Below are 72,089 nucleotides of genomic sequence, written 5' to 3'. Positions count from 1 at the left end.
ACACTCACTCCTAAACTAAATTATATTACAACTAAGTGCCATATACATAAGCTTGGCAATATCTATGTGCACACAAATATATACATGTATCCTTTATTTTTAATTTAATTTAATTTTTTTCAATGTTCCAAAATTCATTGTTCATGCACCACACCCAGTGTTCCATGCAATACGTGCTCTCCATAATACCCACCACCAGGCTTACCCAACCCCCCTCCCCCCCCAAACCCTCAATTTGTTTCTCAGAGTCCACAGTCTCTCATGGTTTGTCTCCCACTCCGATTTCCCATATCTCACTTCTCCTCTCCATCTCCCAATGTCCTCCGTGTTATTCCTTATTCTCCACAAGTAAGTGAAATCATATGATAATTGACACTCTCTGCTTGACTTATTTCACTCAGCATAATCTCTTCCAGTCCTGTCCATGTTGATACTAAAGTTGGGTATTCATCCTTTCTGATGGAGGCATAATACTTCATTGTATATATGGACCATAGCTTCTTTATCCATCCATCTGTTGAAGGGCATCTTGTTTCTTTCCACAGTTTGGTGACCATGGCCAATGGTGCTATGAACATTGGGGTATATATGGCCCTTCTTTTCACTACATCTGTATCTTTGCGATAAATACCCAGTAGTGCAATTGCAGGGTCCTAGGGAAGCTCTATATTAATTTCATAAGGAATCTCCACACTGTTTTCCAAAGTGGCTGCACCAGCTTGCACTCCCACCAACAGTGTAAGAGGTGTCCCCTTTCTCCACATCCTCTCCAACACTTCTTGTTCCTGTCTTGTTGATTTTGGCCATTCTAACTGGTGTAGGGTGGTATCTCAAGGTGGTTTTGATTTGAATCTCCCTGATGGCTAATGATGAACATTTTTACATGTGTCTGTTAGCCATTTGTATGTCTTCTTTGGAGAAGTGTCTGTTCATGTCTTCTGCCCATTTCTTGATGTGATTGTTTTGTGTATGTTGAGTTTGAGGAGTTCTTTATAGATCTTGGATATATCAGCCCTTTGTCCGTAGAGTCATTTGCGGATATCTTCTCCCATTCCATGGGTTGCCTCTTTGTTTTGTTGATTGTTTCCTTTGCTGTGAAGAAGCTTTTAATCTTGATGAAGTTCCAAAAGTTCATTTCTGCTTTTGTTTCCTTTGCCTTTGGAGACATATCTTGAAAGAAGTTGCTGTGGCAATGTTGAAGAGGTCACTGCCCATGCTCTCCTCTAGGATTCTGATGGATTCCCTCACATTGAGGTCTTTTATCCATTTTGAGTTTATCTTTGTGTATGGTGTAAGAGAATGGTCGAGTTTCATTCTTCCACACATAGCTGTCCAATTTTCCTAGCACCATTTATTGAAGAGACTTTTCCCCACTGTATATTTTTTCCTGCTTTGTCAAAGATTATTTGACCATAGTGTTGAGGGTCCATACCTGGGCTCTCTACTCTGTTCCATTGGTCTATGTGTCTGTTTTTGTGCTAGTACTATGCTGTCTTGGTGATCACAGCTTTGTAGTAAAGCTTGAAATCTGGCAACGTGATGTCCCCCACTTTGTTTCTTTTTCAACATTTCTTTAGCAATTCGGGGTCTTTTCTGGTTCCATATAAATTTTAGGATTGTTTGTTCCAGCTTTTTGAAAAATGCTGGTGGAATTTTGATCAGGATGCCACTGAAAGTATAGATGGCTCCAGGAAGTAAAGACATTTTAACAATGTTTATTCTTCCGATCCATATATACATACATCCTTAATAAATTATTGAAAAACAAAAAAGTTCTAGACACTTTAAGATTGCTAGTTATACCATTTAGATGGTGTAGAAGGAGTGGCAGAGAGAGAAATATTTGCTGTGTTGTTCAACTATTGGCCCCTCCACAGTTAGGCAGGGCTGTGTCGCTAATTCTGGACAATGGCAAGTGAGCAGAAATATGGAACACTATTTCTAGATTATGGGAAGAGTATGAGTAATTTCTTACTTCCCTCTTTTCCTTCTATGGAAACTGGGGAGGCATTGTGACACTATGCATGTATAGGGTAGTGAGATCTCTGTCCATTTGCATCCTGAATGACTATGTGGAGCAGGGAAACTTACTGACATGCCTAGGATATGGAACAAGAGGAGAAACAACTTCTTTTTGTATTAAACCACTGAAGTTTTGTGGTCTTGTGGGAAGTTTCTACAATATAGCTCATTTCTTCATACGCCAATTAGAAGTTTGTGGTCCACAAACTTGGTGTATGAAGAAATGAGCTATGTTATAGAAGAAAACACTTAAAAGATTAGTAAAATAATAACATCTTTAAGGTGATTTTTGAATTCTAAAGGAACAGAGATAAGGTAATAGATCTTGAAATAGCTTTGAAATATTTATTATTTTATTTTTTAATAGATTTTATTTATTTATTTCACACAGAGAGAGAGAACATGCACAAGCAGGGGGAGCAGCAGGCAGAAGGAGAGGAAGCAGGCTTCCCAGTGAGCAGGGACCCCATCGCAGGGCTTGGTCCCAGGATCCTGCGATCGTGACCTGAGCTGAAGGTAGACAGTTAAACGACTGAGCTACCCAGGTGCCCCCAGATTTGATTTTAAATATAATACCTAGAGTTCTCCATTTTATTTTAAGTGAAATTAGGATATGACATGATCTAAAATATTTTAAGAGACTACTGTTTTTCCTACATGGGGAATGGCTAGGAGGACACCATCAGTGGACACCAGAAGAATAGTCAGGAGGCTCCAGGTGGTAACCTGGACAGGTGTGGATGGATTTGGAATATCCCTGAGGAATGGAACCCTCAGAACTTGCTGATAGATTGGATGAAGGGAATGAGGAGGATGATCCCTAGCCTTATGGCAAAAATTGCTTCATGGAAAGTGATGACATTTATTGAGATGAGGAAGAGGAGGAAGAGCAGGTTTGAAAGGAAACCATGCACTTCACTTTGGATGAGTGAGGAGTGAGATGCCTCTGGGACACCTAATGTTAACTGGACGGTTGACCACACGAGTCTGAACTCAAGAAGAGATGTGAGCCAGAAATATAAATTTGAAGCTATCCCCATGTAGGTAGCAGATAAAGCTGTAAGAATAGATGAAGCAGCTAGGGAGAGTGTGACGGTAGGGAGCAGAATAGCAGACAAGGAATAGTATTTGTGTTACAAATGTTTCCTATTACACAAAATGAAATATTTCAGGAGGATTTACCACATATTAAGTAATAGTTTGTAAGGAAATTTTATTGCATTTACAATATATTAGCATCAGCAAAGGAATAAGCAGAAAATGTTAGAAGAAAGTGTCTCTCTTCAATGGCAATCCGTGATGGGAAGATAGAAAGCTCTAACCAGCTCAAAAGCTTTTTTGTTTTGTTTTAACAAGACTAACTGAAATATGTTTCTATTTTAAAGACAGTAGTGTGAAGAAGGCTGGCATCATTACTTTTTAGATGTTTAAGTTTGAAATCTGTAATATGGCAGAACTCATTTCATCCCACAAATAAAAGTGACTACGATGGAGGAACAATCTTGGTGTGTCTAGATACAACTTAAATATTAAGATACTCTTAAGACAGTAGCAAGGTGATAAAAAATTTATAGTACTAGGAATATACATTCTATTACCTGATAGTTTATGGCTACCTGGATAGACAGATTAAAGGTAATGTGAGAACAATAGATGGGATTTCCAATTGCAGGCCCAAGGTTGCAATTTAATAGACATACAGACTCTCAAATCTCTAGGGAGAAATGTAGAAAAATAAAAACTTACCGAAGTAAAGCTATGTGCATCTTACATTATTATGGCAACAAATCGATAATGGTATTACAATAAAATCTGGTGTAATCACATTTTCCTTCTTTGGTATTGCAGCATTAATCTCTGTCTCATGGGGGGTGGGACAGAGCAGAGGGTATGTAAAGGGATGCAGAATATTTTATCTGTTACAACCAAAGCAGTGAGACTAGTAACTACTGAAAGGTTTTTGTTTGTTTGTTTGTTTTTTGTTTTATTACTTCTCAATTGCTGTTGATTTTTTTCAGCCCCTTCAACAGTTTAAGTACTGACATCTGGGAGCCCGCAACTCCACGCCAGTGCTATTGGTATTAGGCATTCTAAAAATTTCCCTTCATCCTCTCCCTGAACATTTTTACTAGCTGAAAAGATTAGAGCATCCAGGCCTAGCTTTGACACTGACGTAACTGAACAAGCACAAACCAGTACTGCCTGAGCCTCAGGCTGAGGGGTCACAAATGGGCTGAGGGTTTCTCTCTTGTCACCTCAGTAGAAGTGTGGCAGAACAGAAGCATTTACAGCTGGTTTCCCTCGTGCTATTTTGTCTGTAGTCAAGAACATACCCATTAATTTACAGAGAAAGAAAAGGATTTATAAAGCTATTAAAAAAATCAAATCCAACTAAGATTTTATTTTCGTACCTTCCAACTGCCTTGGATAAATTCATTAGCTCTTGTTACGATGTTAAATTTATTATTCTCTACACAGTCTATGGCATGGGTTTCCAATTTCCTCTTAAAAATTGTTGATTGTCTTAAAAGTTCTCATCATGCACACAAAATTTTGCCGCTTATATGATAACTGATGTTAACAAGACTTAATGCGGTGATCATTTTGTAACATATGCAAATATCGAATCATTATGTGGTATACCTGATATTAACATGTTACATATCAATTCTATCTCAGTTAAAAAGTATTGAGTGTAATTTGCAGGAATAATGGCTCTAAATATGCAAAGATCTTTATAAACAAATACTCCATTGGAAGCAAGTATCTCTAAAAGACACGTCCAGTATATTATCAACTGCACACATATTTATTTTTATTATATTATGGCCCAGTGTTCAAAAACACATATTAGTAAAATGGGGTGGCATAACCATAGAAGTAAACTCTTACACCGTAGTCAGCACAAACATTCACCGAGGCCAAACACGCAAAACATTTTTCAAGTGAATATTCCTTCTGAAGTGGAGATGAGAATTAGAAGTACCCTGCTAACCATTCAAGTAATAGTCAATCCTATCAACTAACTGTTTTACGATTCTAGGAAAGAGTAGGATATCTGGAATACTTGTAATACCTGGAGAGGTTCCAAATTGCCACATGATACCAAATCATCACACGGACAACAGTATCTTATTTCTAGAAACAATCAAATGAAGCCTATGCCAGGAGTTAGTATCACATCTATTTTAAGCCTTCTGTAAACAATTTCCGTAATCTTTCCTGAACCTGCTTCTACGGCATTCATTAGTATTCCTTTTCTGTCGGGCATCTGGTGCCTCTGTGATAGATATTAAATATCTTAAGGCAGGCAAATCTCACTAGTATGCAGCAAGCAGATGCAGAGGCTCATGTAAGCCAAAGAAGCCTGTAGGCAAAACCTCAAAGACTGATAGGTCCCAGCTGCTAGTTCAAGGCTAGACTGTTGGTGAAGCGAGGCCCAGTGCCAGTGTGTTATCCCCACTCAAACACATGAGCCACACAATCCTTAAGATAAGGCTGGATGCTCAAAGTGCTTCTGCTCACTCCAGATGGGAGTCTGAAATTGCCAATGACTTGCACATTTTAGACCCTTAAGCCTAAGCAAGACACTGAGGTAAGCATATTGGATAACTGCAGTTGACACTCGTAGGAAGAAACACTACTCATCTACCCACTCAGCATATTTATTTGTTATGTCGTTCCTAAATATCGATGACGGGCCATGCTATCTCATTCTCAAACGACCGTAATCCTTCTCTGAACCTCCTGGTTTCCAAACTTTGGAGAGAAGTATAATGCCAATGGTCTTCACATCCTTGTCATCAGATATAAAGCTAGAAGGAATCAAAATTTATAATCCTAGAAAAGCTTTGGAAATTCTTAGCATATTTAATAAGGAATCTTTCTTCCTGGCTTATTGGGAGAAATGTTTGATAGTTTATCCGAAGATGCAAAGGCAAATTCCAATTGCATTTTTAGAAATTTATTTCTCAGGTTTGTGTGTGTGCGTTTGCTATCTAGATCCCTATTCCGAGCTATTTACCTGGAAAAGTTAATAATAAGGGTAGTGATAAAGCATCAAAACAATTGTCCAGCTTGAGATGTAAATTGGTACCCTTAGAACAATCAACTTTTTAAAGTATCTTAGTAAAGAAATATGCTTTGTATATTAATATGCACACATTGAATTTTAACACTTGTCTATTATATTGTATATAATGAACTGTATTACATAAGGCAACTGAGAAACTTTAGCTTACATAGCAGAATGTTTCCTTAGTGAACGAATTAGAATAATTTTTTTTCAGCACATATAGTGTCTTGATCAGCTGCAAGGTGTCATAAGTAATTATTCACTGATGTAGTAGACAAAGTACCAAAACATGTGGAAGACTTGCCTTTATAATAACTTAGAGGTGGTTCAAGATTATCTCCCTATTGACATCTCTTGAGTCAAGTGTTGTCATGTGTTTTCTGGAGTGTGAGAAAAGGAGTTAAAGGAACTAGACAGAGTGCGACACACATGTGACTCTTCTCATTTGTGTCACAAGGTAAAAAGGCTTGAGAATTGTTGGTTTAAACCAAAGGAGAAATAGACTAGTATAATTAGGGTGGCCAGCTAACTTCTCACATAAACTGGGACACTACTAAGAATAAAAGGGGGAGCTATTTTTAATTACACATGGTTGTAAACAGGAATTTGAACTGTGTAGTTAGAAAAAAGAAGGTTCAAATCCCAATCTTTCCACTTATTAGCCATATGACATTGGAACAGTTATGCTCTTTTCTATCAATACAATGGGCTTACTAATTGCTATCTCATAAAAGCAGTATCAGTCAGGTTCCAAGCAGAAGACAGAAACCTCACAGTTACTTGAACAGAGTGAGTTTAACATTAAAAAAAAAAAAAATATATATATATATATAATATATATTATCTATAAATACATTGTTTCATTGCTTTCCTGTCTTATGTGAAATGTCTATTAAATAGTCTTATCAGGAGATAGTGGATTTGAGAGGGAATTGGATACAGCTAATATATATATATAATCTATAAATATATATAATATATAAAGATATTATATATATAGATATAAATATAATATATATATTTATAGATTTTATATATATATATTAGCTGTATCAGGGGATTGGAGTTAAGACAAGATCAGTTATTGAGTAAAACAGAACTCTACAGAGCCCAGCGACAGCAGTGGGAAGGAGCAGCCACCGCCTGAGGGCTGAGATAGCGCACCCAAGGAAGAACAGTGGAATGGCTGCCAAGTGGATTGAGGGGGTACCAGAGAAAGCCGTCCATAAGGAAGTGTTTCTCCCTTGGGGCTTGGCTGTGAAGCTGTCTGACTGACTGGGTGCTGGGGAAAGGTTGTGGCCACCACGGTGGCAGGGGCAGCACCAGCAGGAGCCAAGAGCTAGGGGAGGCACGCTCACAGTGAGGAGCTCCCGGCAAGGAGAGCTCTCCGGACCCAGCAAGAGAAGCATTCCTTCCTCCCCTTCAGTGCCCCCCAGCCCTGCTGCTGATAAAGTTCAACTTGTGTTATTTTGTAAAGGAAAAATATTTGAGGGGTTCAGCTCTATTTTTTCACAATGGAGAATGAAGGGTAGATTTGGAAGTTGAGAGGCAATGAATTGGTAAACAGCACGAGCACACAAATGATCATATGAGGTATCGCAGTAACCATGTTTAATATGCTAACATTAAACATATGGAGCACAGTGCCTAGAATACGGTAAGTAGTTAATGTATGTCACACCATTATTACCTTTTCTATATATCTATATATAGATATAAACCTATATATCTATATATTACATTATTACATTTTCTATATATCTCATTCTAGTTTAATGTTTTGTTTTTTTAAAAGATGAATTTATTTGAGAGAGAGAGAGAGAGAGCACAAGTGAAGGGGAGGGGCGGAAGGAGAGGGGGAGAGAGAGAGTCTCAAGCAGACCCCTCACTAAGCATAGAACCTGATGGGAGGCTGAGTCTCACCATCCTGAAATCAGGATCTGGGCCGAAACCGAGAGTCAGACACAACCCACTGAGCCAACCAGGCACACTCAAGCTTAGGGTTTTTAACGTTTAAACAAAACATATTTCTTCATTAATAAAGACACTTTCCCGTTAAAGCTTTATCATCTTCCTTTTGTATCAGATAGAACTGTCTGCCATCTCATTAATTCTCAGTGCTCTTGGGAAGCAAGAGTATGGGATTATCTATGCCGTTTTATATCACCTTTAGTTCTCATAATTGAGTTAATATGTTATTAAAAATGAGTTTCCTATTTTTTATTTCTCTTACTGTTAGCAAAAGATTAGCAATTTTTTATTCTGAATCATACTATTTTGTTAATTTGGTGCATGGTTTTTTATGCTTTTTTTAATTTATGCTTTTATTCTTCACTATAGTATGTTCTAGCATCCCAGATCACTGATTTAAATGTTAAACATTAGGGTTTTGTATTTATTTCATTTGTCACATCTACATCTCTATTCTTGACTGTTTTCTAAATCCAGTCTTCTTTTGTTGTAATAGTTGACTCCCACACTGTGTTTATTTAGTATTTCTACTTGGAAATAGTCTTTTATACAAATTTGTATATCTTGACCTCTCATTAAATTAGATTTATAGCCTTTCATCATTTTTCTTCTTCATTATTTCTTTAAAATTCTCCCTGTTTATTAAACATTTGAGCATGTATGATTACTTTGGACTTTTTAAAATGTCAGTAGCCTATTTTTATTCTAGAAAATTTATTTTTTTGGCTCTAAGAGTTATAGAATACAAAGTTTAAGGGCTTCCCTTTGTCATGTTTTTTGAACCATGAGGATGATCTTCAAATCTTTTCTTTATCATTAGTTCAATTCTCATTTATATAAAATAGTTACTTTTTTGTTGCTGTTTTAGATACTTCTGTCATGTCAATGAAGAGATTAAAGAATATGATTAAAGGTATGGAGCTAATAACAGTAAGTCAGGGCAGATGAGATATCAACTAAGTTTACTTTTTCTTAAAATACATTGTTTCATTGCTTTCCTGTCTTATGTGAAATGTCTATTAAATAGTCTTATCAGGAGATAGTGGATTTGAGACGGAATTGGATATTTCATATTTTACTCTGTCTGACCCTTACTTATTGTTGTTCTAAAAATGTTCTGAGGGTAAATTAATAATAAATACTAGAAACAATTTTAAGTCGGGACACAAGAACTCTATAGTATGTAATTTTAAACATTTCTATACACAGTCAATTTTTATTATATAACACAGTCAATTTTTAACTATAACTATATATATACTTTATTTTATATATATAGTTTATTTTTTAGTTTATTATATATTATATATAGTTTATTATATATATATAACTATATATAGTTTATTATAGTTATATTTTAACTATAACTATATATGATTTTTAACTATAACACAGTCAATTTTTAAAAGACACCTGGTCTTACCACCCTCTGGATCTTAAACATTCTCAAGGAATCTCTTCTACTTCAGATAGCTTTAGATCCAGCCACATTTGTATATTTACTGTTCCTTCATCAATTATCCTATTTCCATTGATTTTTGTTCTTGGCTCTTCTCTGAAGAAAACTTCCACACTCTTGGCTACTTCCCTAATTCTCAGTTATACTTCAAGGTTAGCTCAGATCTTCCCATTTCCTTAAAACCTTCTCTGACCTTCCTTGCTGTCTCTTAAACTCTTACATTACTTATTGCTCTTCCTGGTTTTAGTCATTTTACAGATAACATTTATTTTCTTGTACTCTCAGGTACCATTTCAGTTATACGTATGCCATATGTTATATATATGATCAAGGGCCAGATAAAAATAGTCAGTCCATAACACTTTTGTAACTCCTGATAAGTGGTTGAGAGCTGTATGTTGATTAATTTAAACAAATGTTTGTTGAATTGGTATATAGCACCTGTTCTATATCACATGCTGTTTCAGTTTGGGGGAAAGAAAACACAAAGTTTAAGAAAGTATTCTTCATGGAACCCTCTGTCTAGTAGCGAGAAATACGCAAGTAAGAATGTGAAGTAGCAAGGCCCAGTCTAGACCCAGTGTTCTGGAGGAAAGTTGAATCCTGTAACATAAGGGGCTAGGAAACAAATTCTAGGTACAGATAAAAAGGTGTGAAGATATTGCTGCCTCTAAAGTAATACCTCAGTTGTAACAGAGATTAAATCTTACCTGAAATCATAACTTAAAGATTTATCCTTCATGAGATTGAAACATGAAAACATTTAGCATGTTTTCCCTGAATTGGGAAACCCCATGTATTCCCATCTGAAACCATCTTGATCCTAAATGTGTGTCAATACTGGCAAAATTCTAATAGGTGCATTACAGTAGAAATAAGTTAATGCAGACCAAGTTAAAATATCTTTCTTCAGGCAAAAGCAGTAAATATCTCCTTTCCAAGATTTTGTAAGGCTTAATACTAAATATTAAAGTATATCTCAATGTCAAAATATTTTCAGAGATCCGTTAAGGTTAAATTAGTTTTCAAAGCTTTTAATCCTGTGTAAAATTGGAGTAAGATTTTATTTTTTCTTAATAAACACTGTAGCTCTTGGTAACCCTGTGATGTAGGTTCCTAATAAATTCCATGAATACAAGTAGAAATTTGAGGCAAAGTATCCCTAAACAACTTTCCACATAGCCACTCCTGCTACAGTGTTTGTAAATGCAGCTCTTCATGTAAATGCTAGATTAGACTGAATGATGAATTTAAAACAAGTGGGTGCACTCACTGTGGCCCAAATTAAGTCTGTTCTAAAGTTGCTATAGCAACATTATCTGTACCAAATGTCCTGCTCTAAAAAATAATTGGAAACATTTCCTGTTATTTAGTGGAAAAAAATAAAATCGCTATTAATTTTTTATATTCTACTATATAAAATGCATTATTCTCATGCAAATATTTCTTTAAATCAGCAAAATTCATGAATGGGTGTATGTCATTTATATATCATTGTTAACAGCAAAATCAAGAAGAATAAAATTAGTTTTTAGGCATAATATGATATACCTAAGAGTAAAATAAAGTATTTGATAAAGATATTTTTCTTCTTTCTTTCTTTCTTTCTTTCTTTCTTTCTTTCTTTCTTTCTTTCTTTCTTGGTTAACACTTAAGATCAGAGATCCATGAATAGTTTCTTTGTGCTTTGTATATAGGAATTGTTTATCTATGGATCATGATTAATTATATTATATTGGGAAAAAACTAAAGAAAAGCTGAAGTTTTACTATTGATAGAACAGTAAACAAACACATTCAAACAACATAAAAACACATGACATTCAAGAAGCAGAAAGGTCTAAAACGTTTTGTGAAGATAACTCAAATAAACCAAAGGAATCTGTGTTTAGATTTGACCACAATAGTTACCGGATATAATAAAACTCCAGACCCAGATGCATTTCTTTCTGAAAATGTTTTTAAATCAAATCTATCAATAAAATGTTCCCATAAGAAATTATCAGGAAATATTGTAGCATTTAGGTAAAGCAAAAATTTGCATAAAATAAAGGGTAAATAACCCCAATAAACAACATACTATATTTACTGGCTGTGTATTCAACATTTTAATACCTTTTCTTTTTAACTTGAGTTTTTGGAAAGGCACTTTCTCTCAATGTAATTCTAAGTGCCATTTCATGCTTCATTATCTCTGAGTGGGAGTTGTAGTTTGTAGTTGGACCTCAGCTTCATTTGTGAATCATGGGTGGTACAGCTAAGTATATTTCTCTAAGCATTTGAGTGAAGTAAATAATACTTTTTCTTTTATATTTTTCAGGCTTTCCTATTTAACAACACTAGACTGCAAAATGAAAGTGGCATATTCTTGGAAACAAGATGAACATATATAAACTTAAACATTTTGGAGACTGCTTAAATTTATTTGCAAAGTAAAAACACTTTATTTGCTCAATCCTTGCCCCCACCCTTGTCACCAACTCCCATTGCTCTTTCTATCAGGTGTCAATCATGCTGGATATTATTGGAGTGGCTCAAAACAAGCATGAATAAAAAGAAGGATTCCCAGTGACTGGCTTTTGGTTTTAACAGCTTTTGAGTACTAATGGTGGCAACTAGCAGATCCTTTCTCACTTCCTGTTATTAATCCCAACCTGATTCTCAAAGCTGTAGCTTTGTCTCCTATACACATACAAATATATAAATGCATTCATCAGCTCCAAAGGAAACTTAAATTTGGCATGGAAACTGGGAGAAACTAGGGTTGAATTAATCCCTTCCACCAGAGGGTTATGTTATGTCTGTTCAATATTGGTTCCATTATAATACATACAATACAATTTAAGCTTAAAATTAAGATTTCCTTGTCATCCCCCTCATAATTTATCCAGTTTATTTCCTCTGTTTGTCCACCTGTTCTGAAATGTTCTTTAAGTTTTTGCCAAGTCACTCACATAATTCTCCAAGAAATCTTCCATGATGGATGCCAACCAGTCATCATTCACTATCTATTGTCATTTGCTTTAGATGAAGTATTAGTCAAGCAGAGTATTTAAGAGCTTGAATTCTGGAGTCAAGTTTAGCTCAAGTTCAAATTCTAGCACAGTGCTAGGTAAAACAAATAAATTGGATAAAGTAATTATGAATGGGCCAGACACTGTTATAAGTGCTAAAGTATAGCAGTGAGTAAGGCAGACAAAAAACAAAGAAAGAAAGAAACAAACAAACAAAAAAAAACTATTCTTACAGCACTGAGTAAGGCAGACCAAAAAAAACCCCATTCTCTAGAATAGAGTGGGACATGGGCAGACAATTAAAAATAGAGACTGTAGGGGTGCCTGGGTGGCTCAGTGAGTTAAAGCCTCTGCCTTCGACTCAGGTACTGATCTCAGGGTCCTGGGATCAAGCCCCGCATCTGGCTCTCTGCTCAGCAGGGAGCCTGCTTTCTCTCCCTGCCTCTCATCCTACTTGTGATTTCTGTCTGTCAAATGGGTAAGTAAAATCTTTAAAAAAAAAAAAAATAGAGACTGTATAGAGCGTTATAAAGGAAGAAAGTAAAGTCATGTGATACAGGGTCAGTGGAGTCTCCTGCTTAAGGTGGGGGCAAGGGTCAGGAAAAGACTTGAGTTGAGACCTGAAGATTGAGAAGAAGTTAGCTGTGCAAGATCAGCGAAAAAAGTATATTCCAGTCAGTGGAAAAGCAAGTACCATCCTGAGTAGGCTGTTAACATTAAAAAAATAGAGAGGGCAGTATGGACAGAATATAGATTGGGGGAGAGGCAGAGAAAGGGCTGAACTTGAAAACAACAAAAACTATTAAAAGGAGCTTGAATTTCATTCTAAGTTTTAGATCAAATATGGTGACTTTGTTTGTCACATAGATTTTTAGAAAGCTGAATTGGATCTAAATATTTAAAAATTATGAAATGCTGCAAAAAATCTTTTTTTTTTTTTAATTTTTAAAGATTTTATTTATTTGACAGACAGAGATCATAAGTAGGCAGAGAGGCAGGCAGAGAGAGGTGGAAGCAGACTCCACGCGGAGCAGAGAGCCTGATGCGGGGCTCAATCCCAAGACCCTGGGATCATGACCTGAGCTGAAGGCAGAGGCTTTAACTCACTGAGCCACCCAGGCGCCCCATGCAAAAAATCTTTGTACATTATGCATGTATATATATCGCTATACATGAACACTTGCCTAATTATTAAAAAAATTATTTTGACGCATTGTTTTCTTACCGACTCCAGTTGAACACAGTATTCTGGGTGATGTTTAGAATGAGGAAAGAAAATACCCCTTGGATGCTACACCAAGTCATAAACGCACCAGCACAGTGAGCTTCTGCCTCTTCCATGTCTGTAGACTCTTGTATACAATGGTGTCAACAAGAGGGATAAGTGAGGAAACGGATTTCTGGGCCTGGAGCAGATTAGGCTGGTATTACAAACTTGGGCATCATCAGAGTATAGATGTTTGCTAACCAGTGGAATGAGATCACCTAAGAAGACCATAAAGATAGAATGGGGCCTCAAAGGAAGTCCTGGGTGTCATGCTAGCATTTAAAAATAAGTTTAGGTAAAGGAGCAGGTGTCATCAGAAGAGACTAATTGGGATCAGCAAGTAACATTGAAACTATTTATAGGAGGAAGACATGGTAAACTGTGAGATAGAGTATTAAGAAAACAGAGGCACTTTTGATGGATTTGACAATGTGAAGATACTTGTAGACCTTGACAAGAACCATTCTGATAGAAAGGAAGAAATAAGTAAGTTACAGTAAGTGAAGGAATGTGTGAGATGTAAGGAAGCAGGAAAGAGGGAGGCAATCAACTTGCTGGAGAAATTTTTCAGTGAAATGCTGTGAGGCAGCATGGAGGAAGAGGATGGTGGCAAGAAAAAATAAGAGGTTGGAGGATTTTTAAAAGTATCAGTGGATTAAACATTTTGCATCTTGTGAAGGAGGAAAAGTTAGCAATAATACCTCCAATGGTTGCTAAGAGAATTAGAAGGTACTGCAAGCAAGGGACTAGCAGCATACGTGGTGCCCCATATATTCTCAGTGAATGGTTGTTGTTACCATCATGTAGCATTCCTTACACTCAGCACATTTACTTAATTTTTCCTTTTCAGTCTTCACTGTCCCATATTTAAGTAATTATCTTTATATCTTCTGCTCGGGAAGTAGATTTTTGGGAAAGAAATTAAACAGTAAAGTGTTAATGGAATTAAGCAATTATTCAACAATGGATACTGAACTCTGTACTAGGTGTTATGGTTATGTATAAGAATAAACATGACGTAGTCCATTCCCTTCCCTTTATTAGTGTATGCAGACTGTGTGAGTCCCAAATTACCCTACTTCTCATGCCAACCATAAGTTCAGGGTCCCCAAGACCATCTTTAAGTTAAATAATTTCCTAGAAGGACTCACAGAACTCAGACAGCAATTATACTAGTCTACACTGTTAATTACAGCCAAAGAATAGAGATTAAATCAGCAGAGGAAAAAAGCATGCAGGGAGGACTCAGGAGACACAAAGGCTGTGAAGCTTCCAATAGTCCTTTCTCAGTGGAGTCCTGTGCACAGTACCTACTTCTCCCAGCAACAATCTGTGAAAATATACATGGAATATTGACAAATCAGGAAACCTCTCCTGAGATTTAGTGCCATGAACTTTTATTCTGGCTTTCTCATCACCCATGTGGCTAACATAGTCTCCACTTCCTCCAGAGGCTAAGCCAGTACCATGGGGCCCAAGGCCCTTCACCACACATCACGTTGTTAGTAGAGATTACATTATGGCCCAAGGCTCCAGGTAAACAAAAACACTCCAATGAGGCAGGATATTCCAAGGATTTAGAAATTACATCCCCAGAACCAAGGCAAAGACCAAACTTCTCTTTGGCAAAGTTAATTCTTACGGCACAATTTATCACCTAGTTGATGAGGTAATATATATAAGGAAAGCATATAAAAGACAACACACAATTTAAGAAGAGTTCACGTCAACTGTGGAGTGTCACAATGCTGAGATATGTTTACATAACAAATAGTACTTACTGTAGATATTCAGAGAAAGATAGAATTTGAGCTGAGTGATAGGGAAGGTTTTATAGAAAAAGTCCCATTTGAAGTAGACCTTGAAAGATTACCTGGATTTGAACTGGCTGAAAAAGAAAGACTGAACAAAAGAAGGGGAGATATGGAGGTATTACAGGATTTTTTTCTCTATTGGTGCCCACAGTTCTTGGTCAGGCCACTTTGAAGAATGAAGAGGCAGACCAGATAGTATGGTGGGCAGCAAAGCAAGTTTTATTGAGTGATAGCAAAGAGATAGCACAAAGTTCTCAAGACAGGAGAGGATCCAAGAGGGTCACCACAAGGGGTTCTAAGTTTTTTTATGGACTTATAAAAGTGGTTGGGCTTTGGTGGACTGCTTTAATCTGATTAACCCTCCATGTGCCTGTCATCTAATCAGGTTTTTGTCAGCCACGTGGGAAAGGGTGGAGGGCTCCTTCCAGGGTGGTGTAAAATCCTTTTAGGGGTGGTTTCCTCTTGTGGGGGAGGGGGTTGTCCCTGCCTGCCTTTCTTCTAACTATCCTTCATCAGAGGCTGCTTCCCCAGGAGATAGTAAGGAAAAAGGAGTATAAAGTAAGACTGGAAATGTAGTATATAGTTTTCTAGGGCTATCACAACAAATTACCACAAACTGTGTGGCTTAAAATAGAAATTGATTCTTTCACAGTTCGAGAGGCCAGAAATCCGAAGTCGAAGAGTCTGCATGGTCAGTTCATCATGGAGACTGAGGGTGAGTCTATCCCATGTCTCTCTCCTAGCTTCAAAGAATTCTGGCAATTCTTGTCAGTCCTTGTCCTGTAGATGCATCACTAATAGCTGCCTCCATCATCACATGGCCTTCTCCCTTTGTGACCCTGTTTCTCTATTTTCTCTGCTTAGAAGTTCACTAGTCATTGTATTGGAGTCCACTCTAATATGGTAAGATCCAGGACCTCATTTTAACGAATTGTATCTTTAAGGACCTTACGTCCCAATGAAGTCTTATTCTGAGATTCCAGGTAGGTAGAAATTTAGGAGGGGGTTGGTGCTGGTAACTATTCAACCCAGTATAGGTAGGTTGTGAAAAATGTAGTCTAATGCATACTACAGTTTACAAACACTGTTACAAAAACATAGACAATGCTGAATATCTTTTAAACATAATTTATTAAACACAATCTTTAACATCATTTAAATTGTTTTTTTCAAACTCTAGAATACCTTATTTCACTGTCAAATACAATAGCCCTCAAGAGTAGATAAATCTTTTAAAAAAAAAAAGTAGAATTTGTGTGTAGTGGGGGTAGAATAAAGATGTAGAGGGTATACACTCCTCAAAATCTGAGAATGGGCTGTGAAGAAAAGAGTGTAACATTCATGTTGTCTGTACCATCCTCTAATGTCTTTGCTACAATTTTAGAATTATCTTCTTTTTGAGGATGTATAACTTACTGTTAGGCACTCAGTGTTTCATAGCAATGGCAATATATTTTGATAACAATGGCAATATATTTTGAGTCAGTATTTGAAACCCATTATTTGAAAAGGATGTTGGTATTCCTTCCAGGTGCATTGTGAGGTGACTTCTATGGGTCGAAAATAAAATTACTGTCATTTTCAAAATATTGATGGCCAATGGAGAAAAGGGGTAGACTATTTAAGGTCCAGGAAGTTTTAGAAAAACCCAGAAAACACCTTTCCTGAGCCTCAGAAAGAATAAAAACTGACTTGGAAAGATAAAATGGAATGCATAAGAAAATATATTCAGTTTCTTAATATTGTTAGATATTTGATCAAGTTTTGGAACTGTGGTAATTTTTTTTTTCTATTCAATTGAATTTTTTTAGCATTCTTCTAACAGAATTGAGTGCAAAGTAAATGAGAAAGGCAACTTTACGAAGCCCTATCTTTGTCATAAATTTATTACAGTTCTCTAATAAAAACCTGTTTTAACTCAACTGAGGATTTCTCTTCTTGGAAAAAAGAAAAACCTTGCATCTATTCAAAACTATGTGATGTCTTCCTTATTAGGAAACTTACTACATTAGCATTTGATTAGTTGGAATGTCTAATTTCTACTCTAGAGTAAAAAAGGGTCAACTAGGACTATATTTAAAAGAAGATGTATTTATTATTGTCATAATCAATATTGTAAATCTCATCATTAGAACTGCCCATGATTCTTCACATTTGACAGTTTCTTTCTGTTCTGGTTTTGAGTATTAATATGCCAAGCATACCAAGGTTTTCATTCAAGTAGAGTCATTACCAGGTGAATAGTTAACTAGAATAGTTAACTGTGACAAGGGCTTCACAAAGAATAATACACTCAGAAAAGCCCACAGGTTGTGAAGTCACTAGCATGAAACATGGGCCGAATTCTGGGGTCCCCACCTGCTTCACAGAGAGATCTTAGGCAAATAACTTCTCCACGCTTAGAGTTCCCATCTACAGGATATAGCATTGTTGATAAAACTGAATAAAGTATTTTTGGGACTATGCCTGCTACACAAAGTATTCACTTAATAAATATTTGTTCCTTCCCCTCTTTCCAATCCCTGACCACCTCTGCCAAACGGAAACACCAGCTGTCAGGGGCATCACAAACATTCTGAAAACTCAAGCTGATTAGAATTTACTGGAGCCTATACTGAAGGTGATGAGGGGCCCACAGTGGAACTTCTCAGTGGATCAGCAACAGCAACAAAGTGGTAGGAAAGTAAATCACTGTGATCATTTATGATTTAACACACAGGTGGAAAAAAAAAAATACCCAGTATTTACTGAGAGCCAGTATAGTCTTGGTACTTACACTTATTTACTGAATTCCTGTATCAGTCTTAGGAAGTGAAATAAATAATTCTTTACTGAAAAGGAAACTGAGGTTTAGAAGGCTGATGGAACTTGCCTAAGGTCACATATACTATATAGCAGTGTAGAAAACAATACACTGCTTGATATAACTTTGCTTAACACAGTGACTCACACTGAAGGGTGTGTAGTGGGGGTAGAATAAAGATGTAGAGGGTATACACTCCTCAAAATCTGAGAATGGGCTGTGAAGAAAAGAGTGTAACATTCATGTTGTCTGTACCATCCTCTAATGTCTTTGCTACAATTTTAGAATTATCTTCTTTTTGAGGATGTATAACTTACTGTTAGGCACTCAGTGTTTCATAGCAATGGCAATATATTTTGATAACAATGGCAATATATTTTGAGTCAGTATTTGAAACCCATTATTTGAAAAGGATGTTGGTATTCCTTCCAGGTGCATTGTGAGGTGACTTCTATGGGTCGAAAATAAAATTACTGTCATTTTCAAAATATTGATGGCCAATGGAGAAAAGGGGTAGACTATTTAAGGTCCAGGAAGTTTTAGAAAAACCCAGAGAACACCTTTCCTGAGCCTCAGAAAGAATAAAAACTGACTTGGAAAGATAAAATGGAATGCATAAGAAAATATATTCAGTTTCTTAATATTGTTAGATATTTGATCAAGTTTTGGAACTGTGGTAATTTTTTTTTTTCTATTCAATTGAATTTTTCTAGCATTCTTCTAACAGAATTGAGTGCAAAGTAAATGAGAAAGGCAACTTTACGAAGCCCTATCTTTGTCATAAATTTATTACAGTTCTCTAATAAAAACCTGTTTTAACTCAACTGAGGATTTCTCTTCTTGGAAAAAAGAAAAACCTTGCATCTATTCAAAACTATGTGATGTCTTCCTTATTAGGAAACTTACTACATTAGCATTTGATTAGTTGGAATGTCTAATTTCTACTCTAGAGTAAAAAAGGGTCAACTAGGACTATATTTAAAAGAAGATGTATTTATTATTGTCATAATCAATATTGTAAATCTCATCATTAGAACTGCCCATGATTCTTCACATTTGACAGTTTCTTTCTGTTCTGGTTTTGAGTATTAATATGCCAAGCATACCAAGGTTTTCATTCAAGTAGAGTCATTACCAGGTGAATAGTTAACTAGAATAGTTAACTGTGACAAGGGCTTCACAAAGAATAATACACTCAGAAAAGCCCACAGGTTGTGAAGTCACTAGCATGAAACATGGGCCGAATTCTGGGGTCCCCACCTGCTTCACAGAGAGATCTTAGGCAAATAACTTCTCCACGCTTAGAGTTCCCATCTACAGGATATAGCATTGTTGATAAAACTGAATAAAGTATTTTTGGGACTATGCCTGCTACACAAAGTATTCACTTAATAAATATTTGTTCCTTCCCCTCTTTCCAATCCCTGACCACCTCTGCCAAACGGAAACACCAGCTGTCAGGGGCATCACAAACATTCTGAAAACTCAAGCTGATTAGAATTTACTGGAGCCTATACTGAAGGTGATGAGGGGCCCACAGTGGAACTTCTCAGTGGATCAGCAACAGCAACAAAGTGGTAGGAAAGTAAATCACTGTGATCATTTATGATTTAACACACAGGTGGAAAAAAAAAATACCCAGTATTTACTGAGAGCCAGTATAGTCTTGGTACTTACACTTATTTACTGAATTCCTGTATCAGTCTTAGGAAGTGAAATAAATAATTCTTTACTGAAAAGGAAACTGAGGTTTAGAAGGCTGATGGAACTTGCCTAAGGTCACATATACTATATAGCAGTGTAGAAACAATACACTGCTTGATATAACTTTGCTTAACACAGTGACTCACACTGATAGATATCAGTAAGCTGTCTGTTCTTTACGTCAAAGAATAACAAGATCAAACTGATTCATAAATCATCCTTCAGTCTATGGCAAGCCCAGATATCTGAAGGAATACTGATACTATAACAGAGTAATGTAATAACATGAACTTTAGAGTCTGAAAGTACTGGGTTTCAATCCTGACTCTGCCACTAATTATCTGTGTGTCACTGGAAAATTATTAAACTTCTTAAGCTTCATTTCCTCATTCAAAAATAAGGATAATAATGTTACCTACTTCAGAGAGTTGTTTAAAGATTATTTGAGGAGTGCCTGACTGGCTCAGTTGTTAAGCATCTGCCTTCAGCTCAGGATCGAGCCCTGCATAAGGTTCCCTGCTCCATAGGAAGCCTGCTTCTCTCTCTCCCACTCCTCCTGCTTGTGTTCCCTCTCTCACTGTTTCTCTCTCTGTCAAATAAATAAATAAAATCTTAAAAAAAAAGAGATTATTTGAAATAATGCCTGTAAAATACTTAAGACAGTTCCTGGCATATAATAATGAATTTATTTTTAGTTGTGATAAGATACTGCTGTCTCAAAGTGTTTCATGAAGTTTGAATTAATAACTTCTTGCACCAGATTCCCCGAGGATCTTGTTAAATAAGAAGGTTTCTGGGCCTAGCTCATGAATCAGAATATTTGGGCAGTGAGAATTTGCTATTTTACAAGTTGCGTAGATATAGTCGATTTCTGACCCTGATGCTATCCATCCTTCATTCATTCTTCTCCTGATAACCATAGCCCAATTTCCATCCCGGGAACTACACCTTCCCATTCCTTGGCACACCCCCCTCCCTGCCATTTTTATTTCTGATGGAGTATCTGACCTGTCAGTAGTGCCTGACCATTATTCCCGTGGCTGCAGAGACTGGGACCCATCTATCCCAATTATGGATAATGTGATATATTTAGGATTTTGCTAGAATACTAGGACAAATATAAGCACTCTCCCTCCCCTCTTGTATATTGATCTGAAAGGATGTAGTACTGGGAATGTTGGCAGCCATCTTGTGACCATAAGGCAGGGTGGCTATCATAGAATGAAGTCAGAGGAAGCAGAGCCAAGATAGAGACTAAACACTCAAATTCATGGTGTCATTTAAACCTCTGTTATAGCTATGCCCAAAGTCAGATTAACTCCTATACTTTTCAATTACAGAGTCAACAGATTCCTTTTTTGGTTACATTATTTTGGTTTATGTTTATTTTTGTTAAGGCTACCAAAGGACATAACAAATCAAATAGTATACATGCAACTCTTTTGTCAAATGCTCACTAGCTAGGTCTTAATTCCACACCACTGTATACCTTCAGATATTGGGCTGGGCCATATGCGGGCCATCAGAATTCTTTTTGCTTAGGTTTGAAGCAAGGTAAATGGCCTTCTAGATTTCTCCTTTAAGCTGATACCTGGATCTTGGCCTTCCAAGACAAGTAAAATACATCTAGAATACACCAATGCTGATGCTTTGACTGAAACTTGATCCTACTAGCCAGAGGTATATATTCAAATGTCTAAAGGAGCCAGAGAAGAAAAATGACTAAGCAAAATAGGCTGAAGTCCATGGAAAAATTCAAGGCAAATCTGATATTAAATGGCCAGCCTCATTGTTAACACAACAACAGGGAATAGGGAGACTAAAGCTTTTGGGGGTCTTGCCTCTTTTAAAAGGAGCTACTTAGCTGCTTGAAGTTGCAATGGGGGAGATGCATTTCCAGTATTACCAGAGGAGTGAAGCATCCTGAATTTTATATGAAATCTTCTGAATTTTAAACATTAGCAACTAATTGAGATTTCTGGCACATAACTGTACAAGCTGACACAATGAGGGCCAAACTACATGTACCCATGAGGCACCCTATTATCTCCTCTTGTAGACCTTTCAAGAGGTGGCAGAGGACAGAGTTATTGGGTAGACTTTCACAAATAGGACATAACCCCAAGTCCACCTACAAACACATGGGAAAGAAGAAAAAGATTTATAACAAAATATAGCAAGCATGGCTTCTTAGGAGTGTATTATGTTCTTAACTCATGTAAGATCTTCTTCCTCTCAGGGGGGTAGGAAGATTTCATTCCCCCCCCCCCCCAGAATTAAGGTTGTGTTGCTAACAGAGTCTATGCACTTGTTTCTTATTTTTCCCTTTTTAAAGCTGGTAGGGTCTTCTGGTTTCCTTCTCTCCAGAAGGCATGATTAGCTGGAAGTCCAGCTCCAGGCAAGTACTGAATTGACTTTACAATTTTAAGGAGAAACAGTAATTTGAGTACATCTGATTAATAAATTGCATTTATATATGCTTTTAACATAGGCTTATCTAAACAGTGGTAGTCTCTTACTCAACAGATATTCATTCCACTTCTTAGATTTCCAGATATCTGGCAGGACAGAGAGAATTAATGATACAAACAAAAAAAAGTCTTTCTAATTCAATCCTTCAAGATTGAGAAGCTCATGAAAATTCCTAACACATGGTCTTCTCTGCCTAGACATTTGTAGGTAGGAACATGCTAAAATGAACATCCAAGACAGTCAAGAAAGAAAAGAAAGAGTCCAAGAAGGTTAACATAAAGCCTTTGGGGTATGAAGGAGTGATATAATTGCTCTCATATTAATGAGGAAGTGCAGAGCCATATCTCATGGTTGCCCAGGTCCCAATAGTCCAATTCTACCCTATCTACCATCTCAGTCCTTATCACAAACACTAAGTATTCAGGGTCCTGAGCTATTAATTTCTAATTATTTTCTAATTTCTGGACTATTGTTCTAATTCCATTTATCTCAGGGAAATTGGGAGAAGTAAGGGAACTAGTAGAGAACTATTTCTTATATGATCAGGGAAAGTATCTTTCCAGGAGTAAATATTTGCAATCTTCTTGACTAGCTAGTGGGATGTTTAGGAAAAAAATATCAACATAGACTGAAGGTGCAAAGAAGATGGGACCAGAACCCAACCAAGAATTTATTGGCTTGCTGGCCAAAAATGTATAAAATCATTAGTTGCTGAGTAGGACATCTCCCAAACTAAATAAACAGAAGTTCTAATTCTATACAACAACTTGGGTAGTTTTGTCTTATTCAGGATAACTAGTTCATGTGAAAGAATGTGGTAAATATTACTAACACTTACAAATAACTAGTTCTTTTCTATTCCTACTACCTTAAAGACTACAATTCTTAGTGTTAGGTAGGGTTGTGTGACTAGCTCTGAACAATGGAAAGAAGCATAGAAGAGGTGGGTAGGAGATCTTTATAAACTTTTTTCTCTTAGCAAACAAAACAAAACAAAACAACAAGACCACATATCCCAGATGATACAGGTTTGGTTGGTGGAGCTGTCATCAGCCTGGAGTCTCATTGACCATATAGAGGATAGCCCATGTTGACCAAAACTAAGCATGTAACATGGACAAAGAATAAGCTTTAGTTATGTTAAGGCCATGGAATTTCAGAATGAATGTTTACTGCAGCATAGCATAGCCTACCCTGACTAAAAATGCCAAGTAGGCAAGGAGATTGCCTTATCTCTGGAGCCTAGGAGAAAGAAATTAGAAGCAGGGAAGGCAGCTCTCCTGTCTTCCTTCTATCCTCGTGCCTTCCTTTAATCCTTGTTCGCTACACACAAAAAAATGCACACATGCTGTCAATTTTCAGTTCTATATTCACACATATGCCAACTTTATAAAATGAAAATAACTGGGAAAACACATAAAGTACACAGCTTAGTCTTGTGCATAATTTAAACATTTAAAAAATTTTATGTATTCAAATGCATTCATGAAAGGAGACATTAGCATGAAAAGCAGATTTGAAGTTGGTTTTTAGTTCTCCTAGTCTTGCTGTTCTTTGCCAAACATTTTCTTGATAGCTCATACCTATCGCCACTTCTCTTCCAAAGATATCCTAGAAATTTTTTCTACCTTGTTAAAATCAACACTCAGAAAATGCTGTATTAAACTCATTCACTCACTTAGTCTTCAGCCCATCTTGTGTATGACATGTGTTGTGTCTGTATCTACCCTCAAGGGACTCCCAGGTTATCAGGGAGGCTAACCTGCAAATAAATCCCCTGCAGAGGGAAGTGTGTGGTATAGACAGAAGAGCGGGAATTAGAAGCAAGCCCATATGATGTGAAGGTCTTGGGATGTCAAGAAAAGATTCACTGAGAAAGATGTGTTGACTTCACTATTTTTTTTTAAGATTTATTTATTTATCCTATAGAAAGAGAAAGAGAGAGAAAGCAAGTGAGCACAGTGGGGGATGAGCAGAAGAAGAGGGAGAAAGAGTCCCAAGCAGACCCCATGCAGAGCGTGTAGCCCAACCTGGGGCTCGATTCCACAACACTGAGATCAGAGCTGAGCTTAAATCAAGAGTTGGATGTTCAATCAACTGCACCACCCAGACTCATATGACTTTTGCTCTTTAAAAGACTTTTGCTGGAGACATTCTAGTGAATTCTTGGGGAAGGGGAAGATTAGAGGCAGAGAGGCACATTAGGCAAGAGGCAAGGGATTCATAAACTAGAACAGCTATCAAGAGGAATGGTGGAAAGAAGATTTGTGTCAGAGATATTAAGAAGTAGACACTAATTTGGATTTGAGGAGTAAAGAAGATGGAAGTGTTTAAGAATATTCTGGACAAAGAGTCAGTGAATTTTGTCTGCAATGGGCAAGCTGGTAAATATTTTAGACTCTGTGAGTCATATACAGCCTCTGTTATAGAGTCTTTGTTTTTACAGTCTTTATTAATCTTTTAAAAGTGTAATCTTTTAGAAATGTAAAGGCCATTCCTTGTTTGAGGTATGGATTGGACTCATAGGCCATAGTTTTTGTCAACACACATTCTAGGTTAGGATATCCCAAGGGGGATATCTTGAGTTAGATAATAGGAGAGAAGAGTCAGCCTGAAAGGAAACTGAAAATGTCAGTTTCTTTTTTTTTTTTTTAATTTGTTTCTAATACTAATACTACTAACTAATATTACTAACTAGGGCTAATACTACTAACTAGTTGACTGTTTTGTCATAAATAGAAAAGTTCTTTCAATAATTTTCAATAATTTTGAAGTTTTGACATACTTATTGAATTTCCCTTTATTATAAAATCTGCTTTTACAACATGTTCTTTGTTTTAAAAAATATACCTTTGATTAAGTACACCTGTAGTGCTTTAATTTTTTTTTTTTTTAAGTCACATTTGCCCAGTACATGTACTTGTCAGTTTTTGGTTGTAATGTCCTCAGTACTTAGAATTAAGAATATAGGTTTCTTCAATCATAACATTTGTGTAGAACCACAAAAGACCTTGAATAGCCAAGCAATCCTGAGAAAAGAGAACAAAGCTGGAGGAATCACCCTTCTGGATTTCAAACTATACTACAAAAGTCATAGTAATAAAAACAGTATGGTACCAGCACAAAAATAGATGCATATATTAATAAAATAGAATAGAGTCCAAAGTTAAATCCCAGCATATATGGTCAATTAATCCTAGATAAGAGCCAAAAAACATCCAATGGGGAAAGGATAAGCTTTTCAACTAATGGTGCTGGGAAAACTGGAAAAATCCATGTAAATCAGTGAAATTGGACTCCTGTCTTACACCAGTCACAAAAATTAACTTCAAATGGAGCAGAGACTTCAACATAAGACCTAATACCATAAAACCCCAGAAGAATATTTAGGGAAGGCACTCATTGATTTGGTCTTGGCAATGATTTTTTTGGAAATGACACCAAAAGTACGAACAACAAAAGCAAAAATCAACAAATAGGACTGCATGAAGCTCAAAGGCCTCTGCATAGCAAAAGAAACAACAGAACTAAAAGATAGCCTATGGTCCAAACATATATTGGATAAGGGGTTAAATCCAAAATATATAAAGAATTTATATAACCTAATGACAAAAATGATGATTAAAAAATGGACAGAAAAGGGCATCTGGGTGGCTCAGTTAGTTAGGCATCTGCTTTTGGCTCAAGTCACGATCCCAGGGTCCTGGGATTGAGCTGCACCTCAGCTCTCTGCTCAGTGAGGAGTCTGCTTCTCCCTCTCCCCTCTGCCTGCTGCTCCCCCTGCTTGTGTTCTCCCACACCCGTTAAATAAATAAATAAAACTTTTAAAAAAAATTAGAAGACTAAAAAACTTAAAATGGGCAGAAAAACAGAATAGACATTTTCCCAAAGAAAACATCAAAATGGCCAACAGGCACATGACAAGATGCTCAATATCCTTAATCTAAAGGGAAATGCAAATCAAAATCACAATTAACTATCATCTCACACCTGTTAGAATGGCTATTATCAAGAAGACAAGAGGCAACAGGTGCTGGTGAAGATGTAGTAAAAAGGAAATCCACATACGTTGTTGTGGGAATGTAAATTAGTCCAATTTCTATGGAAAACAATATGGAGCTTCCTCTAAAAATTCAAAATAGATCTACCATATGATCTAACAACTCTACTTATGGATATTATGTAGAGTATATACACAATGGGATGTTATTCAGCCATGAGAAAGGAGAATATCCTGCCATTTGTGACACCTAAATTGGCTTTGAACATTATATTAATGAGATAAGTTAAAGACAAATACTGTATGATGTCATGTACATGTGGAATCTAAAAAAGCCAAACCTGTAAATAAAACAGAACAAAATAAAACAGAATAAAATGGTGGTTTCCAAGGAATGGTTGGGTGAGGGAATAAGATTGATGGTATTTAAGGGTACAAATTTATAACAAGTACTAAACAAGCCACAGAAATCTAATGTATGGTATACTGAATATAGACAATCATATTGTAAGTATGTAATGTGCTGCATACCAAAACATAAATAACAGGAACCATATTATAATGTATAAAGGTAACACTCTACATCTTAAATTTATACAATACTACTAAATTTATACAATAAATTTACTATTTATACAATAAATAATACTACTAAAATTATACAATACTACATGTCAAATTTATCTTTTTAAAAAAAGATCCAGCTTTCCTTTGTCATTGTTCGTGTTGCTTGTTTTTTTTTTTTGGATACTTGTATTCCAGAGAAATAAAGGTGAAAGTAATAACAATGATTATAATAAAGAAGTAAATGCAATGTGAGATCCTGGATAGGTTCTTGCAACGTACACACAGAAAGGATATTTGTTTAAAAACTGGTGAAATTCACAAAGGTGTACGGTTAGTGCGATTGTACCAAAGCGAATTTTCTGGCTTGGGTAATTGTGCTATAGTTATGTAAAATGTTTACATTAGAAAAATCTAATGTTACCCATGTAACTTTTCTGTAAGTTTAAAACGAGTTCAAAATAAAAAGTAAGAAAATTAAAAGTAAGAAAAAAAAAGAATACAGGTCTCTTATTATAAAGCCATAACCCATCATATTCTTCACTAGTAGATGCTTTTTGGCTTGATGCACAGTAGGTTCTCAATACGTTATTTGAGTCAATTAGTGATAATGATAAAACATCCATTTAAGGTAAATATCTGTTCATATGGGATATAATCACTAGTTTCACGAGGCTTAAAACTTCAAATTTTGGGAGTATATAAATCATTTAGTAGGAATGCTGTTTAATACTATTTGAATTTTTACATTTGGATTAAAAGATGAGGACCAAGAAATGTTTTTTATTATATCCTAAATATAATTTCCAGGCCTTAAGTTATAGAAAACTGCTCCTTTTCTTTTTAATTATTATTAGAATGAGCACACACCTGGGGCACATACTATTAATAATTCCTGTTTATTGAATGTGGATTAAGTGGTTTATGGAGTAATGGGTTTATGGATTAGCCTGTTTCCAGGTGGAGATGGTTAAGGTACAGCAGAGATTTGGGATTAGATCAGTTTCCCTACAGAGGCATATAATAAAGCCCTGGGGAATTAGTCCTGATGATCAGTTCCCCAGGGGTTAGAGGACAGGATTCCAGGCCTGGGGTCCTGCAATCACACTTGGTCATACTCTCTTAGCAGCCCTCCCCAAAGTTTGGCTCCTTAGTTCCTGCACTTAGGAGGGCTGTCCTACAACTCCCAATTTCATAAAATATGTAATTGTTTAGCCTCACTGGAAAATGAGATCTTCCCAGATGCCAGTTGTGCTTTATCCAGTGTTTGACCGATCTGTAAACTAGCTTATCTACTTTGAGGTAGTGAAGGGTTGATGTATCTAAACTTGTGTGCTTTTGGATTATCTATAACATACTTTATTTCCACCTCCCCTCCAAGATAATCTCTGATAATCAAGTATTGACATTATATGTCATCTCCAAAATTTCTTTAAAAATACAAACTTCACAGCATTCTGACCAGTTCTGTTTTATCTTCCAAAATATTCATTTCATTTCAGGGATCCTATGATATAGTTTCATTTGTTTTCAATGTGATACTCCTGTGACAATGTGAAATTGTCCAATTCACAAGTCTGTGTTTTTAATATTCAACTCCAAAAAAACTGGGCTGAAATTTAGATCTTCACTTAGAGAAAGGTTTCTAAATTCTTAGAGCTACCTGAATATTAGTATGCCAATTCTTAACTCCAGAATGAGATCACTTTATAACATCTTCCATGTCTTTTAGCTTTTTACTGCATTCTTTAATTCCAAAATACAATAAGGCAATACATATAAAAGAGCTTAAGAAAAGTTAAAAAAAACAACACCACCAAATAAAGAGATCTGTAACTATAAGCTGAAACCCACATGTGCTTTATCCTATCAATATCTGAAGAAGAACGAACAGAATGGGTTAGTGAAAAGGAAGTATCAGAAAGACTTAGGGAGGGATGCCTGGGTGGCTTAGTTAGTTAAGCATCTGCCTTTGGCTCTGGTCATGATCCCAGAGTCCTGGGCTCCAGGCCCACATCAGGCTCCCCGCTCAGGGGGTAGTCTACTTCTCCCTCTCCTTCTGCCCCTCCTCCTGCTTCTCTTTCTTTTCTCTCAAATAATCAAATGAAGTCTTAAAAAAAGAAAGACCTAGGTAAGAAGCAATATAGGAATCCAAGTATAGAAGAAAGTAAGTGAAAGAAGAAAAAAAGAAAACTTAGTGCTCTTGCTGGCTTCATTCCAAGCTGTATCCCTCTTTTTTTCATATTTCATATTTTGTATAGTGTAAGTAGAAAGTACTGATATCTGTAGGAAGGCTGGAGGCAAGCCATACAGAGTCACACAAAGCACTCATATGTTTCTGAATTAAAGCTGTGGGTCTGAAAACAGAGTAAACTTTTTTCTTCTAGGTATTTCCAAAATGAGTTAGGTTTTAACCATTTCTCCTTAGATCTTGGGTATATCCATTCAGGTCAACCTTGGAGAAGCTATTGTCAAAGCTGTCAGTTTGCACGTACCATGTTGTTAAATCAGATAGCTCAGGGGCGCCTGGGTGGCAGCATCTAACTTCTGATTTCAGCTCCGGTCTGGATCTGAGGGCCCTAGGATAGAGCCCTGAGTCGGGCTCCTCCCTCAGTGGGGAGTTTGCTTAAGATTCTCTCTCTCCCTTTGCCCTCCCCGCTCCCACTCCCTCTCTTTCTCTCTCTCAAATAAATAAATAAATCTCTCAAAAAAAAAAATCTATCAGATAATTCAGTGAGCCAAGTTTACCTTTGGAATACTCTAGCTCCTTGTTCATGGCTAAACACTTTGTTTTCTTCTTCAATCCCTTAAATTTAAATGTTTAAACGATTTAATGAAATTAAAGTGACTAAGACAGTATATGTAATCAATAAATAGAATTCCTTCTTTCTCTGCTCTTTGATCCCCTTTTCCAGTGCCTCGCACTTTCAGTCTTCATCTTGGATGCCTGAGCTCCAGGGGTGCTGTTCTGTGGGGCCTACAGAAGCGTGCCACACTGAAGAGCCTCTACCCATCTCCTCCTCAGCTTCAGAACTTGCATGTCTCTGGAAGTCATTAAAGCATTTCAGATATTCCAGCTTCCTGCCTCCCAGGCATTATCTGTCTCCTTGAAGTTAAGCAAGTTCACATGACTAGTTCTGGTTATTAGGCTGGGAGTAGAAGCAAGAAGTATCTCTTTCAGGCCTAGGCATTGAATTACTAATGTAAGACCCTTCAGAGTGCTTTTTGGCCAGACTCTAGTGACCAGTAATATTTGAGATAGTGATTACTCTATTAACCTGAATTCCAGAGTGAAGAGATGTGGAGCAGAGTCCCAGCTCAATTACAAAAGGGATGAAGTGAAAATAAAAGATAAACTATTGTTTTCAGAAGCCAGTGACTTTGGGAGATATATTTTTCTGTAGCATAACCTAGCTTGTCTATTACTGATACACCATCCAGTACTTCTTCCTCTCATCAGTATACAGGAAAACATAGACTTATTGAGGACAGAGTATATGTTGCCATGGGTTTTGTCAGTGCCTTCCCAGTGCCTAGAGTATGGGCAATAATCTATAAATATTTTTTAATTCCAACAATTAAAGAAAGGATTTACTTCTGGTTATGGAGATAGTAGGTTATAATGGAGTAAACAAAGGCAGTTACTCATGCAAATGAATCACAGCTCTATTAGCTAATCATATGTTTTTGTTCCCAATATTACTCAGTGGTGTTGCAGATACATTGGAAGGCTGACATGCAAGATGATTTTAGTTAGATCTGGGCTCTTTCAGAAAATGTCACTTGGGCAGCTACCTGACCATCTTCATCAAAAGAAAGGCTCCAAATTTGCTTAAGACTAGATATGAGTTATTGAGGGAACTATTTGGCACAACTTAAAGGAAGAGAGAAAGAGCCAAACTGAGCCTTGAGAGTTGTGTTAAATAAGGCTTAGCTGATTAAACCGATCATGCCTCTTGAGTTATCAGTCTTGTACTACTTAACTGTAACTTAGTTGAATTTTAGGAGAGATTCTGGCTGTGAATTGCTAACATCATTTCACATTTTAATCCTTTTTTTCCCTTTTCTTTATGACTTCTGAGCAAACAGAAAAGCTTCATTTATTTTGTCATCTGAAATTTACCTCTCCAAAAATACTTTCTGAAATACCTGCAAAAAGGAAGTTTTTATATAACAGATATATCACTGTGTGATTATAGTCCCTACACACCAAAATCAATTATAATGGAAGTATGAACATTTCTACCAAGAACTATGTTGGGAATTCCATTGCAGGCTGCAGGCTGGTGCCAAAAGGGAAGCTAATCAGGCTGAGCTGGACCTTGAGAGTCATCCAATTACAACACCCAAAGATCATGTTAAATGGGTCCTAGCCAGAATATCTAAAATGGTTGAGGGTAGTATTAGTGTAAGGTGGTGATAATCAACGATTCGGAAGATGAGTGACAGGGTTGAGGTCCCAAGGGCTATCTCAGTATTTATCTAGATAGCAACCATATAACAGTAGCTAAACATACTTCTAGGACAGAAAATAGAAATGGAGGCTGAGAAGGTAGATTGGGGACCTTGAGCTCGGTAAAGTACAAGGTTTCAGAACCCAATACCAAGTGAGACACTGAGCAAAAAGCTGATAGGGACAGTCAGAAATGAAAATAGACATAGATAATTATCTCACGAGAAAGCTACACATTGAATAAATTGTTTATAATTATTTGTTTTTTTATCACGGAAAAGGCAAGAGTGATGGGAGACTGGTGAAAGGATTGGTGACAGGTAGCAGAAGAGGTTTGTTTGCTGACTGACAGTCTTCTGTGACCACTTAACATTATGGAAGTTATCAAGCCTTAAATTGTCTTATTTTACTTTTTTAGTTGCGTATTACCAGTTTCTTTTCTTCTTAAAATTTAGCTTCTTCATAAATTAGCAAAAACAAAGAGATTCTAGATATTATAAATATTATAAAACAAAAGGAACCATTTGTTAGAAAAAGGATGTAAGATATTTAAAATGAAATAATATTCACAATTAATTATATCTTCTTATAACCAAAAGTATTAGAAGGAAATGTATTTAATTGATAAAGTTAAAATATATGAACAATCTATTCTTTCAGGCTTTTAAACTAAGCAGTAAATTTGTAAACAAATACATTATTTTCATATATTTAAGTGTTTATGAAAAGTGAGGTACTTTTCAGATTTATTATGAGTGGTCTCTTTTCATCTTTATTTTGGGTGATCTCATCTTCACTTATGAATTTTACTTAATGAGGTTATAACTAGCTGACACAGGATAACATTCTGAGGACAATTTGAGGTCATGGGTTCAGGGAACCTGGAGTTTCAATCCTGGCTCCTGATAACACTTACACTTGATCTTCTACGTCTGTAAAAGGAATCATACTAATTTGTCTCGTAAGTTCATTCTGGCCACTACTAAAGTTACAAATGTAAAGTCCTTGACCTCATTAAATGATCTGCAAATAATAAGTGCTATTTACTCCCTACAAATGTGAGCTTCAAACCTGTGTAAGGAACCTCCTGTTGGCAAAGTCTGGGGGGTATTGCCAAGACGTGACACATTCAGGCTCTCTTCAAAAACAGAACTCACCATCTTGACCTCTAAATTCACTTTGTCTGTAAATCTCTGCTTAACTGCTTTCAGTGTTATCTCCTGGATCTAACCAATCACCCAGACCCACTGATTTTATCTCACGTATGTCTATAATGACTCCTCCTTGGTGAGTCCCTTGGTCAGTGCCCTGTTCTCTTATATCAGCCCCTTAATTTGTCTCCTTTGATCTATCCCAGTGCTCCTCCTATTAGGCTCCCTCTTCTATCCCTTGAATCCATTCTCCATGGGCCATCAGAGTCATCCATCTAACCCATCTAAAACCCAAGAGGGTGACTCCTTTAGAAACTCCCACTGGAGGGGTGCCTGGATGGCTCAGTCCATTAAACTTCTGCCTGCGGCTCAGGTCAAAATCTCCGGGTCCTGGGATGGAGCCCCATGTCAGGCTCCCTGGCAGCAGGGAGTCTGCTTCTCTCTCTCTCTCCCCCTTGCCCCTCCCTACCACTTTTTTTTCTCTCTCAAATAAAGAAAATATTTTAAAAACAGAAGAAAAAGAAAGAAAGAAAGAAAGAAAGAAAAAAAAAAGAAAAAGAAAGAAACTTCCAGAGGCTTCCCATCACAATAAAGAAGTCAAAGCTCCTACCATGGTTTATAAGCTTTAAGTCTCAAGTGTGTTCTTATTACCTCTAGTTATTCTCATTTGGGGCATTCAAGTTTTACTCCTTTTTCTCCAGGAAGGTGCCTTTGTATCCTAGACTATGATGTGAAATGCCACACAGTCTGCTCAGAGTATTCTTACTTTCATTGATCACTTCTCTCTATCATAGCAAATCACTCTTGGGATGGTCTCCTCCGCTAAACTATGAGCTTTCCAATTGCTATGGTTATGGTTTGCTCATCTTTGTGCTGTAGAGCCTAGCTTCTAGTAGATTCTTAACGTTTTATGGAACTACTGGCCTTCATTTTTGTTAATTTTCCCCAGTATCTCTCATTTCCCTTCTACCTACAGGAAAAAAAAAAGAAAGAAATTCTCTGCCTCTTCTAGTTTTGTATTTCTGGAAAGGCTATATATAGCTCTATTTCCATCATTTTCCAGTCTAGTTCCATTCTATTTCAGGCATTAAGAATCTGGGGTGCAAAAAGTATACAAATGTCCTATAATACAAATGCTTGTTAAAAACAAACAAAAGAAACTGGTCAAGTCTCCAGAACATTCTGGAGAAGCTGGACCAAACTTAAAATGAATTGAGCAAGCTCACGGGATTTAAATTTGCCTGGCAACAAAACAAAACAAACAGGTGGAAAGAAGGAAGGTATAGCCCTCTTTTAAGTCTAGACCGAGTCAGACAACTTTTAGAGCTCTGCTGTCCAATATGACAGTCACTAACCACATGTGATTCCTGATGACCAGAAATGCGGCTAGTACCCAAATGAGCTGTGCTTTAACTGTAAAATACATACCATATTCCAAAGACTTCATACGAACACAAAGAATGTATAGTATCTCAATAATATTTTGATATTAACTACATGTTGAAATGACAAGATTTTAGGTATGTTGGGTTAAACAGAATATATGATTAAAATTAATTTCACCTTTTTTTTAAACCTTTCTTAATATGGATACCAGGAAACATAAAATTATATATGTGGTCCACCTATTGAACAGTTCCAGTAGAGGGAATAATACCCTCTGTAATTATTTTTTCCTTCAGTTGGAACCCCTGAGATATTCCTTTGGGGAATATGATAGCCTGTCTGGGACAGGCCCTGCAGAACCAACTTGTATTCTCAGGCATTCGTAGGACCATCTGTGAACAAAACATATCTGCCCCCCTAGAAATCAGGCATTAATCTAAATAGGTGTTCCTAGCGGGGCACCTGGGTGGCTCAGTTGGTTAAGTCTCTCTGCCTTTGGCTCAGGTCCTGATCCCAGGGACCTGGGAAGGAGCCCTCTTCAGGCTCTCTGTTCAGCAGGAAGCCTGCTTCTCCTACTCCTCCTGCTTGTGTTTCCTCTCTTGCTGTGTCTCTCTCTGTCAAATAAACAGATAAAATCTTAAAACAACAACAACAACAACAAAACTGCTTATTAAAAAAAAAAAAATTAGGTGTTCTTAGGCAAAACTACTTCTAACTTCTACTTCCAGGGGGACTTGGGATTCATTTGAACAAGTTCTGTGTTCCCCATGGTTAAGTCATTTCCAATGGGGCATGAACGAGGGTTGAGCACCTACCCACTGAATGTCTACTGAGCCAGCATGTGGCTAATTGGCCATATGCCCAGATTGTTAAGGCCCCACTTTGGGTCAGTTAACAGTCCTGGTTCTTGGGTGAATAACTGCTCACCTCTCTGAGGTGAATTAACTCTTTCAGGGCACTAGGGTACCACTTAGCACACTGAAAAAAGTAATTTACATAATGGCTCCCTAGGGACATCCTGAATGCAGAGAGGAAGTGCAGCAATTCAAAGCTCACACAGCAATCCTGCAAAGCCAATTAGGGGAGCAAGATAAATTAGATGGAAGTGTGCTCTGTCCAATTGAGATATAAAAACAGTTTATATGAGCGGGATGTAATTGCCTAAGTGGGAATCTGGCTAGGAAAATGAGGCTTTGGAAAGAATAAAGCATGGCTAAGACCTCAGTTCTATACAAAAGCAGAGTGTATGCTTGTGCACTTGAAACATTGTATTTCTAGATGTTAGGAGTTTGCTGTTGTTTGTATTTTGTCCATATTATCATAACTGTTATGCCTAATATTTAATAAATATATCTGGGAATTAAGAAACTTAACTTCAAGCCACAGCACTACCACTGACTACTATGTGATCTTGGGTAGGTTAGTTTTTCTCCATGGGCCTCAGTTTCCCCATTAGATGTCAGAAATTGTGTTGGGATTGGGATGTTTTTAGGCGGAACTTGGTGAAAGGGACTCAGGAATGTCCAAGTCCTACCCCCAGGCAACAGCCAGGTGGGACAGAGAGATACAGGCAAGAAATGATAGCCCAAGGAAGCAAATTTATCACCGACTTCTCTTTTAGCTGGGCTCCGGTCCCAAAGTCCAACGAATGCTCTGGTAAGCTGAGTGGGAGCACCTCGCCCAAGGGAGTTTTTTTCTTCTTACGTGAAAGCCCGAAGCAGTCTCTTACCACACAATGGTTGGCTACAGCACGGACTGGAGAAGATAGTGCAAATGAAAGTTTTGCTTTAAGAAAACAGGCTCTAGGTCAAGGCACTTCCTTGTGCTGTGAGAGGAACCCAATGCATAGTGGCGGCATTTCCCCTTTGCCCATGAGGATGGACTCTAACTCACTGGCCTCCCTCCAGAGGAAGAGTGAGGAAGGGGTGGAAGACTTCCTCAGGGAGGGGAGGAAAGAAGAGTTGCCCTTCCTCAGCTCCCACTTCTACTCTTAACTATAGTTCCATTATGCCATCCGCATGGAAGTCTGAGACCTTTACTGTTAGCCTGGCAGGCGCTTTAGCAGTCTTCTACTTTTCATCTCTAAGAGAAAAAAAAAATGTCCTGTTGATTGCTTGCTTTGCCTACCTAAAGAGTTCTTTGAGATCTTTTGAGAAAGCTTATTAAAGACCCCTATCTTGATAATTTAGAATAATAGCTCCTCTGACAATCAAGCAATAATAATGATATTAATCACACTCACTCATGCAGCGCTAATTATGTGTCAGGTGCCATTCTAAATGCCATGATATATCAGTGCATTTAATCTTTACAACGAATCTAGGAAGTGTTTTAATTATAATTGGCATTTCTATTTTACTAATATGAAAACTGAGGTACAGAGTGGCAAAGCAACTTTTTGCAGGCATCATGGTGGCAGAGTTAGGATTTGAACCCAGGGTAGGAGCACTTAAAGCCACTAGGTTATACTTCCATTCGGTGTCAGTTTTACTGCTTCAACTATACATTTCCATCACATAATCATCTCCATTTATAGAAAAAGCAGATTTAAAATCTGAAATCCCACTTTTATAGTAATTTAAGTGCTTCTAATCGTATGTAAACTACTTATACACAAGTGAACAGTAATTATTAAAGTGTTCTAATTAAGAACACATACACATATTTATATTTGTTGTAGCTAATGTTTTAATTGCATAATAAAATTTTGCTAACACACTGCAGTAATTATAAAACATCAGAAAGTTTCATTTCATTTTATGCAAAAATGTAAAATAATCATGGAGGGCTAATGAGGTTTGGTGCCTCTACACTCATCACCTTTTTGTTCAGACAGGCAGAGGTGTAACATGCAAATCTAACACTTAATGAAAATTAAGCATAATATGTCTTACTGACCTACGCCATCCACTTGTCACTCATTAATTTGCAAAATTTAGTAACTTAAAATGAGCGCTACTGTTACTGTGCTCGTGAGTTAATATTTAGGAAAACTTGTCCCTTAGATGCCTAGCAGGGACTAGTGTTGGTAAAAGATTTTCATTGATTATACCTCCTAAGGGAGAAATTCTGAGGCCCTTACATCAGTCAGTGGCAGCTTGGCACACAAAAGGGCAGCAGTTTGAGTCCCAAGTGTTCTGAATAATGCAGCAGGTAACTACCTCATCAGGGGTTTAAAATCCCCTAATGCTTATTTGAATTTTCCTTTATAAAAACCTACCTAATAAAAACCTTTCATGTTTGCCACAATTAAATGCAAAGAGCTTGTGATTTAGGTTCTGTAACCAGAACCTAGCTCTCTTCACCCACATAGGTTTAGAAATATTAAACATTGTTTCCACCTTTTCTGACTCAAAAGATTACCAGGAACAGGATATGAAATAGAAGGCCTCTGCTGGCCATGTTTTCTTTAATGGCTTTGGAACAATACTGCAAGTTCCCTTCTCCCATGTGACTAGATTACATGCTATTTTGTCATCGAGGTTGAGTATGCATTTTCGGTGCAGAAATATGTATCCTCATAAGCAAAAGGCTTGTTTTCGAACACAGTCTTTTTCTTTTTTTGGTCACTCCTGGGTCTTCATTTTTATTTTACTTTTTCCTTTCTTGTCTCACCTTTTTTCTCTTTGAAATCTTATTTCAGCCTTTCTCCTTCTACCTTCCCTTATTTCTGCAATTTGTCACTTGAGAGGAATGCAACAGGTGGGGAGGGAGTTGTTGAGAGGCCTGGGGGTGGGGTGGACAGGAGGCTGTCACAGTTGACAGAGGTAGCAATATCCTCAAATTGTCACTGTCTTGAAGAAGCTGTGGGGCTTCACCTTTTCTTCCCACCATGTTTCCTCCCTGAAGATCTTTCATAAATGCAACAGTATAAGTTCCCAGCACATAGTAGATGCAAAATAAATGCTTGCTTGATCATCATTTCCCTGCAGCCCTCTGAGGCAGCAAGTGGGCTTATTTTATTGACTTGGATTTATATTCTAATGGTAGGGACTAAATTCTCCCCTGTACCTCTATTTCTATGTTCAGATTTCTCTAGTGGTGTTTTTTGTTTGTTTGGTTAGTTTTCTTTCTTAGAGAGGGAGAGAAAGAGTCAGAGGGAGTGGGAGAATCTTAAGCAGGCTCCATGTTCAGCGTGGAGCCCAGTGCGGAACCAAACATGGGGCTCGATCTTACAAGCCCAAGATCATGACCTGAGCCCAAATCAGGAGTCCAATGCTTAACTGACTGCACCACCCAGGTGCTCCTCTAGTGGCGTTTTTAAGGAATCACAGCACACAGTTCATTTTGCAATAGTAGGAACTCTGTCCATATTTACTTGTAATTATAGGCTATCTGCTCTTCAGGTTTATGCTGTCACGTGAGCCTAGTATGGTTATTATGCACAACAGAACCATAAGAAGACACAGGTTAATGAACAGGCTGTGTTTCTCTTCCATTATGTTATCACCATTTGCCCTGGTTTAACCTGCAGACACCGTCTTCCTATGTATATTGCTATGTCTGACCTGCAGGCTCTGCTTGAGAATGCCGGCTCCTCTGTCAAACACTAGCTCCCTTAGGTTTGCCATCCTAGCCTGGAACACAGTGAAGTGACTTGATAGGGCACCATGGGGGTCAGAAACTCTGCCTCACATTTCAGTCATCCTTGGTTACCCATCCGAAATGCAAACCTCTGATTATTTCTCTACATCTTCCCCAGCTCACCGACATGCTCTGCGCTTATGCTACTGGCCTCACAAACTTGTCCATGGCACTCTAAGGTGTAACTGCCCCTCATTCCTCAACCCACTCAAAGAATGCTGCCTCCAGCTCTCTGTGTGGCTCTTCCTGGATATCCCTGCTTCTCTTCACTCAACCCAGAGAAAAAGCAGTTCATTTTAAACCCAATACAGCACAGTTCCTTGAAACTAAATGGTCTTTTCTAGCTCCCAAGACTGATATGCTATTTATGCAGCACAGTCTATGCACCAGGCACTAAAGAAAGCACCTTATGTAGATAATATTTATTCCTCCTATCATCCCTGATTTATACACCAAAAAGCATCATTGAGTGCTTCCTATATGGAAAATATTATTTTAGGTACTTTATTTATTCTGAGTTTCCCCAGAAGCCAATCCTGAAAAAAAGATTTAAATAAAAATTGTTGTTTGGGGAGTTGATTCTATGGGGAGTGGGCAAAGAAGCACAGGAAAGGGAAAATACCCCGTAAAGCATATGTTATCAAGGAAGTTACCACTTTTGGTAAAATCTGGGTAAAATGGGAAATCTAAGGGTCAGTGTACAATGCCATCCTCAGAGTTATGCTACTCAGGAGTTAAAGTATGTAGCCAGAGGCATATAAATGGATTTTTAGATAGTGCTGAGATCTGGCTGGAATTGGAGACTATTCATTGGTAATAACACCAACCTATTCACTTCTGTGTGACTGCCCCATATGACCCCCAACCAAAGCCTTTATACTTTAATTCTTCAAATTTGTCTATGCCCAAGTCTCTTCTTCCTCCCTTGTTCCCTCACATTGGTTGTTGTGCCTCTTCCTTTACTGGACTGGACATCTGCTCACTCCGAGATAGCCATCACTGTCCTCTTTGTCATGTTTTCATTTTATTTCATTATCATCCCCAAATACGAACTTGTTCAAACCTCTCTTCTCTTAAAAAATAGAAATATTCTTTTTACTTATTTGTTTATTTATTTTTGAGAGAGAGAGAGAGAGCAAGCAGGGGCAGGGAGGGGCAGAAGGAGGGAGAGAATCCCAAGCAGGCTCCACGCCCAGTGCCAAGCTCACCATGAGGTTCGATCTCTTGACCCTGAGATCATGACCTGAACTAAAATCAAGAGTCGGATGCTAAACTGACTGAGCCACCCAGGTGCCCCCAAAATAAAAACATTCTTGATTCTACCTCCTTCTTTAACTGCTACCTTTTCCCCCTCCCACTCCCACCTCATTTCCCACCTTGCTTGGTTATTCCTACAGTATCACTTTCTCCTCTCCTTTTCCTTCTCCAGTCCATGGCCATCAGGTCTCCCTGACCCATCCTTTCTTGAAAGTCCTTTTTTTTTTTTTTTTTTTTATTACAAAAGACTATCTTCAATCTTTATGTTCATTTATTTTTTCTGGAGACTTTGAATATCTTAAATGACTGACTTTCTTGAAATTCTTTCTCCTTGTCCTCTTTAAAGTATCCTCTTTTTCCTGTTCCCCACCCCCCCCCCCCCGCTGGATGGCTTTAAAGTTAGCTCTAATAGTACTCATATTCTTGCCTTGAGCTGTTTCTCTTCTCTACATATTTCTCCTAGATATCTTCCACGTCTGTAAATTCAATAATCTTCTTCATTCCAGTGACTTTAAAATCTTTATCACATCACAAATCTCTTTGATAACCTCCAGATCTGTATTAAACACAAGGTAATGACCACCTTCCTCTAAACCTCTTCTTCTTTCTCTTTTTTTGGTTAGGGTCAACATTATCTCTCTAGTTTCTTTTTGGAAAAAAAAAAAAAAAAAGAATAACCCCCCAAACTGGATTTTTTAAAAAACTAGTTTCAGAGGTAGAATTTAGTGATTCATCAGCTCTATATAATACTCAGTGCTCGTTACAAGTGCCCTCCTTGATGTACCCCATCCTCCCACCCACATCCCCTCAGTTTGTTCAGTGTCTTTTTTGGTTTGCCTCCCTCTCAATTTTCATCTCATTTTATTTTTCCTTCCTATTCCCTATATTCATCTGTTTTGTTTCTTAGATTCCACATATGAGTGAAATCATACGGTATTTGTTTTTTCTGACTGATTTATTTCACTTAGCATAATACCCTCCAGTTCCATCCATGTCTTTGCAAATGGCAAGATTTCATTCTTTTTGATTGCTGAGTAATATTTCACTGTATATATATACACCACATCTTCTTTATCCATTCATCTGTCAGGGACCTCTGGGCTCTTTGCGTAATTTGGCTATTGGGGACATTGCTGCTATAAACACCATGGTGAATGTGCTCTTTCGAGTCACTGTGTTTTTATCTCTTGAATAAATACCTAGTAGTGCAATTGCTGGGTCACAGAGTACCTCTATTTTTAGCTTTTTGAGGAACCTCCATACTTTTTCCAGAGCGGCTGCACCAACTTGCATTCCGACCAAGAGTGCAAGAGGGTTCCTCTTTCTCTGCATCCTCACCAACAATCTGTGGTTTTGACTTGTATTTCCCTGATGCTGAGTAATATTGAGCATTTTTTCATGTGTCTCTTGGCCATTTGTATATCTTCTTTGAAGCCATGTCTGTTTATGTCTTCTACCCATTTCTTTCTTTCTTTGAAAGAAGAATTTTTTTTTTTTTAAAGATGTTACTTAATTATTTGACAGAGAGAGACAGAGCAAGAGAGGGAACAGAAGCAAGGGGAGTGTGAGAGGGAGAAGCTAGCTCACTGCTGACCAGGGAGCCTGATACAGGGCTTGATCCCAGGACTCTGGGATCATGACCTGAGTTGAACACAGATGCTTAATAACTGAGCCACCCAGGCGCCACTTCTGCCATTTCTTGATTGGATTATTTGTTTTTTTGGTGTTGAGTTTGATAGTTCTTAATAGATTTTGGATACTAGCCCTTTATCTGATAAGACATTTGCAAATATCTTCTCCCAGTCTGTCAGTTATCTTTTAGTTTTGTTGAGTTTCCTTTGCTGTGCAAAAGCTTTTTATCTTGATAAAGTCCCAAAAGTGCATTTTTGCTTTTGTTTCTCTTGCCTTTGGAGACGTGTCTAGCAAGAAGTTGTTGTCTGAGGTCAAAAAGGTTACTGCCTGTGTTCTCTTCTAGGATTTTGATAGATTTCTATCTCACATTTAGGTATTTCATTCATTTTGAGTTTATTTTTGTGTACGGTGTAAGGAAATGGTCCAGTTTCATTCTTCTGCATGTGGCTGTCCAATTTTCCCAACACTATTTGTTGAAGAGATGGTCTTTTTCCCATTGGATATTCTTTTCTGCTTTGTTGAAGATTAGTTGACCATAGTCAGCAGTCCATTTCTGGGTTCTGTATTCTGTTCCATTAATCTGTGTATCTGTTTTTTGTTTTTTTTTTTTCCTTTTAAAGATATTACTTATGTACTTGATATAAATACAGTGAACACAAGTAGGCAGACTGGCAGGCAGAGGGACAGGGAGAAGCAGGCTCCCCAACTGAGCAGGGAGCCCAATACCGGGCTTGATCCTAGTTCCCTGGGATCCTGACTTGAGCCGAAGGTAGCCTCTTAACCAACGGAGCCACCCAGGTGCCTCTGTGTGTCTGTTTTTATGTTAGACCATGCTGTCTTGATAATCACAGCTTTGTAATACAGCTTGAAGTCTGAAATTGTGATGCCACCAGCTTTGGTTTTCTTTTTCAACATTACTTTGGCTATTTGGGGTATTTTCGGGTTTCATACAAATTTTAGGATCATTTGTTTCAGCTCTATGAAAAATGCTGATCATATTTTGATAGGGATTGCAATAAATGAGCAGACTGCTTTGGGTAGCATAGGCATTTTAATAATATTTGTTCTTTTAAACCATGAGCATAGAATATTTTTCCAATTCTTTGTGTCTTCCTCAATTTCTTTCATAGGTGTTCTATAGTTTTCAGAGTACAGATCTAATACCTCTGTGGTTGGGTTTATTTCTAGGTATCTTATGTTTTTTGGTGCAATTATAAACCAGATGGATTCCTTGTTTTCCTTCTGCCTCATTCTTAGTGTATAGAAATGCAACTGACTTCTGTGCATTGATTTTATATCCTGCGACTTTGCTGAATTCCTCTATCAGTTCTGGCAGTTTTGGGGTGGAGTGTTTTGGATTTTCCACATCAAGTATCATGTCATCTGTGAAGAGTGAGAGCCAAACTGAATTTTGTACTTTTGTCTTCTCCGCATTCATTTCTCACATAGAATTTGTCTTGATTTGAATTTCAGTCCGCCATTTTGGCATCCGTCAAATCTTTGTCCTCCTGTGAATGATTTAGCTCATGTCCTCGTCTTTACTTCAGCAGCCTTCTATATGTACTTCCCTGACTCTGTTTTCGCCCTTCTCAATTATTCCTCAATCCACTTCCAAAAAACAAACATGACTACATCACTTCCTTGACTGAAAGCCTTCTCTAGCTCCTCTGGCTCCTCCAGGACCCTCAGAATTAGTCCTGTGTTCTTTGGCAAAGCCTGTGAGTTCTTCCTGGTATGACATCTTTGTACCCACTCACATACCCATGTTTTTGTGCAAGCCACATTTTTTGCCTGGGATACCTGCAGGATCATTGCCCCTTGTTCCCAAACAGAGACACTATTCTACTACTACTTACCTAAAAAATAACTAAGTATGTATTCTTCTAGCTCAGTTCAGCTCAAGCTTTGAGAGATCTCTTCAGCCTGCCAGATATGCTCTGGATGCCCTCTTAGGTGATTCCATTAACACCAAATTATCTACAGTAATAAACTTGAGTTTGTTAAATAAAAGGTCCACATTGTATACAATTTCATATTTCAAGCACCTAACACAGTGTCTGGCATAAAGCAGGTGCTCAGTACCTAAGTAGGGGATGCAAACCTTATAGAATTCCTGCCCTCACACAAACACTCAATCCCTCTTTTAAGAAAAACATTTAATGGCAGCAATTCTTATATAATATTTTCTCACCTTTTAGAACTCCTACTATTTGACTGGAGTTTCTCATTCTACCTTCCATGTCTCTTCCATATCTTAAAAATATTTTTGATATAAAGTTAAATAAAATTAGAAGGATGAACTCCTTATTTCTTAAAACGTACTTGCAAGATGGATGATTACAAAGATGTATCTTTAGAGACAACTAAACATCCATTTAATGTAAGTGTGAAATGTCCACTAGCTGCCATCATGATGACTAAACATTTTGAATAGCTATTTTCTTAAGTAATTTTTTAAAATGTGTACTTCATTTATGTGTCAGGAAAATGCACCATTTCATTTGATTAGTGTAAATCAAATCGCTACAAACTGCTCTCTGAACCAACACCACGCTGCTTCAGATGTGCATTAAGTAGTAAATCAACTTTATTGGAAATGCTAGGTCTCATCTTTTCAGAGCGAATGCTATGTACTTTTTTCAGAGATGCAATAATTCTTTTACATTTCTGGATTCTCTATTAAATTGCTCCTATTTAGTAAATTATTACTGCTCTAAGTAGCCCAAAGTAATGAAAGTATTAAAAAGTGTCCAAAAGTTCCATTCCTGTGGTCTTCCTGAGCTTTCAGCTGGATGCATGTAGCCTTCTCTCCTTATCCTTTCAGGGATTTCTCAATACCTTTGGCAAATTTCAACAAAGATTTGCCAGCATCCATTGACTGGGCATAATATTTTATGACCTGCTTCTAGGGAGCTTTTGGACTAAAAGACATTCAATAATTAGAGCACAGCGAGGGGCTTAGCAGAAGAATGCCATGCTGCCTACAAGCGATGAAAGCTATTGTGTGTGGCCAACATCACACTTATGTGCATTTGTTAAATTAATTCATCTTCTATGGCTTTTCTCATTTTGATAGAAAATTTATCAGCAGCCTAAAAGAGTAAGACTGGTTCAGTTTCACATTTCAATGTGTTGCATTCAAAAGCTGTGAAGTGTGATTTTAAGTACTGCTCAGAAAACAATATCTATAATGTTAAAAAAAAAAAAAAAAAAAAAAAAAAAAAAGCTTTGTCAGGTAAAAGAAGGTGCATTTTGGATCCGAAATGGTTCTTTGCTGGGCAGCATGAAATGTGTGATAGTGAAGCCTTCCCATTAAATTAAAGCAATTTAACCTGGCCTTTTCAACATAAGATGATTACTTACTTCTATTTTACTGAAAATGCACATGCATTGAATCTGCTCAAATAGACAGCTAGTGTTTTCTAATCTCTGGTCAGACACATATTAAGTTAACACATTTTAACTGCCTTGTAGGATGACATTTTAGCCCACATGGTTTTAGAAATAGTCCCTGCTACATGCTTCATCAGTTGCAACTGTGGATTGAATGTTCCTTTCAAAGCACGACCATAAATATTTCCACAAATGAGTGATCTGTTCCCATTACATCTGCTAATGCTATCTTATGGCAGAGCACAACAAATAGTTCCGACATCACATCACTGCACACGGGAACTGTTAAGGGGCACTCTGGCGGGATGTAGCACATCACAGAGAATTGCATCACTGATTGTCTCTGAGGAGCTAACCTGTCTTTCCGGAGACATGTTTCTTGACAGCCTGTCACAAGGAAAGCTGCGGATGTGCAGGGAACAAAGAAAAATGCCAACACTGTATATGTTAAAAAGTCGCAAACTTTAATCTCAACAGTGAAGGGGAGCAGAGTTTGCAACCCCAAAATTTGCCTCTTTGGCATGCATTTTATGCTAGTTTTGTTTTTTTGTTTTTTGTTTTTTTTTTTTCAAAGAAGCAACAGACATTAAAAATGAAGAAGCAAAGAAAAAGCTCTAAAAACTGAGTAGAAGTTACCCTTTCGTAACGGACATTTATATTAATAAGGGAAATCTCCACTTGTAAGGATGTTCCTGTCCCTGTACCGGGAAAGGGGGGAGGATATCTCAATCTCTAGAAACTCTTATCAGTGGAGAGGGCAACAACTTAAATCTGTGCAACAACCTTACCCTTGCTTGTTGTGTTATTCCCAGTAACCTTCCATGGTGGACTCCCCGTCCGCGATAAACTCTGTCTTTAGCTGAAGATGATAAACTTAAGGTGACGGCTTCAGCCATTATGGAGACTTAGTCCGTTTTCCTAGGTCTATCTCATGTATACAGGAGACAGGCATGTTACTACACTTCCATTTGTTTTTCTCCTGTTGATCTCATATCAATTTATTAGACCAGTCAAGGAAACTAAAAGGAAAGAAGAGGAAACTTCTCTGCGCCTATTTTGGTGACCCAGACGGGACCTTTGTAGCATGGATACTGCTCACCCTAGAGCCATGGCAGCTGAGAAATCTTGGGGCATCTGACAAAAAGCTAGCAGAAGGAAAGAATTCTCACCCTATCAGTCCTGGATCTCTGCCCGCAAAGTCTAATGGGAGCAAAAGGGATTTAGTTCGTATCTTCGTCTAAATTTATGTTAGCAGGAAAAAATGTTTGGGTGAACTAGTTCATTAGGTGTAGTGGCTTTGGTAAAAAATCTGTATTGGGTACTTTTGTTTCCTATTAATCCCTTTCCTCCCAGAGACAGTCGTTGTTTTCTTTTTGTCTCTTTCATCTTGTTCTGTCTCAACAACTTGGTTTTGCGACCAGGGAGAATATTCTCCTTAGTCTCTGTCAGCCGGAGGGTGCACGTATGGCTATGCTTCTGTGGATCGAATAAGCAGAGTCCTCTCTGTCCAGCTCTGCCAGCAATCAGGGGAATTTGTCATAGGGGTCTTGGTCCATATGGCGCTTTAATCATCTCAACCTTCACTGCCTTGTTAGAGCTAGAAAAGTCCCAGTCTATTAACACCCATTCAGTGCCATAGATTAACAGGTCTGTAACTGGAGGCATCTCATGTTCTCATGGGAAGCCAGAGATACTGGCTTACACTTACTTACACCGTACCATTCTTACCGTCTATAAAGGAAGACCTTTGCTTTCTTTTTTTTTTTTTTTTTAAGATTTTATTTATTTATTTGACAGACAGAGAGCACAAGTAGGCAGAGAGGCAGGCAGAGAGAGAGGAGGAAGCAGGCTCCCCGCTGAGCAGAGAGCCCGATGCGGGGCTCGATCCCAGGACCCTGAGATCATAACCTGCGCCGAAGGCAGAGGCTTTAACCCACTGAGCCAGCCAGGCGCCCCAAGACCTTTGCTTTCTTAGGCTGACTCTGAGAGTGAAGTTTCTGGATCTTGTGAGGCCTACAACTTTGCATTTTCCTTTGGAGACGCCTCTTGCATCTTTGGGATGCCATAAAAAGGCTCATTGGTTTGACTCGGTATTGAGATTAAAATAAGATCCAATTTGTCAATGGCCAGATGATGGATCCTTTGAACTGGACAAACTTTGATAATTTGAAATTTTCCCTTCCTTCCTTCCTTCCTTCGCTCCTTCTCCTCTCTTCTCCTCCACCTCTCCTTCCTTCTCCTTTTTTCCTCCTCCTTCTCTAGAGCCCTAGTCCTAAGCAATTGTCTTATTGGTACCTATAGAAAGACCAAATTAAAAAAGTAGGTAAGAATTCTCACCCTATCAGCCACACAGGCACCTGGGTGGCTCAGTCAGTTGAGTGTCTGACCCTTGATATTGGCTCAGGTCATGATCTTGGGGTAAAGCCCTGCATCAGGCTCTGCACTCAGGATGAAGTCTGCTTGTACCTCTCCCTCTGCTCCTCTCCTGGATCATGCTCTCTCTCTCTCTCTCAAATAAATAAATAAATAATAAAATCTTTAAAAAGAAAAGTGGACATAGAGAAGTGTAATGGCTGGTTTTAGTGACTCTCTTGAGGAGAAAAAAGAATAGGAATTAGACTTAAGACAAAAATCAGTATCCACATCCAATGTGAATTCCCCTTCTCAAAATCTACCCCATCTATCTATTTAAGCTTCCTCTTTACTGCAAGATTTTACAGGGAGCACTCAGCCTAATATCTAGGCAGAAAGTATACAGGTTACACATGTAAATGCTGAAAGCCAGAGAGTGAATTTAGTAGAAACACCTTAGATGTGTGGTAGGGCTCACTTTGCTGCCCTTTACAATACTTCCTGTAAGCAGGGCTGTGTAATCAGGCTCTGCCAGTTTCAGACTTTACTATGCATATACTTTAAGGATGTATATTAGACTTCCATCACAAAGAATTCATGTTCCCTGGACAGCAGAAGGTTTTTAATTTTTTAAAATTAACTTATTTTTAATTTTTATTTATTTATTTAGGATTTTGTTTATTTATTTGACAGAGAGAGAAAGGAAGGAGCAGAGTCCTTGCTGAGTAGTCCGCCGCCCCCCCAATGTGGGATTCGATCTTGGACCCCAGGATCGTGACCTAAGCCAAAGGCAGATGCTCAAAATGACTGTTTTCCTTTACTTATTTGAGAAAGAGAGTGAGAGAGAAAGAGAGCACGAGTTGGAGGACGGGAAGGGGCAGAGGGAGAGGCAGAAGCAGACTACTCACTAAGTAGGGAGCCCTATGAGGAGCTCAATCCCAGGACCCTGGGGCCCTGAACTGAGCTGAAAGCAGATGCTTAACCATCTAAACAATGCAGGCAACCTGCAACAGATCTTTTAAATGATAAATGTCTTTAACTTTCTCTTTCAGAAGATCCTGCTAAATGTACAGATAAATTAGAATGATTAGTGGCCATTGACAACGCCCCTCAGAGAGGAAAGAGATGACCAAAATTGTTCCTAGGCTCTCCTATGAATTATCAGCTGAAGACATGTTCAGGGGCTGATAGAAGCGAAGTTTGAACTGTACACACAGGAAGAAGGCTTTGTTGAAACACTTTACCCAGCTTTGCGCAGTGGCAGTATCGTAGCCAATGAGCTTTATCCGAGGCGCGATTATTGCTAATTGAAACACTTTACCCAAACTTTACAAAGACACAAATCTTTTGATCTCTATCTTAGATATCTCCCTGCTATAGAGAAGCGAGTGTATTTGGAAAGGTGGGTAGTTCCTTGATAGTCTAGCTGCAACCCAGTTATTCCGTAACAGACTGTAACCCATAACAGTCTTTGTCTTAGAAATCTCTTACAAAACCAAAAATGTAGCTCTAGAAGCCACCCAAAATTCACCTATCCTTAGCAATCCCCAAATCTCCACCATTGATCTCAAAGTGCTTGTAGATATCAAAGAAGATCAGCATGTTGGAAACAGAATTGTCTTGTACTTAAAGAAAGAAAAAAATACATAAATAGTAATTATCCTAGACCTCTGAGAATAGTCAAATATGATCCCAAACTCCATCTTGGAGAAAACTTGAATTGCTTTTGTGATGTAGATTGTCTCTGTCTTCTCTAGGACATAAGAACCATTCTTTGAAATGCAAACTTTAGAAGGAGGTATTTCTCATCAAAAGAAAAAAAAAAAAAGTAAAAAGTATGGGAGCAGGAGGTATTTGGAAGTTGGACTAATAAAAAGTGTCTTCTTAAGTGTCTTCTCCACAAGAATTAGCAGAAAAACTATCTGAGCAGGTGAACTTAACTTTTCCAACTGCCAAAACAAAATTTATATCCAGTTTTTCTTCCTAAACCAGGGAGTTTTGTGTTATGCCTGACTAGTGGCTCAAATTTTAAGGCAATGGCTATGAGATTGCTGTGTCTGTTTTTAGGTTTATGTGTGTCTACATATGTATATTGTAGATAAAATGATATTTTTCTACTTCTAGATGGTATTGCCAAAATTAATTTGTAAAGAGCTCTGTTTACTTGGCTTTAAATTAAGTGCTTACAAATTAAGTATTTCTAAAGTTCTCAGAAATTAGAATAAAAACTAACCCAAATGCTTTATGGGTCACATGACCTGGAAAAAATACTCAGTATTAAAACTAGTTTAAGTTCATTGGTTTAGTTAAAATAGACATGTCTTTAGAGTTATCAAGATCGAATATAATGCAGACATACAACTTTTATCTTGCCTAGGTTTACTAGTCAAATAAATTCATGTTTTGTATCTGTGTTACAGAAAATTGTCAGCAAAAAAAATAGCCAGGGATGATGGCTGATTTTGTCTTGAAATTCTCATGGGTAGTCTAAACATAATTGTTGGGTAGAAGTGACTTAGAGAGATGTAAGTGGGATAAGAGGTTTTAGGTGAACTTTTTAGCTATAATTATATTTTATGGTATGTGTACTTAAAAATAGTTGCCAAAGTCTTTTTGGTAACTTGAACCTTTAGAGTTTTGCTAAGCAAAATTAGGTGATGAGAATTCATTCAATATCTATATCATTTTCAAATAAGAAAAAGAGTAAAACATTGATTACTGAATATTGGTTTATCTACTTCTGGCATTTGGACTACAGAGTAACTAAAGATAAATTTGATTCTGTTAGTAACATGTCTTGTGCCTTTTTATTTTTTTTTAAGGTTTTTTATGTATTTATTTGACAGAGAGAGAGTACAAGTAAACAGGGTGGTAGGCAAAGGGAGAGAGAGAAGCAGGGAGCAGGGAGCTGCTGAGCAGGGAGCCTGATGCATGGCTCAATCCCAGGACCCGGGAATCATGACTTGAGCAGAAGGCAGCTGCTTAACCAACTGAGCCACTCAGGCGCCCTATGTCTTGTGCTTTATTGAAAGATTGTACTACGAAGTAGCACATGCTTCTAGAAATTATAAAATGGGGCGCACCTGGGTGGCTCAGTGGGTTAAAGCCTCTGCCTTCGGCTCAGGTCATGATCCCAGGGTCCTGGGATTGAGCCCCACATTGGGCTCTCTGCTCAGTGGGGAGCCTGCTTCCCCCTCCCACCCTCTGCCTGCCTCTGTGCCTGCTTTTGATCTCTGTCTGTCAAATAATAAATAAAATCTTAAAAAAGAAAGAAATTATAAAATGTATTTATAAATTTTCCAATCTAAGGAATACTGGTGTATCAGACTGTTCAAAATAGCTTAATTTTTAATTTTCACTAAAAATTAAAATTTCTAAGGACTAAGAATTTTAATTAATATTTGTAACAAAAACTACTACGAATGATAATGGAAATATCTCCATATGCAAGGAAAGTATGATATATGTTTTTAAAAGAAAGTGTAAGGGATGGAAATACATTTTTGTTGGAGGAAAAAAAAAAAGGAAATTTGTACCAAAGTAAAACTGGTTATTTCAAAATGAGGAAAAATGTATGACAAAATCTGAAGGTTGTAGAAGGTTTGTGGAAAGGAATCCTTAAATTTTTTTTTAAAGTATTTATTTATTTATTTAGGGGAGAGAGGGAGAAAGAGAGCGAGAGTGAGAGCGAGAGGGAGCACGAGCAGAGTGAGGGGCCCAGCAGAAGCAGACTCCATGCTGAGCAGGGAGACTGACGTGGGACTTGATCCCAGGACTCTGGGATCGTGACCTGAGCTGAATGCAGGTGCTTAACTGAGCCACACAGGCCCCCAGAAAGGAATCTTTAAAAAGGGAATTTTATGAGTATTTGAGACTGAATACTATTGAAATGAATTTAATTGAATAAATGAATTTTAATATCAAAAGTAAGCTGGTGTAGAATTAGAATTTGGTTTTCTTTCTGTTAAAAGGATAATTTATCTTGAACTATTAGTATGCTCTTGATAAGAGAGTGAGAGTGTAAAATGTTTTTCTTTGCCTTTTAAAATAATCTGCCTAGAAAGCGAAGATTTTGTACTATATCAAATAATTCCTTCTGCTCCATGTTATCTCTATCATCACATCTTTGATTACTTAAGTAAACCTACTCCTCTCATTATTAAAAGAACTAAGTTTTGTTCATAACTGTGTAACCTTCTATATTTGCCCATGAAATCTTTGTCATTTTGGTTAAATAGTAAGTATTCTTTCATAGTGACCCATGATCCTATGTAGTCATGAGAACAAAGCCCTTTGATATTCTCCATGAAGTCTTTTTGCTCTGGAAGAAATTTTGGGGTAGTCCAAAAGGTCCCTGGAAAATATTAAAATATTTGTTGAACTAATTAGGTTTATTTGGCATTTTAAGTTCTATTGAAAGCATTGTCACAAGTGATGCTAAACCGTCTTAGATTGTATCTGTACAGATAATATGCTATTAGTAAATTAATCATTAATAACATTAGTATGTTTTAATATAACTGTTATTAATATAAGCATTCTAGAAATAATATGAAATTCCTAAAAATCTAATATATCCTGGCATAGTGTTATCACTTGTAATTCTAATTATCTTGGAGTTGTGTGTCACAGAAATAACCAAATTTTCTTGTCAACTGCATTGTAATGAATTCTCATCAGTTTATTTTATTTTATGTTATTTTATCTTGAAGATTTTATTTATTTATTTGACATAGAGAGAGATCACAAGTAGGCAGAGCAGCAGGCAGAGAGAGGAGGAAGCAGGTTTCCCACTGAGCAGAGAGCCTGATTCAGGGCTCAAACCCAGGACCTGAGTCAAAGGCAGAGGCTTAACCCACTGAGCCACCCAGGCGCCCTCATCAGTTTTTTTTTAAAGAGAAAGAGAAAGAGAGTGCGTGCACACATGCATGTTAGTGGGGAGAGGAGCAGAGGGAGAGAATTCCCCCTTCCCAGCAGACTCCCTCTGAACTCAGAGCTTGAGCTCCATCCCATGACCCATGAGATTATTACTGGAGCCAAAGCCAAGAGCCAGATGCTCAACTGATGGAGCCACCCAGGCACCCCGCCCTCATCAAATTTTTAACTATGGCCATTTTTTAACTCTTTGTCACTTACACAGAATTACTGTTTTACTCTGATGCTTTTGCAAAGTTGTTTGCTAAAGTGCTTCCTCTTCAAGGAGACTCCTGGAAAGTATTCTAGAATATAGGTTTCTGATAACTTGAAGATTATAAAACTGGACTGGGAAAAAAAAAATGTCCAGAACTAATAGAAGAAGTAGATTCAAGCAGTACAAAATTAGTAACACGGGACTGAATGAACTGATGAGAATGATTATAATTTTTGTGACTTTTTTTGTTTTGAAGATTTTTATTTATTTGAGATAGAGAGAGAGCTAGCAAGAGAGAGCAAAAGCAGGGGGAGGGGTAGAGGGAGAAGGGGGCTCCCCACTGAGCAAGGAGCCAGATGTGGAGCTCCATCCCAGGAGTCCCAGATCATGACCTGAGCCGAAGGCAGTGCTTAACCCACTAAGACACCCAGGTGTCCCAATTTTGAAATTTTCTTCCATCTTTTGACTTGGAATCACTGCCCATTTTCCTGAAGCCCTGAACACTGAAGATGGATGATTTGATATAAACTTTCAAGAAAGCACCATAATAGTTAGGTTTAGACAATCTTCTCTGTGCCTGTTGCCCAGAAAAGTTTACTGGTACACCCAAATGACATCACCAGAGACATTCAAACTGCAAACCAGCACAGTCCATCAGATTGCCACTGCCTGCTCTCACCCCATCTGAAGATGCTTCCAGACTGACATCTGGAAATCTCAATTGCTGGCTCTCAGGACTCAGATGCTGAGTTTGTAATTTGCTCTGACCTTTAACCTTTGGTTTTCTTTGTCTCCATAGAAATGCTTCTTATTAAATACCTGGTTGCTTGCTTACAGAATATTGGCCTAATTGAGATCCCACCTGCATTACCTGCCTCCCAAAATGAGATACAACTATTTAACTGAACTTACCTATTCTCAAGACTGAGACTGGTTCAGTGAGCTGTGGAACAGTCTATCAACTTAGCTTAGAGACTGTGAAACTTCTTATTTGAAGTTTCAAAGGTGGGACTGACGGGGAATAGATTTTGCACCCCCAAACATAACTCATTGGTATATTGATTAATTTAAGCTTATTTAAGGTTATTATTTCTTTTTAAAGCAACAGACATAAAAGAAGTTCTAAAAACTGAGTAGAAGTTACCCTTTTGTAAGAGATTTACATCTTTAAAGGAAATCTGCATTTGCAAGGATGTCTTCTTCAGTATACCAGGAAGAGTGAGATAACTCAATCTCTAGAAATTATTTTTTATTACATTTTTAAATGCCACTATATCTAACAGTGTTATTTTACTTTCAGATGTACAATATAGTTCTAGAAACTCTTACCAGTGGAGAAGGCAATGATTTAAATCTGCATAATAACCTTACCTTTGTTTGCTGTGCTTTTCGCGGTAACCTCCCATAAAGGACTCCCCATCCCCAACATCCGCTTTTATCTTTAGCTGAAGATGGGATTTAAGGTGATGACTTCTGCTCAACATTTGAAATGCTAAACATTTCAAGGACTTACTCAGTCTTCCTAGGTCTCTGCCATATACACAGGAGGTAGACATGGTATTAAACTTCTGTTTGTTTTACTTCTCTTGTTCTATCTCACATGAATTTAATTTTCAACCAGCCAAAGAACCTAGAAGGGAGGAAAGAAAAACTTTTCTGCCCCTGCAACATCTTCTGCCAAAATGTGAGCATCTTTTTAGGGTCAATAAAACTTTGGGAAAAACTCACAAGAGATGGACACTCTGAAAACTGGGAAAAAAATACTGCATCTAACCCAAAATCTCATCTACAAAAAATTTAGAAACAAAAGCTTAAAAATAATGTTTTTTGTGTGTTTTTTTTTTAATTTACTTATTTATTTATTTGAGAGAGAGCACAAGCAGGTGGGGCAGGGGGCAGAGAGAGGAGAAGTATACTTCCTACTGAGTAGGGAGCCCACGTGGCACTCCATCCCAGGACTCCAAGATCATGACTTGAGCTGAAGGTAGACCTTAACCACTAAGCCACCCAGGCATGCCCCAAATAATGTTTTTTTGTGAATTTATTTTATTTTTGAAGTCCAAGAAGGTATTATCAGTATTACAGTGATAATTTTACTTTTTTTCCCAGTGGAGAAACTTATCAGAATCTTTTATACCTTTTCTCAGTTCAGTGATTATTATTTTTATTTGTGTAACAAGTGAAAGTTAAATTACTTTCCACCTTGATAGCAATTTGAGATGTTTCTTCTGCATGAGTGGTTAAAAATGACTAACCTTTTGAGATCTTTTTTTTTTTTAAATAAAAACATCATTTGTTGTCATTTTCAAGGAAAGAGACTTAAACAGATGGGGAAAATATCCATATCTTTTAATGCAGCTCAACAAAGTAGGGTAAATCATCCAGATAATATTGTTTATGATCAGACATGTTATGTCCCATCATCTTCAGTGTGAGGTGATCGGAACAACAGATGCAACAGACGTAAAGGCATGTTTCTCCTCTCTAGAGCACAGCCAAGCAGGCGATGAAAAGGCCACTTAGTACTCTTTTATTTCTCTAGGGTGCAAATGCTTCTGCATGCCAAAATAAAATAAAATAAAAAGTTTCATACTAAAAAAAAAAAAAAAGTTTCATACTGAAAATCAAATAAAGAGCTTCAGTGCTCACAACAATTGGCACATTCTAGAAATCTTCTACTGTGCTAGCCTTGGCACGCTGCATTTACCGTGAGCTCGACTAAATAACCCGCTCACCTCCCAGTTACATTTTCTGCCTTCTGCCTTTGAGTTTGCTGAGAAGTGTCATCCTATAGATGAAGCCAACAAAAAAATTAAAGAGATTCCTCCATGACCAGACTTTCTTGTTTTAAGTATTGCACAGCAAAAAGCTTTACTAGCTATTTCAGTGCTTTGTGAGGAAAAAAAAATACACTCTGAAAAATTGTTGTGTTATAACTAAGAGTGTTTCTTAAGAAGTGTTTTTAAAAGGAGAACATGGAGGCATCGAGAAGTTCTGTGATTTCTCCAAATTGCACTGCTCATTGAAAGTAAGACAGAGATCTTTTGATTTCCAAACTCATGCTTTTACCTACTCCTGTGTCTTCCTTAGCAGCCATATAAACTGTGCCAAAATGAGTTCCCGTTGCAATGAACTCTTCATCTTGGCTGGCCTCTGCAGGAATTTCAGCCACCTCTTTTCTTGCTTTCTCTGACTTCCCAACCTAGTACAAATATACACTACATATTTGATAGGCTTAGAGCATAAAGTGCTACTATTTTTAAACTATTATTTTATTTCAAGGATTTGCTGTGGTCTAAAATAAAATTAGCCACATAACGAATGTTTACAGGAATTTACAGTATGCAGGAGAAGCACTACCACTATTGCCAAGTAGACTTAAGATGAAGCCCTAAGGGAAATTCTACATGTCACAAACCAGATAACAACGAGAGCAAAGCAACAATGTGGCAGTATCTTCTCACTGAGACAGATTTTCACTGGCAGCTACACAGACTACCTGTTTACTGGACTTGTACTCAGACTTCTACTTGGTCAGGGTTTTGTTAGTAAATATTGTTTGGGGAGAAAAAAAAACTGTGAAAGACTTAAGTCACCTAATCCTGGTTACTATCTTCTGAAAAGCTAACACTGTTATCCCTACAGGTGCATTTGGTAAGCCCTTACTGTATGCAGAACACTGTTGTGGGAGTGAAGGAATAATAGCATTTGAGAAAGACATACTCTTTTTCTTCCTCAAGGAGTTTTCAGCACACTTAATCAGGAACAGGTGCCCATAGCCAGTATGGGATTCCTACAGAAGAAACTAGTCCAACCAATAGTGATTTGGGGCACTCTTGTGACAAATTTATATTCTCAAACAGTTGAGGGGAAAACCACCCTGAGGATTTGCAATGATTTACTGAAAAGCAGTATCTTTTCTGTGTATTTGCTTCCCCTTAGAATCAGTGAGAAATAAGGGTCCAAAATCTAATAAAACTCCATCTAAATGTATTCCCCACAGCTCAGGTGTTCTGACTTAATCCTAGTACCACCCAGGGATTTAGAGAGACTAATAGTGGTTTACAGTTAAGCAGTAACATCGTAACAGGGAATACTTTCCTTGGCTATTGGCCCATGTTTCAAAATATATAAATACCTACAAGCATCACATCTGATGATTTGAAACACAGAAGTAATCTTTCCTTACAGACGCACAGACACACACATACAAACAAAACAATGGAGGAGAAAAAAATGTGTCACATCAACATCCTAGATCATTCTCGAAGGCCAGATGGTTAAAGCTAACTATGAACAAGTTGAGTGAACACCTGTAAACGATCTATGACCCAAGACACTTCCTAGGCAATACACTTTTGCCAACAACTCATGACCAGAATGCTTTTTATGCATACTTTGCAAGGAAGCGAAAGGAGAGATGAAATGGAAGGAGAGAGGAAGGAAGAGAAAAAGCAAAACAAACAGCAAAAACCTTATCTTTTCTTACCAAGTTAAATTTTATTCATAAAGGCAAAGGAGAACCTGGAGATACTATTTCGTTTAGTTTTATAATGTTACAATAAACAAGGTTCAATTACATGTTGGCATCAAATAGTGTTGAACGTAACTTTAACATCGACTGAGCCCCTTTCTCAATGCTGGTGACTCATACTGCAAACCCCTTGAATCGGTTTTCTATCTGTTTTTTCAATAGTTAAACACAACCACTTGGAGATTTGCAGCACATAATTTGTATGCTGTCACTACTTTCCAGGTCCCATTCACACTGTGCACTCATTGTCTTCCTATGTGACTCAAAGGCAACGGAGGGAAGAGACGTCTTTTGCAGTGTCCACTACTGGGTCCGACTATATTTATTACCTCCACTTAGGCCAGGTGTGGCACCCAGTTGTTCAGAGCAGAACTTATTACCAGTAAGACCTTTAAATATAGCACAAGCTTAGTAAAAATACATTATGTCCTAATTAGGTACTTTTTTGTTACTAAATGGTGGGGTTGGGGACAATTTTAGGTCCCCTTGGACTATTGATTGTACTTGCTTTGAAAAATTTTCAGGCAGTAATCATCATGTCTATGAAATACTTTGAGACCTTCATAAGCTGGAAATGGAAAAGTGGTTTTCTGAGAAACTCATTTATGCTCTGTGCATTTTTAGGCCCATCTCTAAACAGGGAGCCCTTATTCTGGAACCATCTCTGAGGTAGACCTGACACAATCCAGGAACCAGTTAGAGAAGGTAGAGCAAGTGGCAGACTGGACTGAGGTATCTTTAACAAAGACTTCTCTGTATTAAATAGCAGGGCAATAAGCTTTACCTCCACCACCACCACCAACAACAACAACTAGATAGAGTTCAGTGAGGTATTTAAGAAAAAGATGAAACATTGCATGAGAGGGGCTAACCATGTTGTTTGTGATAAAATCAAACTTATATGCATCTATTTAGTTTTTTCATCAACTATAAGTCTTTTTCTTTTGGTGCTAATCGGTAATGGTTAGCACTCTAAAAATTAAAACTTAATATGCTGCAATGATTCTGCTGAGTATTATTTTCAGCAGTACTCAAGTAAAATAAGATTCTCATGTTAAAAGTGTGTGTGTGTTTCTGTGTGTATGTGTCCTTGGAGACTGGTTTTGTAGAAGAATGCTTGTATTGAAAACTACCATTACTTAATTTAGATGAATTTTAACCCAGGTATAAAAATTCCTCTATTATTTTTGGACATAAGTCTACTGTTTCATTAGAACCAAAATTATTATTATTATTTTTTTGAGAGACAGAAGGAGAGCGAGAGCAAGCACACAGTGGGAAGGGGCAGAGGGAGATGAAGAGAGAATCTTAAATAGGCTCTAAACCCAGCAAGGAGCCCAACACAGGGCTTAATCTCATGGGCCTGAGATCATGACCTCAGCTGAAATCAAGAGTCAGATTCCCAACTAAATGAGCGACCCAGGAGCCCCAGAAATAAGAGTTCTTAAAGAAATTAAAACTATATAGACTATAAATATGAACAAAATAGAAAAAATAAACAAAAATACAGGTAAACTTAGGAAGCTCTGATCCCATGATACTTTGCGCTGCCATCCTACCGCTCCTCACACAGCCATTTCAACTGCCTCAGGTCCTGAGCCCAACCCTTCCTCCTACCACTGTGACTCACATTCCATGTTATTCTAGACTGAAAGAAAGTATTGGGAGGTCCAGAGTATCTATACTGTGAATACTCTGAAAAGTGAAGGAAGGACATTATTGTGGCTGCTTATAAGACCTGGTCAGAAAACTGTACACTAAATGGGAGAACTCCTTAAAGAATCTACAAACAGAGATAAGATGGTAAGAGCAGTGGTTGAGGTAGATGAGCTGAACAGTGATATGGAAGGACTGAGGTAATTTCGTAGACAGTGATACTGAAATAGTAAAAATGGAAAGGGATCTATACCTTCAGTGCTGTTAAGAAGAAACAGGCAGGTCTTAGGGAATATTTAAAGATGGGAAGGATTAAAATAGAACCCTGAGGTTTTTTTTGTTTTGTTTTGTTTTGTGATACTTGGGTAAGACAACAATGGAAAACTGATAGCATTAAAAATGTAAGGAAAAATAACCAATTCTAGATTGTAAGCTATTTTTTTAAAAAAGATTTTAATTAATTATTTGACAGAGACACAGCAAGAGGGGGAACACAAGCTGGGGGATTAGGGGAGGGAGAACAGGCTTTCCGCAGAACAGGGAGCCCGATGTGGGGCTCCATCCTAGGACCCTGGGATCAGGATCTGAGCCAAAGGCAAATGCTTAACAACTGAGCCACCCAGACATCCCTGGATGGTAAGCTATTAAATGGACTTTCAGACTTGTTAAATCTGACGTAACAATGAAACATCCATATTCAATTTTAAGAACACATAATAGGAGTGGGTGGCTTAACTGGTTGAGGATCTGATTCTTGGTTTTGGCTCAGATAATGATCTGAGGATCTGAGATCAAGGTCCCTGATGGGCTCCATGCTCAGAGTGGGGTCTGCTTGAGATTCTCTCCCCCTTTGCCCCCTCCTCACTGTTCACACACACTCTCTCTCTCTCTCTCTCTCAAATGAATAAATAAGTCTTTTAAAAAGTACAAAATAGGGACGCCTGGGTGGCTCAGTTGGTTGGACAACTGCCTTCGGCTCAGGTCATGATCCTGGAGTCCCGGGATCGAGTCCCGCATCGGGCTCCCAGCTCCATGGGGAGTCTGCTTCTCTCTCTGACCTTCTCCTCGCTCATGCTCTCTCTCACTGTCTCTCTCTCAAGTAAATAAATAAAATCTTTAAAAAAATAAAAAAATAAATAAAATAAAAAGTACAAAATAAATCTTCACACTTGCATAAAAGATTGTGTTTTCAAGGTATTTTCTCATTTTGTTTTGCTAGATCCTCCCAATTTTAGGAGGCCTATTTTACAAGTAAGAAACTGAAAGTCAAGTAAGTTGAATACATTATCTGAATTCTATCTTATGTCTGCCTATAAGTTACAGAGAGCTAGGATTCTAACACAAATATTCTGACCACTAAATTATGCTTATACCCAGTATGGGAGACATAGGATTAGAATTTGTCCCTGAGATTTTGGAAGTTACTAGGTAAAAGAAAATAAGAAAAGCCCAAACCAGGTAACTCAAGAGAAATCTCAGATAGATACAAGACTTATTGTAATTTATTCACCTATCTTTCTTGGGTTGAATTGTTATCTAGCTTGATTTCCTTTCCTGTCTAGCAAAACCACCTTTAAAATGACATGAAATCTGTTCTTTTCCTTAACCGGTTCCCATGCCATTGTTTCCTCCCTCTGTGTGCCCTTCCTCATGGTGATTTTCTTGCCTTTTTCTTTCTTCTTAAAGACCCTGGCAAAGCTTATATTATCTATACTGCCATCCTTGCCTATACCACAATATTCTACTTCTGAGTTTTTTCAATTTTGCTTTAAGCACATGCGCAATTGAAAATCTGTAAATTGCTCTCTGGTCTCATGTCCCACGAGTCTCCTCAACTTTGCTTTAAGAGTAAAACCATGATCTCAAGCAAATGACTTAAGGTAAAGGTGACCTTCAATCCAGGAAAGGAGGGCAATTAGTCAAATAACCAGTATCTAGTTCAATTAAGTACCATCCCTGGACATGCCTATCATTTCTCTATTTTCAACATTTTTTTCTCACTTAGAAATTCCCAGGAATAGGAATCCAAGTTATCTGGAAATTCTATTTATTTTGAATGCATTATTCTATAAATCCAGAAAAAATAATGTATTGTATTAAGGGATATTTTCAGGAATATAAAGTCAATCAAAGAATCGTTCCTTTTTTCTAGGACGTCTTCCCTACTTTTGGTGGAAACCGTGTATGCTGTGCATGTATATGCATGTATATAAGCAATATGAACTGGAAGAGGTGCAGCAATAGAAATTAAATAACCGCCACAGAAATAAGAAATAGTGGCACGATAATATTTAGTTGAGAAGGCTCTCTGGAGGTTCGGAAGGTGGACTTAGGCGCTAAAGAAGGGCTTGGATCTGGTCAGGTGACAGAAGATGGGATTCCAACTGCGGAAAACCAAAAGAAGCAAAAACATAGAGACTCTCTGGAACACCTACTAACAGGTACAATGGACATTGAAGATGTGGACCGCATGTGAAAAATAAGTAGGAACAAACTTAAATTTTAAATCAATGTCCCCCACTTAAGCCCAGACTTTCTAAAATAAGTATACATAGTATTTCTACTCATTAGATCCATATTTTTCCTCTCATTTGTGTTTTTGTTAAAATAGCAACTGAAGCCATGAAGACAAAAATTATCCAATTAATGCTTTTCTTCAAAGTGGCATTTAAAAATTTTAATTAAAACTATTTATTTATAGATCTCTCTCCTAATTAGAGGCTACAAAAATTAAAAACATTGGTCTTAGGAAAAAAATTGATGTAAGCATAATGTGCAATTTTCCTGGCCTGTATAAACATATTTAATGGGCAAATGATTTCAAATGACAATATCATGCCATTTAAAGCCAACTAATGACATTTGTCTAGTAGTGCCTGGCATCTGTTCTCAAATTTCTCAACATTCCTAAAAAGGCAGAGAAAAACACAAGTCACAATGGAACCAGCCGCTAGGTCTGACAAGTCAGCTCTAAGTTAGGGGAGCCACCTTCTTAACTGCAAGGCGACTTCAACCAGGTTGGCAATTGCAATGAGAGAAATGAAGTTCTGCGACTAGCACTCTTGAAGAAGCAGGAAAGTCCTTCAGGCTCCTCCTTCCCCAACCCCAGCCCCAACTCCATCATAGCTTGATTCCAGACAGAGTTCCAGGCTATTTTTCTTCTGCTGTATTGCTATTGCCTTTGTAAGGATTGGATTAGACATTACGCTCTCGTCCTACTTAAATTTGGAGTTCGCAAATCCAAACATCAAGTGAACAGAAAGAAGGTGGACTGGGAAGGTGAACATGAACTAATGTTGCATCCTGAAAAGTGCTGTGAGCTAAAAAAACAGTCTGGGTAGGATTCTTTTCCATGTTGACTTGGTAATCTTTGGCTCTACCTTTTGGACACTGGGCTGAAGGCTATAGTATAGATACTATGATCTGTGTTCTCTTCTCTGGCCTGTGGTTAGACACGTTATCTTCGTATTATCTTTCCTTCAAATTCCCCAAAGCTGGGAACCAGTTCAGCCACTTTAACTTGATCTGGGTACTTTTCAGATTTTTAATTGTTTTCCTGAATTTGGAATATACTAATGAGTTGGTGAGAGTTTGGATTGGAGAGATGCCTCGTGATTCTTATCTTTGAGTTTATTATTCCTACACAGGTACCCATGATAGTTGTGATCCTCAGCAATGACGACGGGAGGAATACCTGTCTCTATCTTCAGTCCACACTTGTTCATCTTCACTCTCCAAATGACGGATATTAGCAAGGTGGTTTTTTGTTGTTGTTGTTTTTTATTTGAATTCCTTCCACTTTCCCTTATTTTTTGTCTACTTTCTTGCATAGCTCTGTCAAGAACTGGTGTCATCCCATAATTTGATTCAAATTGTATGATGCAGTGAAATCACTATGTATATTGCCAGACCTATACTCAGAAAAATTGCTGTAAGGACTTGGAAGAAATGTTTGATGAGCAATTTGGGATATGGAAGTGAGATGGCAACGGGTAAAGATGGAGGAGCAGAGATGGCTGTCCATTGGAGTGGTTTCTATTAGAGACAGGCCCACTACCCAGAACAGCATTGTGTACAACTTTACTGAAGAGTTGAGAAGAATTTCTGAACGTGAGAGCCAGCATAGCTGGTCCTCTTCCAACTGGCTAACTCTTAGCTCTTACAGAGCATGTCCACCTCCCTGGGGGCCTCAGGAACTCTCAGCTGTGTTTCCTACCATCCTAGGGTCTTCAGCGTTTGTGAAGTTGAGTACTCTCAGTGGGCCCATCTGGCTGGTACCTCCCTCTGTCATCACCCATTTATTGTTCAGGACTTCCCTATGAAGCCTCAAGTCTCCAGGATGACATTCAGAGAAGCCAAAAGTTGAGGACATTTGAATGTGTGTCGGGAGTGGTGGAATTGCTGGAGACAAAAATGCCTATAAAGTAAACTTACAACCATAAGTTTAATAACCGTGAGTATTCAGTATTCTAAAATTTGTGGCTTTAGATAATTTCTCATAGGCTTTCCTCCTCTATTCTTAAAAAAAAAAAAAAAAAAAAAAAGGAAAAAACCCTGATAGTCTCATTAGTTTAGCTTAGGTCAATTTTTCCCACTAAACTCAGGCTAGTAAGTAAATCATAGGTAATCACAGACGATTAATATAAAACATGTAAACTTTGCATTGCAGATGAACATGAAGTATGAGAAGCTACTGGACATCACATAGGTAAAGAAGAAATGTGCATTGTACCTCATTGGATACTGAATTCAGAATTTGCTCAGGTGCTGTGTAGGAAACCTCTGATGGCACTTCTTATAGACCTTGCTAACCTGCACAGTAGCATTTTAATAAATAACTAAAAGGGTTTTTTTTGTATGTGTAGGGGTACAATGCAAAGTAAGATAAACCCCCCAAATGTCTATTTTAATCTTTCTTAAGGTTTGAGGTCCCTTTTGACTTGAAGTCACATGTTTAAGTCATTGTAAAGTTAAACAAGATTTGTTTGAACAAGGTAATACCATTTTTGCAATCTCCCTGACCTTGGCATAAGGTCAAGGATGCAGCAAGTCCTTTCAGTGTTACACTGGGGTACTCTTGGTGAAACAAAGTGTCCTGGGTTGCCCAGGACATTCTTGGTTTAGCTCTGAGAGTCCAATGTCTGAGAAACCCCTCAGTTCTTAGAAAACCAAGATACGTGGTCACTCTGTATACCCCAAAATTGTTTTAGTATCTTAGGAATTCACCTTTGTATGATTCTGTTATTTGCTTTTAAGGACTCCGACTTCGTGAAGTTACATGTTGATTTGTTGATCTTATCTGATAGAAATTCAGATAAATTATCTAGCAGAAAAAATAACTCCAAAAGTTATTGTTTTGTTTTAAAGATTTTCTTTATTTATTTGAGAAAGAGAATGTGCACACATGTGCAAGGGGAGGAGAGGCAGAGGGGGAGGAAGGAGAGGAAGATAGTTTCAAGCTGACTCCATCCATGCTGAGCCTGGAGCCTGAATCGTGGAGGCTCCATCTCAGGACTTTGAGATCATGACTGGAGCCAAAACCAAGAGTCAGAGGCTTAACTGACTGAGCCACCCTCGTGTCCCAAGTTATGGGTTTTTAATTTTTTTTAGTTTTTAAATTTTAAAATTTCTCTGTAGCTACCCTAGAAGTCTTTTAAAATTCCTTTTGCATGCTGATCAATACCTAAAGTTTTTTTTGTTTGTTTGTTTGTTTGTTTGTTTTTTAAAGATTGATTGATTGATTGATTGATTTGAGAAAGAGAGAGAGAGAGAGAGTGCTCACAGGAACAGAGGAAGGCAGAAGCAGACTCCCTGCTGAGCAGAGACCCTGATGCTTAGGTCTCCGGACCCTGAGATCATGACCTGAGTCAAAAGAAGACTCCTAACTGACTGAGCCATCCAGGTGTCCCTAAATATCTAGTTTTTAAAAATGTTTTATCACTTTATTTTCACCTTAATTACTTAACGAATTGTTGGTGTGTTCATTCTGTATATGTGTAACAGTTACATTACTTAAACAAGGAGACAATTAGACTGAGGTGGCTTTAATGCCTCAGCAGCCTGTGTTAACAAACCAAAACCGAAGCTCAAATGTCTCAAGGATAAGGAATTAAAACCCAAGGATAACCTATCACAAACAGCCAACTAAGCTTTCCCAAATAAGGCAACTTCTTAAGACATAGAAAGACAATCAGATAATTTCTTTGCTTTGCTTCCACCTCCTCTCTATAAATATCTTTCCCTTAGCTTTGATCGACAGAGCACTTCTAATTACTTCTGGTTTGACACTGACCAACGTAAATCAATTTTTGCTCAAATAAACTCTTAAAAATTTTAATATGCCTCAGTTTATCTTTTTTTATTAATTATTTTTATTAACATATAATGTATTATTTGCCCCAGGGGTACAGGTTTGTGAATCATCAGACTTACACATTTCACAGCACTCACCATAGCACATACCCTCCTCAATGTCCATAACCAAACCACCCTCTCCTTATGTCCCCTTCCCCCAGCAACCCTGTTTGTTTTGTGAGATTAAGAGTCTCTTATGGTTTGTCTCCCTCCCGATCCCCCCTTGTTTCTTTTTCTCCTTCCCTACTCCCCTAAACCCCATTCCTGCCTCTCAAATTCCTCATATCAGAGAGATCATATGATAACTGTCTTTCTCTGATTGACTTGTTTCACTCAGCATAATACCCTCTAATTCCATCCACAGAATTGCAAATGATAAAATTTCATTTCTTTTGATGGCTACATAGTATTCTATTGTGTGTGTGTGTAAATATATATATATATATATATATATATATATATATATATATATATATAATATCTTTATCCATTCATCTGTTGATAGACATATGGGTACTTTCCATAGTTTGGCTATTGTGGACATTGCTGTTATAAATGTTCAGGTGCACGTGCCCCTTCAGATCACTACGTTTGTTATCTTTAGGATAAATACCCAGTAGTGCAATTGCTGGGTCATAGGGTAGCTTTATTTTCAACTTTTTGAGGAACTCCGTGCTGTTTTCCAGAGTGGCTGCACCAGCTTTCATTCCTACCAACAGTGGGTTGGAACAGAGGGTTCCCCTTTCCCCTCATGCTCACCAACATCTGTGGTTTTCTGACTTGTTGATTTTAGCCATTCTGACTGGTGTGAAGTGGTATCTCATTGTGGTTTTGATTTGTAGTTCCCTGATGCCGAGTGATGTTGAATACTTTTTTCATGTGTCTTAACTGTTATACTTTAACTGTTAAAAATTTATACTTAGGCCTCACTAAATAAGACAAAACCATTATGATTTCAATGCAGTTCTTTTAGATAATTGAATTTTAGCCAAGGTACTCATGCATTTCTCTAAGCTTTAGTTCACTTATTCCCAAATATGAAGATAATGTAGGGTTTTTATAATGATCAAATGAGATAGATGTATATTAATTATGAAGCAAGATGGCTTATATCCAGTAAAGCTATATTTATGCTTTATTGTCATGGTTATCAACTCATTACTGAATTCTTCCTCTGGAGTATTGAACACCCAAGATTAGCAATATATTTCAGCCAACTTTTATCAATGTATCTTCATTGGAAAAGTCTACATGACTAGATTCAATACATTATGATTCAAAATATGGTCTGCTGTCCCTCTTAAGACTTTTTTCATATACTGTTATTCAGAATACAGCCTCATTTTATATTTTGAGGAGAATTAATCAGTTCTAGTTGCACTACCTTGAATTTGTTCTTACTGAATTTCACCACATTTAATTCAGACTCTCAATTTTTTTAGTTTGAGTCTAAATTCTTTCCAAATAACTTGGTCTCTGACATTTTTGTTATCTTTTCTGAAGGTAATACATATAACAAGGTAGAAATGCTTTGTGAAAACATTCAGTTTTTTTCGGAATTAAAGCATCTGAGAAACATTAATGATACAGTAAAGGACATTTTAATTCAATAGTAATTCAGTAGTATATTACATACTTCAAACATTTCTCTAATTTCTTAAATATAATTAACCAATTAGCATCCAGAGATACCCATTAATGTAGCAGGAATAAGATTATTCATAAATTTATGTGCTCAAAGCTATCAAAATATTATTAAAATATTCCAGATTTTTTTGTCTAATTCTTAAAATTTCACGATATTTGAAAGTCATTATAAAATGTCATGAAATCCCTTCAAGTAAGGCATCAGAATGACAAAGGACACTATCCCTCATGAAGCATGCAGTATAGTGTAGTGGGCTGTCGATAGTCTCTGGGGTCATACAGGCCATGCCCAAATCCAAATCATTTGCTAGATTTTGAGAAAATCATTTTATCTCTCTAAATCTTAATTTATTCATCTGTAAAGTGGGGATAAGAATACCGATCATGTAAGAGGAAGTCTCTGTTGAGTTAATGACGTAATACAAAGTACAGAGCAAGGTAGCTGGCACGTCGTATTTAATAAGTTTTAACTATTTATATCATCACTGGAGGATGAATTGCCAGTTCAAAATATGTACCTCCAACAATAAACACGTTTTACTATCCTAAAGAGGAATCACCAAGGAGAGCAGAATGATCAGATATTGGCAGGGGATTAAGACTTCTCTTGCCTTCGTACTTTCCCAATTATTATATTACCGAAACTTGATTCTGAAAAGGTGATAGAATAAAACTTGATAGAATAAGTGCCCCCGGCAGGTTTGAGGAGCAGGGTATGGATAGACATCAGGGTAGGACCCTTAACTCTGCCTGATTCCTACAAGGCAGTTAAAGGATGAGATGGGAGCCAGGGTGTTGCTGATTACTCCCAAAAGATGCAGAGTCACATCCCTCTTTGAGGGACTTGCGTTCTCTAAACCCACAGTGCTTAATATCAGAGTCGCAGAGATGGAACAAGTGGAAGAACCTTTGAGTGGATATACATTATGAAGTGCTGATAAAAATCTCAGTTCTTATACCTACTTCAAGTCAGTTTGAGACACAGATTAATCCAATGAAGAGGAAAGCCATTTTTTAAGTTCATGAGACCAGTAAAATAAAAGCAGAATTTGGGCTATTACGGCAAAATTTGTTTAACAAATGGCTTAGTCTAGTGCCTCATCTGTAATCCAAAACCACATGCCCTAGTTGAATTCAGGGCCTCTTGAATTGAAGGCCCTCACTTATTTTTTGCCCATGTGTCAATAGTCAAGAGATAAGGGCAGAGGATGGAAACCTTCTTTTAGATTAGGAATCAGCGAACTATGGCTGACAGAACGAATCTGCCTGCCTTTGTACTGAACATAAGCTAGGAATAGTTTAAACAACAAACAAACAAACAAACAAAAACAAAGATTACGCAGGAGAGACCATTTGTGGCGCCAAAGTCTGAAATGTTTTCTCTCTGGCCTTTTACAGAAAATGTTTAACTGACCTTTGTTTTCAATCTGTGATCACAAGCCCCACTCTAAAAGCCTTCTATAATACCTGTCGATGAGCTTTCTGTAAAGGTTAGAGATTAAATACTTAGGCTTTGAGTTGAGTAGTTACTCAACTCTAATGTTGTAATATGAAAGCAACCACAGATAATAAGTAAAGAAACAAGTGTGGCTGTGTTTCAATAAAGTTTTATTTACAAAAATAGCAGGCCAGATTTGACCCTATGGTCACAATTTCCCCTCCCCTATTCCAGGAGATTGCTCTTCTGTCTGAACTTAATCTATATGCTTGATTTTCTCATTATATTCTTGCTTTGTTCTCTGAACTCAATTCTTTTGTTATGGCCTTTTTAACCTTCTCTTGCCTTCTCCAGGTACCATGACTTAGCTCTTTTTATGGACTTTCATTTTCCTAGATTTCCAGAATTCCTGGCAATGACTTCCTGCTCACCTGTGGTCACACTACTCATCAGATGATGCCACATCTTTCTTAACTTACCTGTTCTGGAGCTCAACTATCCCCACCCTCCAGCCCCTTTTATTCTTCTGACTTCGAGAAAGTTCTTAAAAAACAATGCTAGCCTCAAAGTAATCCTCATTCCCACACAAGAGGCAGGTTGATACCCACAAAAGACTATAGGCTTTGGAGTTAGATAGAACTAGGCTCAAATCTTTGGTTATCAACTTTCTGCCAGAAAGAACTTAAAGTTTTTTTTCTGAGCATTGCTTCGAATAGTCTTACAATATTTCAGGCTTTTTCTGAAGATTACACATGTAAATGTACGTAAAATATCTGGCATGTTAGAGGAAACAGCCAGTATCTGTTTGATGATGATAATCAAAAATCATGATTGCTGTAATTGTCCCCTAAAATGATTCTCCTTTTAGTCTTGTCTCTTTCATCTGTTATGCACACAAATGTTAAATTAATCTTCCTATGATATCTTTTTCAAAATCTGTCTCCTGAACGAAAATACCTAAAATGATTTCCAGTTGTACTGATGGAATATGATATTTTAATAATCTAAACCTACAGAGAGTGTTGGGATTAAACCTTCTTCACTGGGGTCATCCAGACTAGAAATCCCTTGAGAAAAGGGGGTAAAGGTTACCTTGCATGGTAATAAATTTAACTTTTTCACACAAATGTTCTACTAATTTCTACACAACATTCACTCATGCCCCTACATACATACAACCCCAGGTAAAAAAGTGATTCAAATATGGCATCATCGTCAGAATGTGCACTTATATTTCTGCTTCCTTTGTGACCTAAATTATACTGAAAATATACTTGATTATTGAGTGCTTATTGCTTAACCCTTGTTAAATATCCTAGACATTAATAGGGGAGTGTCAGTTGGGTCCTTTTGGAAGCAGATGGGAGAGAGTTAGGAGTGCAAGGGGCTTATTGTAAGTGATGCCAATGGATAGTAATAGAAGGAAGTGGAGGAGGAAGCAGGATGTGGCAGGGAGAGCTCTCAAGTCATGAGGCAAATCTGACAAAATCATGGTTAGCCCAGGGAGCACCAAGGCAACCGGTGCCTGTTAAAGGAGTTCTGCATTGGGCAGAAATGGCCAGACCCCACAGAGTACCTCCATAGAATTAGATCACTAGGTGTTGCTTAGGCAAGGGTTGGCCTTGATCCCAAAGGTTTAATGGCTGGAGACTGTCAGCTCACTACATTCCTAACAGCTGAATAAGTTTTCCTTGAAGGAACAACTGAGTAACATGCTTCCATAGTTTGCACTATGAGATAAAGGCAAAAAAAAAAAAAAAAAGGTACAATTCCTGTGACATATGAAATAACAGAAACATATATAAACTAAAGGAGTTAAATTAATGTATCAATGTTAAGAGATGTAACATGAGCACATGTCCATTTGAATCTCATTAGAGTTCAGAAGAGTGAAAAATCAAGTATTTCAAGAAGCAGGTTTCAATGATCAACATTTTATTAGACAATATTTGTTTGCTTTTAATTTGCTGCTTGTAAAACTTAGTTAAAACTTCTGATTCCATATTTATAGTTTTACAACAGAGTGGTGGATATTTGATTTAATATATTGTGTCTTGTTAAAAAACAGACCCTTAGATTATAAATTCATTCATAATTTCTCAAAAGGAAATTCCATGGGTTGCTGTGACACAGAATATTAACCTATATGTTTTAAAAATGTTTCCATGCTCAAACTAATGTTAGGGAGGAAAGGATAAAGAAGATAGACATGGATCTTTATTGCAAAATTTCTCAGGGACTTCAAAGTGCAAATATACATTGTAATCTCAAAAGGTAGAAAGGGCAAGGTAAATGGAGTATACCAAATTTCTCATGTTTAACATAGAACCAAAACTAGTTTGGGAATTGCTGAACTAACAAACTTGAAGTTTACCCATATGAAGTAATATAGTCAATTTTTCCAATTTTTTTAAAAAAATCCAAAAAATAGATGGATTATTTTTTCAGTTTTTATCGGCATATTTGACATTAGTTAGACAAAGGCCAATTTTCTGTTTCTTTGTTGAAGGAAAATGTTCTTTCTGAAATAAATCTCATATTTTGAAACCATTAGTTAATAACACTAACTAGAGGCTAAAGGCAGCTATAATTATTTGCATCATCATCTGGAATTGGCTTTCCTTTTAATAGAGCCCATTTGCACTATAATAAAAAGCATGATAGGAACTGATTAAAGTTGGCTGGAGCAGTTTTCATTTAAGAATTTCTCTTCCTGTGTCAGCCAATGTTTCTCTCTTAATGTTATTTTAATGCAGTCATTTTATGTTTGAAAATGAAGGCAATCATGTCAGTCCACGAGCTGGCAAAAGATAGTTATTGATTTTTACAAATCAGTCACCTTTAAAAATCCATATGAGATGAATATTTATTATTTTGCAAGTACAAATCAGTTTCTGTAGAAACAAGAATGGATGCATGATAAAGCGATGCGTTTTCAAAGAATGGAAATGTGACAAGGAATGGCTTGCCTTAATGTGTTCCTTACATTGTGTCATTGTCATAAACATCCCTCATTGATTATTTCTTCCCAAGTATTAGCAATTTTCGTTGTTTGCAGTGTGCCAGATGCAAACACTAAGAAAGTTTAAAAAGGACAAACTCTGGAATCACCTTGTTGCTCATTGAGTTACTGCAACTCACAGGTAACAATACAAATTTGTCAAACTTCAACGTAAGTTTTTCTTATAACCCGATGCTGAAATGATTTTGGTAAACTGAATCATATTATACATGAAACCAGGGCAATCATTTTTGAACCGTGTTCTATGGGGCCTTTGGGGGAGAACACAGAAGAGAATTATTGCCTTCGAGGCTACCCCAGAGATGAGGATGCAAAGAGAGCGCTGGCTGAGCGCCCGGCCTCTCCCACACTCCTCCTTCTACCAGGAAAGGTACACTTTTAGAGTTTTATGTAATAATTCGTTTGTGGCTTAAGCAAACAAAACGAATCAAAATTTGAAATGGACAACTTTTGCTAGGGGAATTTTCATTTTTCAATGTTTATCAGCATGAACCCTTTAAAAATAAATACTAACAGCCAATTATGTAAAACCAAGTAAAAACAAATGTTCACGAGTACTTTATAGTTTTCTGAGTATAGATTCTGTGCCTCTTTGGTTAGGTTTATTCCTAGGTATCTTATGGTTTTGGGTGCAAGACTTGGATGTGACCTACTAAGTATTTGGCATAGATCTGGAAAACATAATGTAGAACAAAGACTAAGTTGCTTCAAGGGCTGTAGAGTAGGGATCACATTTCTTCTGTAACAAAACTGTATAAAAATCTTTTGTGGCCAAAAAAAAAAAAAAAAACCACAAATGTTCACACAGAATTCCTTGAATGAAATAAACCCGTGTATAGCGTAAGGATGATAAAATATCCTTGGATAACACAAGGTCCTTAATAAGATTTGGGAGCTTTTTTCCTTGCTTTCATTTTCTTTCACATCCTTCATGT

At 37.4% G+C, this 72,089-nt stretch overlaps 1 pseudogene; it reads left to right on the top strand.

Annotated features, from left to right (window-relative positions):
* Positions 1 to 48,618: 48,618 nt before the first annotated feature.
* On the top strand, positions 48,619 to 48,736 carry LOC116598044 (annotated as a pseudogene).
* Positions 48,737 to 72,089: the final 23,353 nt, after the last annotated feature.

The sequence above is a fragment of the Mustela erminea genome, chromosome 8, assembly GCF_009829155.1.
Source record: "Mustela erminea isolate mMusErm1 chromosome 8, mMusErm1.Pri, whole genome shotgun sequence".
Classification (NCBI taxonomy): Eukaryota; Metazoa; Chordata; class Mammalia; order Carnivora; family Mustelidae; genus Mustela; species Mustela erminea.
This window is presented reverse-complemented; position numbering and strand designations above follow the sequence as displayed.